The sequence below is a fragment of the Somniosus microcephalus genome, chromosome 8, assembly GCF_052327205.1.
Source record: "Somniosus microcephalus isolate GS21.2 chromosome 8, FLI_Smic_1.0, whole genome shotgun sequence".
Classification (NCBI taxonomy): Eukaryota; Metazoa; Chordata; class Chondrichthyes; order Squaliformes; family Somniosidae; genus Somniosus; species Somniosus microcephalus.
In genome coordinates, this window is record NC_140994.1 from 118388847 (window position 1) to 118460935 (window position 72089).

Here is a 72089-nt window from a genome sequence, read left to right on the forward strand (position 1 = left end):
ACACTGAGGCATACATAAATATCACAGGATTCGCCCAGTCAACAAAAACAGGATCCACTATAAAATCATAGAACGGTTGCAGCACACAAGGAGGCCATTCGGTCCATCGAGCTGCGCCAGCTCTCTGCAAGAGGACTTCAGCTAGTCCCACTCCCCGCACTTTCCCCGTAGCCCTTCAAATTTTTCTCCTTCAGGTACTTATCCAATTCTCTTTTGAAAGCCACAATTTAATCTGCCTCCACCACCCTTTCAGGCAGTGCATTCTAGATCATAAACACACTGCATAAAAAGTTTTTCCTCATGTATCCTTTGGTTCTTTTGCCAATCACCTTAAATCTGTGTCCTTTGGTTCTCGACCCTTCCGCCAATGGGAACAGTTTCTCTCTATACCCCTCATGATTTTAAACACTTCTATCAAATCTGCTCTCAACCTTCTCTGCTCTAAGAACAACCCCAACTTCTCCAATCTATCCACGTAACTGAAGGCCCTCATCCCTTTAACCATTCTTGTAAATCTTTTCTGCAACTTCTCTAAAACTTTTGTTCAATAAATATAGTTCTGAATATTGTGTGATTTTCATTTTGTTCCTGTCCACAATAAATAAAGGAGAAAGAATAATTATCACAAACCAGCCTCAGTTCTGTAAGTACCACAAGACTGCCAGAGCCTTGGACCCACACCACAGCAAGTCAGTGCCTTCAGGACAGGAGGGAAGGAAATGGGAAAACTCTGGGGATATATAAAAATAATTTAGATGCTTTAAGCCAGCTTTCCAAGGTAGTTCTGTTTTACATTTAGAATAGCCTGTGTGTGCTATTTTGGATAGATTTAGAGCAGCGTTGAGGCCTTGGCTATTCAGCTAGAATTTGGGTTTCAGGTTGCAAATTGAAAATTTTTCCCAAAAAATTATTCCCCATTTCCCTAGCCATTGCCAAAATGATATTCCCTTCATTTGCAGGTTTCTGTAGCTCTTTCTCCTCCATAGCTAAATCGTGTGGTCTAGCCCGATACCCCTACAATGAGGTTCTGACACAGACCATGGAGCAACTTCCAACTTGTACAAGCACTGCAGTCTTAGCTTCATCATCCCAAGACCTTCAGCTTCTTTCTATGGCTTTCCTTTCATAAGAACATACGAAATAGGAGCAGGAGTCTGCTCTGCCATTAAATAATATCATGGCTGATCATCTACTTCATTTCCACTTTCCTGCACTATCCCCATATCCCTTGATTACCTGAACATCCAAAAATCTATCAATCTCTATCTTGAATATGCTCAAGGACTGAGCCTCCACATCCCTGTTTAGGATTCAACAAAGGAGGACAAAGGGATTAATTAAGAAGGGGAAAATAAAGTATGAGAGTCAGCTTTCAGGGAACATAAAAACTGACTGTAAAAGTTTTTATAGATATGTGAAGAGAAAAAGATTGGTGAAGTCAAGCGTAGGTCCCTTGCAGTCAGAATCAGGGGAATTTATCATGGGGAACAAAGAAATGGCGGACCAATTAAATACATACTTTGGTTCTGTCTTCACAAAGGAGGACACAAATAACCTCCCAGAGATGTCGGGAACATCGGGTCTAATGAGAGGGAGGAACTGAAAGAAATCAGTATTTGTAGGGAAATGGTGTTGGGGAAATTAACGGGATTGAAGGCCGATAAATCCCCAGGGCCTGATAATCTACATCCTAGGGTACTTAAGGAAGTGGCCCTAGAAATAGTAGATGCATTGCTGGTCATCTTCCAAAATTCAATAGACTCTGGAACAGTACCCATGGATTGGAGGGTAGCTAATGTTACCCCACTGTTCAAAAAAGGTGGTAGAGAGAAAATGGGGAATTACAGACCGGTAATCCTGACATCGGTAGTGGGGAAAATGCTAGAGTCCATTATAAAAGATGTAATAGCAGAGCACTTGGAAAACAGTGACAGGATTGGATAAAGTCAACATGGATTTACAAAAGGTAAATCGTGCTTGACTAATCTACTGGAATTTTTTGAGGATGTAACTGGTAAAATAGATAAGGGAGAACCAGTGGATGTGGTGCATTTGGACTTTCAGAAGGCTTTCGATAAGGTCCCGCATAAGAGATTAGCGTGTAAAGTTAAGGCACATGGGATTGGGGGCAAGGTATTGACTTGGATAGAGAACTGGTTGGCAGACAGAAAGCAAAGAGTTGGAATAAACGGGTCTTTTTCCGAGTGGCAGGCAGTGACTAGTGGGGTACCGCAGGGATCGGTCCTAGGACCCCAGCTATTCACTATATATATTAATGATCTAGACGAGGGAACTAGATGTAATATCTCCAAGTTTGCAGACGAAACAAAGCTGGGTGGGCGTGTGTGCTGTGAGGAGGATGCCGAGAAACTCCAGTATGATTTGGACAGGTTGGGTGATTGGGCAGAAGCATGGCAGATGCAATATAATGTGGATAAATGCGAGGTTATCCACTTTGGTGTCAAAAACAGGAAGGCAGATTATCTGAATGGCAATAGATTGGGAGAAGAGGAAGTGCAACGAGACCTGGGCGCCCTTGTGCACCAGTCACTGAAGGTAAGCATGCAGGTGCAGCAGGCAGTTAAGGCGGCAAATGGTATGTTGGCCTTCGTAGCAAGAGGGTTCGAGTACAGGAACAAGGATGTCTTGCTGCAGTTGCACAGGGCCTTGGTGAGACCACTGAGGAAATCTACATATTATAAGGGGTTAATTTCAGGTGCTTGCTGGGTAAAAGTTTTCAGACTTGACACCGGTCAAGAGTCGATGTGTAACTAGAGCTATTGCACATACTTAGATTACAGCCAAGAACAGATGTCTGCCCACCTAATGAGAATGTAGAAGTGAAACAATGGGTTCCTTTGAAGTAACCAGTGACCTGACAACTTGTGACCGTAAGCAAACCTAGCCTCCCAATATATGATTAAGATTAAAGAGGACCTCCGGTTACACGATTCATGCCCTGTTATAGATTAACGGTTGACTTATGTGTCCAGGATCCTTCTGTCAATATGTCATTAATACCTGATGATTAATCTAAAATGTATCCTGATAGAGGAACAAAGGAATGTCAATTAAACTTGTTTGTTACACTGTATGAATATGGAATGCTTACACTGTATCATTGGAATAGTAGCCTCACCCCTTGAGTGGAGGTGCTGATTCCCCTTGCAAGTGAAATAAAAGGCCTGTCCGTCTGACGAATCCAAGAGTGTATTGAGTCATTACACAGAGCTAAGAAGTATTCCACTTCAACAATTTGGAGGTTCCACCGAGATGGCTTGCTGTACCAATTGGTGAGTTAACAGACGCCGAGTACGCTGCTCGGTTAGGAAAAATCCCATCGGCCGAAGGTGGTGTTTTGCCACATTTTTGGGACTTTCCCTGCCAGAAGCATAGCTGCGCATAGTCTGTTTATTCCATTGGACAGTACTGCCATCGGGTAATTGACTCACAAGGTTCGGAGGTTAAACTGCCGTTGTGACTGTTTCCCTTTCAGAAACGGAACAGAGGATCAGCCATGAGGCGCTGACGCCCCGCGAACAGGATCGTGCAGAAAAGGACTAAAGGTACCAGAGAGAGGTTAAGTCAGGAATTTGATTAACTAAGGAGCTAGCGATTTACTGGAAATTGACCTAGCAAGGTTCCATAAAGGGAGTAGGGTAGAAGGAGAGAGAGTGGGTGAAGTTAGTTGGGACAAATTGAAGGCCGTTTTTGCTAAAAATTTGGCTAAAGGGAGTAGGGTAGAGGGAAGAAGAGTGGGCGATTGTCTGAAACACAGTGTCAATGTTTAATGTTTATGAGAGTGAGTATTTAACTACTTGTTATTATCAATCAACTTCGTCCAGTAAGGCTGCATAGGTTGGGGATTTAGTAACACTTTGGTTGTTGTTTAACAAGTGTATTGTTTATTGTTATATGTATTAATGTTTAGTCATGTCTGGTCTGTAGAGGCGTCCCACGCAGATCATAGAGTGTTACGGAATTGTTGTATGTTTTAACTAAAATATTTAAGCTGAAAAAAAAACTGCAGAAGGGGTTGGAAAAGACCCAAGCCGGGGAAGTGAGTCCCGCAGCGGAATGTCTTGTTGGGAAAATAGTGATGTCTTTTACATGATCCACTAAGCTATTGTGGATTCAGTATTTTCCCCAGTTAGAAATACCTTCCACGAGGGTTGAGAACCCTCGAGTTTTATACGTATGTATAGTTTATTAATCTGATCTGTAGGGGCGTACAACGCAGATCACGGATTGTCACAGGAGTTTGGATTGTTTTAAGTGAACCATTTAAGCTGCTAAAATGGGTGCTAGCACCAGTAAGCCACCCGAGAAAGGCACGCCAGCAGCCTTTATGTTAAAGAACTGTGGTCAATCATCCATTGATCACCCACCAAATTGGTCCAAATGGACTGTAAATAAGACTAGACCCTTTCCCTCAGATGGTTCATTTAACATAGAAAGAATTACTTGTCTCGAGGAATGTTTAACGGACAAGAGAGAAATAGAGAACAGCCAGATAAAAAGACTGCCTCTATGTTTGTTGAGTCAGAAGAAAAAAAAAATTACCCCGAAGAAACACCTTTCTCCTCTATTATGGTAGGATAACTATAGAAGGACGAATAGAGGGGAATATAGAGGAAGACGTGGTAGAGTAAGAGGGTATGGACGATCTGGTAATTGTTACAATTGCGGACAACCCGGACATTGGGCAAACCAATGGCCTGCGAAAAATCGTCAGAACCAAACCTCCAATAATGGACCTCCGTTAGAGAATAAAGGTCCTAATTTCACTGTCCATAACCCTTTTTCGGACTAGTCAGGAGGTTACCCTACAAACGGACAGGGATTTAGGAGAAATAGAGATCAGAATTACTGACTGACACCAGCAGCCCCAGGCGCCACAGACCACCAAATGCCCGTTGTTTACGAAGGCACTCTACAAGGTAAATGATGCCGATCCTCACTGCACTCTTGCAGTAGCCAAATTTCACCATTCTAAAGATTTAGGACCTATGGTAAAGCGTATGGGCTCTTTGCCCACCTCGAAAACTTGGTGTAGGGGTGGCGCCACACTTACAGAATACGGAGATAAGGGATTTTCCGTTAGATTAAATCAGAAAATAACTTTCAACGGACTCCTGACAAGAGAAGAAAAATTGGAAGCAAGAACGTGGCTATGCCAAGAGGCTGAAACGCTTTTAAAACAATTACCCGATATTTTGTGGGCAAAACACCCAAATGAGGTAGGAAAGATGTATACTGCACAGCCCTATAAAGTTACAATTAATCCAGCTGCACCATTACCCAAAAGGTCACAGTATCCATTGTCAGAGAAAGCAGAAAAAGGAATTGAGCCAGTGATGGAATCATTGTTAAAACAGGGAGTTAACGCCGGATAGAATAAAGGTCGTTTGCAACACATCGTTGCCAAAAACTAAAAGAGAAATGAAGCATTTTCTAGGAATGACTGGCTATTGTAGACAATGGATATTGAACTATTCAGAAATAACCAGACCACTATTGGACATGAGCATGACAAATTTGGAAAATTCGCGGTTACCTGACTTCCTCGGGAACCCAGATTAAAAATGCACAAGAAGTGCAAAATCTTTTACTAGCTATTCAGAGACGTAAACAGATTGCAATTATTAAGTGCCAAGCGCACGCGGGGCATTTGGACGAGGTTGCGCTTGGAAACGCTGCTGCAGATAGCGCTAAGTCAGTAGCTATATCAAGTACTGAACGACAAGTTTCAGCCTTCCCTGTTAGGGAAAAGCCAGAGATACCGCAGCCCCCGTCCTTGGATGATGTGCTGACCCATCAAGATAGGGCCAGTTCTGATGAAGTAAAGGAATGGGTTGTTAATCATTGTTTTAAAAACACTGACGGCTTATGGGTTCATCATGACGGCCGCATGGTGGCACCCAAATCATTACTATCACCAATTGCCCGATGTGTTCATAAATTCACCCATGCAGGCAAAGGGGGGATGGCGGACTGTATCCTCAAGATCTGGTATGCACCAGGAATCTCAAAGTTGGCAAAACAAATATGTGAAAATTGTACTATCTGCCAGACCATGAATGCAGGGAAAATAAAGAAGGTACAGCCCGCATCCCACCCAAACCCCATGGGCCCTTTTGTACACTTGCAAATGGATTTTATTGAACTACCTGTGTGTATGAGCTTTAAATATGTATTAGTTATTGTTGATATGTTTTCAAGATGGATTGAAGCATTTCCTTGTAGAAAGAGTGACGCCACCACTGTTGCTAAATGTTTATTGAAGGACATTGTACCTCGCTTTGGGATACCAGCAAAACTGTCAAGTGACAATGGGTCCCATTTTACGGGAACAGTGATTAAGGAACTATGCAAAGCCTTACAGATTAACCAGCACCTCCATTGCAGTTATCATCCACAGTCGGCTGGACTAGTGGAAAGATACAACGGGATGCTGAAAAATAAGCTTGCAAAACTGTGTAAAGAAACTGGACTTAAATGGGTTGATTTGTTGCCCATAGCTTTAATGACAATGCGGTCTGCTACCAACAGAACTACAGGATTGTCGCCTCACGAGATCGTCATGGGAAGACCACACAGATTGCCCTTTTCGGCGCCTTTAACAGCTAAACAAATGGAGGAAGATATGTTGAGTTATTGCATTGCACTAACCAAATGCATTTCTAGTTTCCATCAACAGGTGAAGGAAGCCCAGGTCGATCCCGCTGAAGGAAAGTGCCATACTTTCGAGCCAGGAGATAACGTCTACATAAAAATCTTCAAGCGAAAAAATGGCCTTCAACCCAGATTTGAGGGACCCTTCCAAGTACTCCTGACCACAAACGCCGCTGTAAAAGTAAAGGAGTGACCAACATGGATACACGCGTCCCATTGTAAGAAGGCATCAGTTGAAGACGATACACTGCCAAGATGAACTGGATTTGGACTTTAATAAGACTGTTCCCTTTGTTAACAATAATTGAAACTGCCATATTGATTTACTCAGATCCCCTGAAGGGCAAACCATGCATAGAAGAATGTGTACTTTTAAACAGTGATTTCTTTTATATTTTCTGCTATAACGAGACTATGAAGGTTCAGCTTCAGGATCACACTATGCAGGTACCCCCGTATCAACCCCTGAGTCTTAGGATTAGGCAGAATAAGATAGTAGAAGATGATAGTGGACAGAAGCTTGATAAGCTATGGGTTACATGCCCCGATACTGTGTCACCAAGTGAAAGAATTGCGAATGAAGGAGTTATCTGTAGTGGTAATCCAAAGGGAGGACTGGCCCTGACGGCCAGGCCAATGTTTTGTAACAATCCAGTTACACAGCTCTTTATTTCAACATCAGCCACTCAGAAAAGAAAACTTAATAAGACAGATAAGAAACAGGGAAGAAGAGGAAGAAGGCTGTTAAACAAGCATGGCTATACATGAGTTATTTGTACGCTAAAAGACAGAACCTTGCCAAATGCTGGATATGCAGCCACATCCCTGTGCACGCAGAGGGTGGAATACCTCTAAGGCCCATTCCCTTCGAAATAGAAGAGATGGTAGGGTGGTTATTGCAGTGTAATACCACCTGGAATAAGGAGGCAGCCAGTACATTTCAGACCCAAAATAGTTTAAACCCAGATCAATTGGAAAATGAATGGAAAGATGCAGGATACAACCTTATAAAATTTGAAGGGTGGTTTCATCCCCAATATGATAATCAAAGGAATCCAGAGAGCCTATTAGTGACGTCAATGGGAACCGTAAATAATACAAAAGGAGAAGTCTGTCTGGTAAACGACAATGGAGAAGGATTGATGGTTGGATGGAGTGAGTGCAAATGTAACTACACTTTGACTAAAACTACTACTAAACCACCGGGTGCAGTCGAATGGCCCTATTGGGGACGGTGGAACCTGTCCACAGTACAAAATTTGACTAGTAAAAAAATCTGGAAAGGAGAACAAGGAATAGGAATGATGCACCAGATATGGAACAAATTTGAAGCCTATAATAACACCTATTTCATCTGTGGGCATAGAGCATACCCTTGGTTACCACAAAATTGGACTGGGTCATGTTATTTGGGATATGTAGTGCCCTATATACATCATATTTCATCTTTGGATAGCCACCCTGGGACACGAGCAAAACGAGCCATTACAGAAACTGAAAGGTTCTTTGCTATAGCATTTCCCTGGTATGGAACAGGGAAGCTAGCAAGAGAATCTATAAACATGGCAGCAGTGTTGGAACAAATAGCCAATGATACTGCTGATGCTCTTAGTGATGTAAACGCAGAAATGGTGGCTTTGCGCACTGTTGCTTTACAAAACCGCAGGGCTCTGGACTATTTGTTGGCAAAAGAAGGGGGCACATGTGCAATCATAAAAACCGAATGTTGCACCTATATTCCAGATAACTCAGAAAATATCACCAACCTGGTAAACCACATAAAGGAGGCTGTAGAGAAACTACGTCAACCTGAACAGTGGTCCATGTGGGATTGGATTTCAGGGTGGGGAGGAGCACTAGGAAAGCAAATTTTGGAAGACTTAATTGCAATTGTGATGATAATAATTTTAATTAGTTTATTGATTGGTTGTTTAAAATTGTGTACAAAAGTCCTTTCCTTATTAACGTCAACTCCTCCAGTACCAATGGTGTCTGAATATGAGGATATCAAGGATGAGACCTTTGATGTAGAATTTCTTAAACTTAGCGAAATAGATTGTCTTTAGAAAGGACAAAAGGGGGGAATGAGGAAATCTACATATTATAAGGGGTTAATTTCAGGTGCTTGCTGGGTAAAAGTTTTCAGACTTGACACCGGTCAAGAGTCGATGTGTAACTAGAGCTATTGCACATACTTAGATTACAGCCAAGAACAGATGTCTGCCCACCTAATGAGAATGTAGAAGTGAAACAATGGGTTCCTTTGAAGTAACCAGTGACCTGACAACTTGTGACCGTAAGCAAACCTAGCCTCCCAATATATGATTAAGATTAAAGAGGACCTCCGGTTACACGATTCATGCCCTGTTATAGATTAACGGTTGACTTATGTGTCCAGGATCCTTCTGTCAATATGTCATTAATACCTGATGATTAATCTAAAATGTATCCTGATAGAGGAACAAAGGAATGTCAATTAAACTTGTTTGTTGCACTGTATAAATATGGAATGCTTACGCTGTATCATTGGAATAGTAGCCTCACCCCTTGCAAGTGAAATAAAAGGCCTGTCCGTCTGACGAATCCAAGAGTGTATTGAGTCATTACCCAGAGCTAAGAAGTATTCCACTTCAACACCACACCTTGAGTATTGTGTGCAGTTTTGGTCGCCTTATCTGAGGAAGGATGTTCTTGCCATGGAGGGAGGGCAGCGAAGATTCACCAGGCTGATACCTGGGATGGCAGGAATGACGTATGAGAGATTGGGTCGATTGGGCTTATACTCGCTGGAGTTTAGAAGAATGAGAGGGGATCTCATTGAAACAGGACTAGATGCAGGAAGGATGTTCCCGATGGTCGGGGAGTCCAGAACCAGGGATCACAGTCTAAGGATAAGGGGTAAGCCATTTAGGACAGAGATGAGGAGGAATTTCTTTACCCAGAGAGTGGTGAACCTGTGGAATTCTCTACCACAGAAGGCAGTGAAGGCCAATTCATTAAATATATTCGAGAAGGAGTTGGATATATTTCTTGAGGCTAAAGGGATCAAGGGACATGGGGAGAAAGCAGGGACAGGGTACTTAATTTGGATGATCAGCCATGATCTCGTTGAATGGCAGAGCAGGCTCGAGGGGCCGAATGGCCTACTCCTGCTCCTATCTTCTATGTATCTATGTATGTATCCCTCTGGGGTAGAGAATTCCAAAGATTCATCACCCTCTGAGTGAAGAAATTTCTCCTCATCTCAGTCCTAAATGGCCAACCCCTTATTCTGAGATTGTGACCCCTGGTTCGAGACTCCCCACCCAGGGAAGCATCCTCCCTGCATCTACCCTGTCAAGCCCTGTAAGAATGCTGTATGTTTCAATGAGATCGCCTCTCATTCTTCTAAACTCTAGAGAATATAGGCCTAGTCTACACAAGGCAGCACGGTGGCATAGTGGTTAGCACTGTTGCCTCACAGCGCCAGGGACCCGGGTTCGAATCCGGCCTCGGGCGACTGTCTGTGTGGAGTTTGCACATTCTCCCCGTGTTTGCGTGGGTTTCCTCCGGGTGCTCCGGTTTCCTCCCACAGTCCAAAGATGTGCGGGTTAGGTTGATTGGCTATGATAAAAAATTGACCCTTAGTGTTAGGGGGATTAAATACGTGGGGTTACGGGGATAGGGTGGGATGTGTGTCGGTGCAGGCTCGATGGGCCGAAATGGCCTCTATCTGCACTGTGGGGTTTCTGTGATTCTGTGAATCTCTCCTCATAGGACAATTCCCCCATCCCAGGAACCAGTCTGGTGAACCTTTGCTGCATTCCCTCTATGGCAAGTAAATCCTTCCTTAGGTAAGGAGACCAAAACTGTACACAATACTCCAGGTGTGGTCTCACCAGAGCCCTATATAATTGCAGACATCTTTACTCTTATACTCAAATCCTCTTGTAATAAAGGCCAACATACGATTTGCTTGCTGTACCTGTGTGTGATGTGTGTGCAAGGACACCCAAGTCCCTCTGAACACCAACATTTCCCAATCTCTCGCCATTTAAAAAATACTCTGCTTTTCTATTTTTCCTACCAAAGTGGATAACTTCACATTTCTCCACATTATATTCCATTTGCCATGTCCTTGCCCACTCACTTAACCTGTCTATATATACTTAAAATAAAAACAGAAAATGTTGGAAATACCTGACACGTTAACTCTTTCTCTCTCCACAGATGCTGCCTGTCCTGCTGAGTGTTTCCAGCATTTTCAGTTGTTATTTCAGATTTCCAGTATCTGCAGTATTTTGCTATTGAAATGGTGGAAATACTCAGCAGGTCAGGCAGCATCTGTGGAGAGAGAAACAGAGTTAATCTTTCAGGTCGATGACCCTTCGTCAGAACTGTAAAAAGTTAGAGATGTAACAGGTTTTTAAGCAAGTGCAGGGGCAGAGAAAAGGGGGAGGGAAAGAACAAAAGGGAAGGTCCTTGATAGGATGGAAGGCAGGAGAGATTAAAAGACAAAAGGGATGATGGTGCAAGGCAAACGGAGATGGTAATGGGACAATATCCCCTTGAAGCCTCTTTGCATCCTCTTCACAACTTACATTCCCACCTAGCTTTGTATCATCAGCAAACTTGGATATATTACATTTGGTCCCCTCATCCAAATCATTGATATAGATTGTGAATAGCTGAGGCCCAAGCACTTATCCTTGTGGTACCTCACTAGTTACAGCCTGCCAACCCGAAAATGACCCGTTTATTCCTACTCTCTGTTTTCTGTCCGTTAACCAATCCTCAATCCATGCTAGTATATTACCCCCAATCCCATGAGACCTAATTTTGTTTAATAACCTCTTGTGTAGCACCTTATCGAATGCCTTCTGAAAATCCAAATACACCACATCCACTGGTTCCCCCTTATCTATTCTGCAAATTACAACCTCAAAAAACACTGTGTGCCTCATGATAACAATGCTCTGAAAGAGCTGAGAAATTATAGAAACTTACAGTACAGAAGGAAGCTATTCAGCCTATTGTGCCTGTGCTGGCTCTTAGAAAGAGCAGTCGTGCTCAGTCCCACATCCCCGCTTTTTGTTCATAACCCTGTAAGTTCCTCATCCTCAAGTACCTGTCCAACTCCCCTTTAAAATTATTTATGTAATCAGCTTCCACCACTTTGTCAGGTAGCTCATTTCAGATCCCGACAACTCAGTGAAAATATTTCTCCTCATCTCCCCTCTAGATCTTTTGTTAATAATTTTGAATCTATGGTTAGGTTCTCTAGTTATTGACCCACTCGCCAAAGGGAATAGTTTTTCTCTGTCTACTCTAGCAAAACCTCTCATCATCTTGAAAACCTCTATTAGGTCACCTTGTAAGAGAAGGATTTGGGGGAGGTTTTTGAAAGTAAGGAGGAAACTAGGAAATTCCAGAGGAAAATTCATCAAGATACATTTGATGGCGAGCATGAAATCCATGGGAGCCCTCCAGTGGTGTAAAGGATTCTACGTGCTACTTCTTTCTCCCTACATAAGTCTAGAATCTATCATTCACAGTGCATCAGAACCTACTCAATGCAGCTCACCATGGTGGTCTGTAAGATGCCAGTGTAATCACTTCCTGGTGTAAAAACCACAGCTACAGTTACTACAGGTAACACAGTATCTGTGCACAAGGGCAATTCCAAGACAGCACTTAACGATAACAACACCGAGAATGTATCAGCTAAGATAAAAAGGTGTCGATGCTGCTGACTTGGTTGCTCTATTAATACTGACTAGTTGGTTCCTTGCCTGCAAATCCTCTGGAAAGTGTATTCTGATCTCCTCTAGCATGGCATAGTGGTTAGCACTGTTGCCTCACAGCGCCAGGGGCCCGGGTTCGAATCCGGCCTCGGGTGACTGTGTGGAGTTTGCACATTCTCCCCGTGTTTGCGTGGGTTTCCTCCGGGTGCTCCGGTTTCCTCCCACAGTCCAAAGATGTGCGGGTTAGGTTGATTGGCTATGATAAATTGACCCTTAGTGTTAGGGGGATTAAATACGTGGGGTTACGGGGATCGGGTGGGATATGTGTCGGTGCAGGCTCGATGGGCCGAAATGGCCTCTATCTGCATTGTGGGGTTTCTGTGATTTCTGTGATTTCCTTCTCCTTCCTTTATTGTTTTTCTGCTGCTATAAAGCAGGAAAACAAATACTCCATTTATGGGATATTGCTAAACTCTACCACATGGCTAAAGAGCGGTGTTTGTATGCTACAGATGTTTAAACCTACTTCAATTACCACACATTGAATTTCCTTGTACTCCACATGTACAAGGTAAAAAAAAGGTAGCCTGCATTTATTGCTGTATTGTTATGGTGTCTGGCTGGGTTTAATTTAATGCAGAAAGTGTGAAGTGAAAGCTGACACAAACCACAGTAAAGGTAGCATTACCACCTGTGTCACTAAATTGTCGTGCATGATATATGTTTAGCCACAATACCATACAAAAGGATGATTCTAGCCTAAAAGGTTCTAAATGCTGCTGGACTACAGCTTCCTCCTGGTAACAAGGTAGCATTTTATAACATAAACAAGCACAATTATATTCTCTTTCCCATAGGAAGAGAAATCAACACTTGGAATTGGAGGGCAAAACAATGGAATAATTTGAGAGTCACTGGATGCCATGATGAGAAGATTGTAGGTTTCTCTAGAGGGATGGGCTAAGGAACATTGGGTGGCTTTCCTCATTGTATTTATTCAGTGATCTGCCTACTATCCTTTCCAGTTGTTCTCATCAGCCACAAACCTGAGTTAACCCTAAGTTCATTGAATGATACAGCACACAAGGAGGCCATTCAGCCCATCGTGCCTGTGCCAGCTCTTTGAAAGAGCTATCCAATAAGTCCCATTCCACTGCTCTTTCCCCACAGTGCTGCAAATTTCCCCCCTTCGAGTATTTATCAAGTTCTCTATTGAAAGTTACTATTGAATCTGCGTCCACCACCCGATCAGGTAATCCATTCCAGGTCATAATAACTCGCTGCATAAAATGTATTTTCCTTATGTCGCCTCTGGTTCTTTTGCCAATTACCGTATATCTGTGTCCTCTAGTTACTGACCTTTCTGCCACTGAAAAACAATTTCTCCTTATTCACTCTATCGAAACCCTTCATGGTTTTGAACAACGCTATTAAACCTCCCCTTAACCTTCTCTGCTCTAAGGAAAACAATCCTAGTTTCTCTCGTGTCTCAATGTCACTGAAGTCCTTCATTCCTAGTACCATTCCAGTAAATCTCCTCTGCTCCCTCTCTAAGGCCTTGACATCCTTCTTAAAATGTGTTATCCTAGATTGGACACAATACTCCAGCTGGGGCCTAATCAGTGTTTTATAAATATTTGGTTATTCCTTGCTTTTGTACTCTATGCTTCTATTTATAAAGCCAAGGATCCCATATGCCTTTTTAACAGCCTTATCAACTTATACTGCCACCTTCAAAGACTTGTGTAGGTACACCCCTCAGGTCGCTCTGTTCCTGCACCCTCTTTAAAATTGTACTATTTAGTTCACATTGCCTCTCCTAATTCTTCCTACAAAAATGAATCACTTCACACTTCTCCTGCTGAATACCATATACCGCCCTCCCTCAGCTGATGAATCAGTACTCCTCCATGTTGAACACCACTTGGAAGAAGCACTGAGGGTAGCAAGGGCACAGAATGTATTCTGGGTGGGGGACTTCAATGACTATCGCCAAAAGTGGCTCGGTAGCACCACGACTGACCGAGCTGGCCGAGTCCTGAAGGACATAGCTGCCAGACTGGGCCTGCAGCAGGTGGTGAAAGAACCAACATGAAGGAAAAACCTACTTGACCTCGTCCTCACCAATCTACCTTTCGCAGATGCATCTGTCCATGACAGTATTGGTAGCAGTGACCACCGCACAGACCTTGTGGAGATGAAGTCCCGTCTTCACACTGAGGACACCCTCCATCATGTAGTGTGGCTCTACCACCGTGCGAAATGGGATAGATTCAGAACAGATCTAGCAGCTCAAAACTGGGCATCCATGAGGCGCTGTGGACCATCAGCTGCAGCAGAATTGTATTCCACCACAATCTGTAACCTCATGGCCCGGCATATACCTCACTCTACCATTACCATCAATCCAGGGGACCAACCTTGGTTCAATGAAGTGTGCAGAAGAGCATGCCAGGAGCAGCACCAGACATACCTAAAAATGAGGTGCCAACCTGGGGAAGCTGCAACCAAGGACTACAGGTATGCTAAACAGCAGAAGCAGCATGCTATAGACAGAGCTAAGCGATTCCACAACCAACAGATCAGATCAAAGCTCTGCAGTCCTGCCACATCCAGTCGTGAATGGCGGTGAACAATTAAACTAACAGGAGGAGGAGGCACCATGAACATCCCATCCTCAATGATGGAGGAGCCCAGTACGCGACTGCAAAAGACAAGACTGAAGCGTTTACAACCACCTCCAGCCAGAAGTGCTGAATGGATGATCCGTATCAGCCTCTTGCTGAGGTCCCCACCATCACATAAGCCAGTTTTCAAGACATTCGATTCACTCCACGTGATAGCAAAGGCTGAGTGCACCGAATACAGCAAAGGCTATGGGCCCTGACAACATCCCTGCTGTCATGCTGAAGACTTGTGCTCCAGAACTAACGCTCCACTAGCCAAGCTGTTCCACTACAGTTACAACACTGGCATCTGCCCAATTATGTCCTGTCTACAAAAAGCAGAACAAATCCAATCCGGCCAATTACCACCCCATCAGTCTACTCTCAATCATCAGCAAAGTGATGGAAGGTGTCGTCGACAGTGCTATCAAGCGCCACTTACTCACCAATAACCTGCTCACTGATGCTCAGTTTGGGTTCCGCCAGGACCCCTCGGCTCCAGACCTCATTACAGCCTTCATCTAAACATGGACAAAAGAACTGAATTCCAGAAGGTGAGGTGAGAGTGAATGCCCTTGACATCAAGGCAGCATTTGACAGAGTGTGGCATCAAGGAGCCCTAGTAAAATTGAAGTAAATGGGAATCAGGGGGAAAACTCTCCACTGGCTGGAGTCATACCTAGCACAAAGGAAGATGGTTGTGGTTGTTAGAGGCCAATCATCACAGCCCCAGGACATCGCTGCAGGAGTTCCTCAGGGCAGTGTCCTCAGCCCAACCATCTTTAGCTGCTTCATCAATGAAGTCTAAAATAAGGTCAGAAGTGGGGGATGTTTGCTGATGATTGCACTGTTCAGTTCCATTTGTAACTCCTCAGATAATGAAGCAGTCCATGCCCACCATCAACATCCTGGGGGTCACCATCAACCAAAAACTTAACTGGACCAGCCACATAAATACTGTGGCTACAAGAGCAGGTCAGAGGCTGGGTATTCTGCGGCGGGTGTCTCACCTTCTGACTCCCCAACGTTTGGCCACCATCTACAAGGCACAAGTCAGGAGTGCGATGGAATACTCTCCACTTGCCTGGATGAGTGCAGCTCCAACAACGCTCAAGAAGCGCGACAACATCCAGGACAAAGAGACCCACTTAATTGGCACCCCATCCACCACCTTAAACATTCACCCCCTCCACCACCAGCGCACCATGGCTGCAGCGTGTACCATCTACAAGATGCACTGCAGCAACTCGCCAAGGCTTCTTCAGCAGCACCTCCCAAACCCACGACCTCTGCCACCTAGAAGGACAAGGGCAGCAGGCGCATGGGAACACCATCACCTCCAAGTTCCCCTCCAAGTCACACACCGTCCTGACTTGGAAATATATTGCCGATCCTTCATCGTTGCTGGGTCAAAATCCTGGAACTTCCTCCTTAACAGCACTGTGGGAGTACCTTCACTACAGGGACTGCAGCGGTTCAAGGCGGTGGCTCACCACCACCTTCTCAAGGGCAGTTAGGGATGGGCAATAAATGCTGGCCTTGCCAGCAACACTCACATCCCAGTAACAAGTAAAAAATAAAAAAAAAATTCATCTGCCTAGTGTCTGCCCATTTCACTAGTCTATATACTCCTCCTGAAATCTGCTTCTATCCTCCTCACTGTTTAATACATTTCCGAGTTTCGTATCATCTGAAAACTTTTAAATCATGCCCGGTGTAAATCATGTCCAGGTCATTAATATATATCAAAAAGAGCAGTGATCCTAATACTGACCCCTGGGGAAACACCACTGTATACTTACCACATTACAACAATGACTGCACTCCACAAATACTTAATTGGCTGTAAGGCGCTTTGAGACGTCCGGTGGTCATGAAAGGTGCTATATAAAGGCAAGTCTTTCTTTTTTCTTTCTAGTCTGATAAACAACCATTCACCATCACAGAATCACAGAAACCCCACAGTGCAGATAGAGGCCATTTCGGCCCATCGAGCCTGCACCGACACATATCCCACCCGATCCCCGTAACCCCTACACCAACACACATCCCACCCTATCCCCGTAACCCCACATATTTTAATCTCCCTAACACTAATGGTCAATTTATCATGGCCAATCAACCTAACCCGCACATCTTTGGACTGTGGGAGGAAACCGGAGCACCCGGAGGAAACCCACGCAAACACGGGGAGAATGTGCAAACTCCACACAGTCACCCGAGGCCGGATTCGAACCCGGGTCCCTGGCGCTGTGAGGCAACAGTGCTAACCACTATGCCACCGTGCTGCCACCATCTCTGCTTTCTGTCCCTTAGCCAATTTTGTATCCATGCTGCCACTGTCCCTTTAATCCCATAGGCTTTAATTTTGCTTACAAATCTATTATTTGGTATTTTATCAAATGCCTTTTGAAAGTCCTTATACACACTATCCGCACTACCCTCATCAACCTTCTCCGTTACTTCAACAAACAACTCAATCAAGTTAGTCAAACACGATTTTCCTTTAACAAATCCATACTGGCTTTCATTTATTAACCCAGAATTTTCCAAGTACCACTTAATTTTGTCCCGGATTATTGTTTCTAAAAAAGTTTCTCCACCACCACCACCGTTAGACAGACCGGCCTGTGGTTGCTGGGTTTATCCCTCTATCCTTGTTTGAACAGGGGTTTATTATTTGCATTCCTTCAGTCTTCTGGCACTGCTCCCATATCCATGGAGGTTTGAAAGACTGAATCATAGAATCGTTATAGCACTGTAGGAGGCCATTCGGCTCATCGAGCCCATGCCAGCTCTCTGCAAAAGCACTTCAGCTAGTCCCAATCCCCTGCCCTTTCTCCGTAGCTCTGCAAATTTGTTTTCTTCAGGTACTTAACTAATTCCCTTTTGAAAGCCATGATTGAATCTGCCTCCACCACCCTTTCAGGCAGTGTATTCCAGATCATAGCCACTTGCTGCGTAAAAATGTTTTTTCTCATGTCGCCTTTGGATCTTCTGTTAATCACCTTAAATCTGCTTCTCGACCCTTCCACCAATGGATTCAGTAATGGATTCAGTTTCTCTCTATCTACTCTGTCTAGACCCCTCATGATTTTGAACACCTCTATAAAATCTCCTCTCAATCTTCTCTGCTCTAAGGAGAACAACCCCAGCGTCTCCAGTCTATCCAAGTAACTGAAGTCCCTCATCCCTGGAACCATTCTTGTAAATCTTGTCTACACCCTCTCTAAAGCCTTCACATCCTTCCTAAAGTGTAGTGCCCATAATTGGACACAATACTCCAGTTGAAGCTGAACCAGTGTTTTATAAAGGTTCATCATAACTTCCTTGCTTTTGTACTCTATGCCTCTATTTATAAAGTCCAAGATCCCGTAAGCTTTTTTAACCACTTTCTCAACGTGTCCTGCCACCTTCAATGATTTGTGCACATATACCCCCAGGTCTCTCTGTTTATGCACCTCCTTTAGTTTATATTGCCTCTCCTCGTTCTGCCTACCAAAATGTATCACTTCGCACTTTTCTGCGTTAAACTTCATCTTCCACGTGTCCACCCATTCCACTAACCTGTCTATGACCTCTTGAAGTCGATCCCTATCCTCCTCACTGTTCACTATACTTCCAAGTTTTGTGTCACTTTCAAATTTGGAAACAGTGCCCTGTACACCCAAGTCCAAATCATTAATATATATCAAGAAAAGCAGGTGGTCCTAGTACCGATCCCTGGGGAACACCACTGTATACCTTCCTCCAGTCCGAAAAACAACCGTTCACCACTGCTCTATTTCCTGTCACTTAGCCAATTTCATATTCATGCTGCCACTGACCCTTTTATTCCATGGGTTTCAACTTTGCTGGTAAGCCTATTATGTGGCACTTTATCAAATGCCTTTTGGAAGTCTATATACACATCAACCGCATTGCCCTCATCAACCCTCGCTGTTACCTCATCAAAAAATTCAATCAAGTTAGTTATATACGATTTGCCTTTAACAAATCTGTGCTGGCTTCCCTTAATTAATCCACACTTGTCCAAGTGATTGCTAATTTTGTCCCAGATTATCATTTCTAAAAGCTTCCCCACCACCAAGGTTAAGCTGACTGGCCTGTAGTTGATGGGTTTATCCTTACACCCTTTCTTGAACAAGGGTGTAACATTCGCAATTCTCCAGTCGTATCCAAGGAAGATTGGAAGATTATGGCTAGTACCTCCACAATTTCCACCTTTACTTCCCTCAGCATCTTAGGATGCATCCCATCCAGTCCTGGTGACTTATCTACTTTAAGTACAGCCAGTCTTTCTAGTACCTCCTCCTTATAATTTTTCATCCCATCCAGTATCTCAACTACCTCCTCTTTCACTGTGACTTTGGCAGCATCTTCTTCCTTGGTAAAGACAGATGCAAAGTACTCATTTAGTGCCTCAGCCATGCCCTCTGCCTCCACGCGCAAGTCTTCTTTTTGGTCCCTAATCGGCCCCACCTCTCCTCTTACTATTTATATGCCGATAGAAGTCTTTTGGATTCCTTTTTACGTTAGTTGCCAGTCTATTCTTATACACTCCCTCTTTGCCCCTCTTATTTCCTTTTTCACTTCTGTATTCAGCCTGGTTCTCACTTGTATTCTCAACCTGACATCTGTCAAATGCCCCATTTTTCTGCTTTATCTTACTCTCTATCTCTTTCATCATCTAGGGAGCTCTGGCTTTGGTTGCCCTACCTATCCCCATCGTGGGAATGTGCCTCGATTGTACCCGAACCATCTCCTCTTTAAAGGCAGCCAGTTGTTCAATTACAGTTTTGCCTGCCAATCTTTGATTCCAATTTACCCGGGTCCAGTCCGTTCTCATCCCACTGAAATTGGCCCTCTTCCAATTAAGTATTTTGACTCTAGATTGCTCTTTGTCCTTTTCCATAGCGAACCTAAACCTTATGATATTATGATCACTGTTCCCTAAATGTTCTCCTACTGACACTTGCTCTACTTGACCCACCTCATTCCCCAGAACCAGATCCAGCAATGCCTCCTTCCTCATTGGGCTGGAAACATACTGATCAAGAAGGTTCTCCTGAACACACTTCAGAAATTCTTGCCCTTCTCTGTCCTTTACACTATTACTATCCCAGTCTATGTTAGGATAGTTGAAGTCCGCCATTATCACCACTCTATAGTTCTTGCACCTCTCTAATTTCCCTGCAAATTTGCTCCTCTATATCCTTCCCACTAGTAGGTTGCCTAGTGTAATGGCACCTCTATTGTTTCTTAACTCTAACCAAATAGATTCCATCCTTGACCCCTCCAGGACATCCTCTCTCTCCAGCACTAATATTCTCCTTAATCAATACTGCCGCCCACCCCCTTTCTTTCCTTCCCTATCTTTCCTGAACACCTTATATCCAGGAACATTTAGTACCAATCCTGCCCTTTTTTGAGCCAGGTCTCCGTTATTGCCACATCATATTCCCATGTGGCTATTTGCACCTGCAGGTCACCAACCTTATTTACCACGCTTCATGCGTTTACACACATGCACTGTAAACCTATCTTAGACCTTCTTGTATTTTCTCTTAGCCTGACCCCATCTAATACCATGCTATTTCTTACTCTAGTACTATCTGTATCTCCCACTCTTGTGCACCATGTTTCTCCTTTCTAATGTTACATCCTGGTACCCACCCCCCTACCAAATTAGTTTAAACCCACCCCAACAGCACTAGCAAACACCCCGCGAGGACATTGGTCCCGGCTCTGTTAAGGTGCAACCCATCCGGTCTGTACAGGTCCCAACTCCCCCAGAACCGGTTCCAATGCCCCAGGAATCTAAAGCCCTCCCTTCTGCACCATCTCTCCAGCCACGCATTCATCTGCTCTATCCTATTTCTATACTCACTCGCGCGTGGCACTGGGAGTAATCTAGAGATTACTACCTTTGAGGTCCTGCTTTTTAATCTCTTTCCGAGCTCCCTAAAATCTGCCTGCAGGACCTCATCCCTCTTCCTACCTACGTCGTTGATACCGATATGGACCATGACCTCTGGCTGTTCACCCTCCCCCTTCAGAGTGTTCTACAGCCGCTCGGTGACATCCTTGACCCTGGCACCAGGGAGGCAACATACCATCCTGGAATCGTGTCTGCGGCCACAGAAACGTCTGTCTGTTCCCCTAACTATTGAATCCCCCTATCACTATTACTTTCCCAATCTCCCACCTCCCTGCCCCGTACAGCTGAGCCACCCGTGGTGCCGTGGAATTGGCTGACTGGTAATCCCAGAGGAACCATCGCCCTCACCGTTGGGAGAGCGAGATGCACTCGGGACTCCTGCAATACCGGCCTCCTTTTTGTCTGGCAGTCACCCATTCCCTCTCTGCCTGCATACTCTTAAGCTGCAGGGTGACCACTTCCTGAAATGTGCTATCCACATAGCTCTCAGCCTCACGGATGCACCGCAGCGACACCAGTTGCTGCTCAAGCTCCGAAACCCTCCTCCAGCTGACAACACTTCTTGCACATGTGGTTGTCCAGGACATGGGAAACGTCCTGGATTTCCCACATGGCATATGATGTACATTCCATGGGACTGAGGTGCCCTGCCGTGCCTCTATTTAATAGACTATTAACTAACTTAGCAGAAATAAACTTAAAAAAAACACTCACCAGCTACTCACCAATCAGCTCCTTGCTTGTGGCCAGAGTCTCCACAATTTCCACCCTTACTTCCCTCAGTAACCTAGGACGCAGCCCATCCGGACCGGGTGATTTTTCTACTTTGAGCACTGCCAACTTTTAAGTACCTGCTCTTTATCTATTTTTTATCCTATCCAATATCGCTACTGCCGCCTCCATTACTGTGACATTGGCAACATCCTCTTCTCTAGTGAAGACATATGCAAAGTTAATACTGTTTTGCTCACCTTTCAAGTTTAAAACAATATTGAGTCTACATTAAGACATGAGGTGATAACCCACTTCAGTTTCCTCACTGAGCCTCCCTCACCATATGCTGGACCCACTCACTCACCCCTCCTGTGAGGCGTGCACATTTATGTGGATTATTAAATGTAGTCGTAGAATCATAGAAAAGTACAGCACAGGATGAGGCCATTCGGGCCATCGCGTCTGCGCCAGCTTTTTCGCAGAGCAATCGAGTGAGTCCCAGTTCCCTGCTCTTTCCCCATATCACTGCAATTTTTTCTCCTTCAAGTATTTATCCAATTCCTGTTTGAAGGGCACTATTGAATCTGTATCCACCACCCTATCAGGCAGTGCATTTCAAATCCTAACCACTCGTTGCATAAAAGTTTTTTCTCATTTTGCCTCTGCCATTTTGCCAATCACCTTATATGTCCTGTGGTTATCGATCCTTCAGCCATTGGAAACAGTTTCTCTTTATTTACTCTGTCTAAACCCTTCATGATTTTAAACACCTCAACAAATCTTCTTTTAGTCGTCTTTGCTCCAAGGAGAACGCCCCCCAACTTCTCCAGTCTATCTACGTAAACGTAATCCCTCATCCCTAGAATCATTCTAGTAAATCTCTTCTGCACCCTCTCCAAAGCCTCCACGTCCTTTATAAAGTGTGGTGCCCAGAAGTGTGGTGTCCAGCTGGGGCCAAACTAGTGTTTTATATTTCAGCATAACTTCCTGGCTTTTCTGCTCTATGCCTCTATTTATAAAGCCATGGGTCCCGTATGCTTTATTAACTGTTTTCTTAACCTGTCCTGCCATCTTCAAAGATTTGTGCACAAACACCCCAGGTCTCGCTGTTCTTGCACCCCTTTAAGGTTATACCATTTTCCTTGAATTGTCTCTCCTCATTCTTCCTACCAAAGTGTATCACCATGTGGCGGAACCACCAGAGGATTACAGACAATTGTATATAATTCCTTTTACAGCAATGTAGTACAGCTGGGGGCTGCACCTTTAATGTATCTGTTAACTGTACTAGGGCTTCTTTCCTGTACTCGTGATGATGTCATGCCGTCCGTCACGTGATCTCTCAACGGCGGGAAGAACGGGATGACGTCAGAGCTCGGAACCTTCTAGCAGTAGAGCTCGGAACCTGCTAGCAGTTGAGCTCGGAACCTTCTAGCAGTAGAGCTCGGAACCTGCTAGCAGTAGAGCTCGGAACCTGCTAGCAGTTGAGCTCAGAACCTGCTAGCAGTTGAGCTCGGAACCTTCTAGCAGTTTCCAGAGAGGCTTTCAAGCAGACCAGACCTATTTGCATTGTATCCTACAGTTTCCTGTACAGCTTCGTTTGTTCATTAAATTTTATTGTTTTTGATTTTCTGAGTCGATCTCAATTCTTCGGCTAGGAACCCCAGTTCCTACATTGGTGACCCCGATTTCTTCGAACAATTTTCGTTGAAGTTACATCATGGACACGAACGCCGTCACCCTCAAACTGCCGCAATTTTGGGAGCAACAACCGGCTGCGTGGTTTTTCCAGGCGGAAGCCCAATTTGCAATCCGGGGAGTAGCAGCGGATTCGACCCATTATTATTATGTGGTCTCCGCCCTCGACAGCGCCACGGCCTCGCGGGTCGTCAGCCTCCTCGAGAGTCCACCGAACGATGGCAAGTACGAAGCTTTAAAAGCACGTTTACTGCAGATTTTCGGTCTGTCCAAGTCGGAGTGCGCTCGCAGACTTATCTCCATGCCCGGCCTCGGGGACTCAAAACCCTCAGAGCTCATGAGCCAAATGCTCACGCTTTTGGGCTCGGAATCGCAATGTTTTCTGTTCCGCAAGCTGTTTCTCTGTCAACTACCAGAGCCAGTACAGACAGCCTTGGCCAATTCCGCGATCACGGATTGTGCTGAACTCGCCGCGGAAGCGGATAAAATATTCACCATCTCAACAATCTTATACAGCCACAAGGCGCCCATCCCCCACAAGAGCGAATCCGACTCCTCCTCCTGCAGGCTAGTGTGCATACCACGTTCGTTTCGGCGCGAAGGCCAGAAATTGCCATCCGCCCTGCAGTTTCTCACCAAAAAAAAACCTACCTCAAACCAGCGGTTTCTGAGAAGATCAATAAGGCCTAAAGGACGTGCCGGAGTTGTGATGGCCGTCGGGTCCGCAGGGAAACTCCTACACATTACAGACTCCCTGTCAGGGCGTCGTTTTCTGAGATACTGGCTCCCAGTGCAGTATCCTACCAGCATCGAAGCTAGATCTTCAATCCGGCGGTCAAGGTCCCCCCCTTGAGGCAGCCAATGGTGCGGCCATTCGCACGTTCGGAAAGCGTAGGTTCCAGTTGAGTTTTGGCGGCCAACATTTTGTTTGGGAGTTCATCACGGCGAAAGTCTCACAGGCCATCCTGGGGGCAGATTTCTTCTGCGCAAACGGGTTTCTCGTCGACGTCCGACACTGCCGGCTAATCAGTGCCTCCACTTTTCACTCGGTCCCCTGCCACCGAAGCACCGCGATGTCTTGGTCAGTTGCCTGTGCAGTCCCATCTCCAAATGAGTTCTCTCGTCTTCTCAGTGAGTTCCCTGAGCTCACCAGGCCCACATTTTCTTCTTCAGTCGTGAGGCACGGTGTGGCGCACCACATTACCATGACAGGATCCCCCGTTTATGCGAGAGCTCGAAGGCTGGAACCCGGTAAATTCGCGGCCGCCAAGGCGGAGTTCCATACAATGGAACGCCCGGGTATTATTCGACGTTCGAATAGTCCTTGGTCCTCGCCATTACACATTGTTCCTAAGCCGGGCGGCGGATGGTGACCATGCGGCGACTACAGACGCCTGAATGAGGTTACCACACCGGATCGGTACCCAATTCCTCACATTCAGGATTTTTCGGCCCATCTGGCAGGGAATTCCATCTTTTCCAAAGTAGACCTCGTCCGAGGCTATCATCAAGTGCCCGTGCATCCTCAGGACATCCCCAAAACTGCCGTCATCACACCTTTCGGCCTCGGAGTTCCTTCGTATGCCGTTTGGGCTGAAGAATGCTGCACAAGCCTTCCAACGTCTCATGGATTCCGTGTTGCGCGATCTGCCGTTCATCTTCGTCTACCTAGACGACATCTTTATTGCCAGTAACAGCACGAAAGAACACATTACGCACTTGCGTACCCTTTTTTCTCGTCTCAGCCAACATGGCCTTATCAACCCGGCCAAGTGCCAGTTTGGGTTGTACAGCATTGATTTTCTGGGACACAGAATCACCTCAGAAGGCGCCGTCCCGCTGGCCATGAAGGTGGAAGCGGTCACCTCGTTCCCTCTTCCTCAGACCGTCAGGGCCCTCCAGGAATTTCTGGGAACGGTCAATTTTTATCATCGGTTCGTCCCCAAGGCGGCATTGTTGATGCAACCTTTGTACGAAGCCCTCAGAGGTAAATCGGGCAAAGACCCGATCGATTGGACACCCCAGATGGACCAGGCTTTCCTCGACACCAAGAACGCTTTGGCTGCTGCGACCATGTTGGCACATCCCCTTCCGGGCGCAACCATTGCCCTTACCACCGACGCATCTGATTATGCCATCGGGGCAGTACAGGAGCAGGGGGTCGACGGCACATGGCAACCACTGGCGTTCTTCAGCCGCCAATTGCGGAAGAACGAACGCAAGTATAGTACTTTTGATAGGGAGTTGTTGGCATGGTTTCTGGCCATCCGCCATTTTCGTTTCCTACTGGAAGGACGCCCATTCACGGCTTTTGTAGACCACAAGCCACTTACTTTTGCGATGGCCAAGACAGCGGAACCATGGTTGGCACGGCAACAACGTCATCTTATGTACATATCTGAATTTACAACCGACATACATGTCTCGGGCAGAGACAACCTGGCGGCGGATTGTCTCTCCCGCGCCCAGCTCCACGCAGTACACCTGGGAGTCGACTATGTTGGTTTGGCAAAAGAACAGAAGGCAGACCCTGAAGTGCAGGCATACCGGACCGCACCTTCCAGCTTACAAGTGGCTGATGTCAGTTTCCAGGCCGCAGGAACCACACTCCTGTGTGGCATCTCGATGGGCGTCCCACGTCCAATCGTTCCAGTCGAATGGTGCAGGAGAATTTTCAACACTATCCACGGGTTGTCACACCCTGGTTTGAGAGCATCACAACGACTCATGGCAAAGAAATTTGTCTGGAAGGGCATGCATCTCGACGTCCGTGACTGGACCAATACCTGCGTGAGTTGCCAGAAGTCCAAGATACAACGCCATGCTAAGGCCCCAGTCGCCACTTTTCCGGTTCCAGAGCGTCGATTCGACCATGTGCACGTGGACCTGGTTGGTCCTCTCCCTTCCTCTCGCGGGTACACTCACCTCCTCACCGTGGTAGACCGCACCACCAGGTGGCCAGAGGCAATTCCTTTGGTTGCCACCACAGCGGCAGACGTCTCCAGAGCCTTCATCTCGTCGTGGGTAGCTCGGTTCGGGGTACCGGCTGACATCTCCTCCGACCGGGGGCCTCAATTTACCTCTGAGCTTTGGAACGCCGTAGCTCAAGGTTTGGGCACCAAGCTTCATCGTACCACCGCCTACCATCCACAGGCGAACGGTCTGTGTGAAAGATTCCACAGGTCCCTTAAAGCCGCACTGCGTGCTAGTCTCCGTGGGCCTAGTTGGGTGGACAGGCTCCCTTGGGTGCTGCTAGGTCTTCGCACGGCACCTAAGGACGACCTGCATTCTTCTTCAGCAGAGCTGGTTTACGGCCAACCACTCAGAGTGCCTGGTAATTTTCTTCCTGCTCACACGGAACCCTGGTCCCCAGCTCAGCAGCTCGTCAGCCACCAGGAAGCGGCTAGGAATTTCATCCCAGTGCCTACGTCGCATCATGACCTGCAGCACTCCCATGTCCCGGTGGATCTGAAGAGCGCAGAATACGTGTTCATTCGGCAGGATGCTCGCAAAAACCTGCTCAAACCGCCTTACACAGGTCCGTTCCGCGTCATCTCGTCAGGTGACAAGTCCTTCACAGTCGACGTCGGCGGTAAGCCTGGCCACAACTCCATCGACCGGTTGAAACTGGCGCATCTGGATCTGAGCGAACCAGTCGTCACCGCTCAGCCGCCTCGTCGTGGTCATCCACCGTCGACTGCCGGTCCAGTACAGCTACAGTCATCCGCCGAGTCGCCAGTGCCCGCCTCACCAGGTCGACCACAGCCGGCCTCCTCTTCTCCTCCGCCTGTGGAGTCATCCCAACCATAGCCAATGGCCAGTTCTTCTTCTAGCGCTCTGTTCCAGCTGCCGGGGTATCGCAGTCGGTCGGACAGACTCGTCAGACCCCCTTCTCGCCTTACCTTCTCTGTTAAAAGCAATTCTGGGGGGGGGGGGGCGCGCATGTGGCGGAACCACCAGAGGATTACGGACAATTGTATATAATTCCTTTTACAGCAATGTAGTACAGCTGGGGGCTGCACCTTTAATGTATCTGTTAACTGTACTAGGGCTTCTTTCCTGTACTCTGCGTGATGACGTCATGCCGTCCGTCACATGATCTCTCAACGGCGGGAAGAATGTGATGACGTCAGAGCTCGGAACCTTCTAGCAGTTGAGCTCGGAACCATCTAGCAGTTTCCAGAGAGGCTTTCAAGCAGACCAGACCTATTTGCATTGTATCCTACAGTTTCCTGTACAGCTTCGTTTGTTCATTAAATTTTATTGTTTTTGATTTTCTGAGTCGATCTCAATTCTTCGGCTAGGAACCCCAGTTCCTACAACCTCATACTTTTCTGCGTTAAATTTCATTCTGCCATGTGTCCGCCCATTCCACCAGCCTGTCTATGTCCTCTGTTAACTACACTTCCAAGTTTTGTGTCATCTGCAAATTTTGAAATTGTGCCTTGTACCCCACAAGTCCAAGTCATTAATATATATATCAAAAACAGCAGTGATCCCAGTGATAAACCCTGGGAAACACCACTGTATACCTCCCTCCAGTCCGAAAAACTGTCATTCACCACAACTCTCAAGTTTCCTTAGCCGATTTTCAATTCGATTCAATTCAATTTTATTTGCCATATGTAACCAGTACAAGTACAATTACAATGGAATGCTTACTCCCCGTAGGGACACGTCAGCTATTCATACAGCGTCGTGTTCAGAAAGTCAATACAATGGCTTCCAGTGGCAGTGGGAGCACGATGTCCCTCAGCCGCTCTGTCCTCCTCGTCACCGCGGCCACCACCTCACTGTTACCGGCTCCAAGTGGTGGCCTGCTTCTCCCGCTCACGATCCGACCTCTGGCCATGCCCGGCTCCCCCCCTCCCAATCGGACTGCGAGCTTCCCGCCATGGAGCTGCCGGCCGATGTGCTGCAGCGGGTCGTCGTGGCTGCTGCTCGTTGTGCTGCGCTGCCTCTGCCCGACTCGCCGAACACATCGTCGGGATGTGAATGCGCCACGGCCTGCTCCTCACCGTCGCCGGCTCCACGGTCTGACGGCCCGGGGCCTGCTTCGCCCTCTTCCGGTTCGGCCTCATTGATGCTTGTCGACTGGATGTTACCAGCGCAGATGCTCCATAGTTTGAATTAAGTCCTCCAATTTGCCCATTTTGTGATGGTCCCAGAATGCTATGCATGTCACCATGGCCACCAGGCATGCTTGTTGAAGGCCCGACAGCGTGGTTTCTGAGTACATGGATGGCATCATCCATTCGAGTTTGCAGTGAGTGAAGAGAGTTTTCATAGCTGGGAGACGATGGAGTCCCTCCTGGTCTTGACCACTGGTTAGCACCAGGTAACGGTGATGGTGATCCAACTGGTGTTGATGGATTTGATGGGAAACTACTACTGGTGTGATCAGGCGAATAAATAGATGCCAAAGCTTTTCCAAGTGCATCACCTGTCTGTGAACCCCCAGCTGCATTTCCTCTGTTCCCCAAAAGGTTTTCTGATCCATTGATTGGTGGTGTGTGTGAGGCTGCAACATAAGGGGAGCTGGTACTCCCTCGATGCAAGCCAGACATTGGGGGAAGACTGGGGTTGATGTCTGTCGGTGAAACTGAATGTGGTGGATAGTTCAAGCGATCATGTGTATGGAGACTGCTATAACCGCTAGATTGAGAGACGTGAGAGGAAGAGTTTCCCAACATTCCTCCATAACTTGGCTGGTGCATCCCATTTGATGAATTCCAAAGATCAGAAGAATTGTGATTTCCTTCTTGCATAAAGAATGTACTGGCAAACATGCTGCTGGGTGGTTTGGGTGATGGGTAACTAGGAGACTCCCTGTTGAAGTCATCCGAGTTGGGAGAAGGTGCGTAAACAGATGAAGGCAAACCAGGAGGATTTTGAATCCATGCTGCTACTGCCCCTTTTATCCCATGGGCTTCAATTTTGCTAACAAGCCTATTATGTGGTACTTTATCAAACACTTTTTGAAAGTCCATATACACATAAACTGCACTGCCCTCATCCACCCTCTGTTACCTCATCAAAAAACTCAATCAAGTTAGTCAAACACGATTTGCCCTTAACAAATCCGTGCTGGCTCTTTATTAGTCCATACGTGTCCAAGTGGCTGTTAATTTTCTCCCGATAATTGTTACTAATAGCTTCCCCACTACCGACATTAAACTGACTGGGCTGTAATTGCCAGGTTTATCCTTCTCCCCTTTTTTGAACAAGGGTGTAACATTTGCAATCCACCAGTCCTCTGGCACCACCCCTGTATCTAGTCATTTGCTTCAGTTTTTGGGGTCTATAATGCTGTACATTGAAAATGTTGTTTCCACTTCTGCATGCGAGAACCTCAGTCATTCTACTGTTCACTACAGTAAACCTGGCGATCACAGGCAGCATCAATTCGATGGTAACTATACACAACCACTTAAATAGACAGCAGGCATGTCCCCAGCATCTCTCCGCCCCTTATACACCAGCCTGCCTAACTCAGCACCAGCAGTTACAGCTGCCAGTTCAAAAACTGAACGTTCCTATAGTATACCGGCAGTAGGCCAACCGAGAAAACTAACAAAACCTGACTCACAGCTACAAAAAACTGACAACTCAAGAACAGGCCAGGCAATTAACAATTGGTTACACAGGCTTTGTAACTTACACAATGTTCCTTCACTTGTATTGGAGGATAAAAAACATGAAAGTCTGTAAGGAAAATCCATATTTTGATGGCACAAATTTGGAAGCGTATTTCTAGGTGGTTCCTGTGGCATGCTTCCCCAAACAATGTTGAATTGTTACATTAAAAATGATGCATTCTGGTTCGTTTTAAGCACTTTTACACTTCACAATTAATATATTTTCTTAATTTAAAAAACAGAAGAGCAAAGCAACATTTGAATTTTCAACAGATCAATCAGACTATCGCATATTCAAAAGTGAACTCAGTATCTCCTCCCACATCTAACCCTCAACTGACCAGCTCATAATGGCCCTATACCCACTCCAGACCTAATTCACAAAGACACGGCACCACATCCAACTCCCCACCCTTTAAGAAACATTCTCTTCTCCAGTCTTCCCAATTTATACTGGCATTCTTCTCCCTCATCCATTTAACCCAAAACTCTTCTTCCCTCCAGCCTAGTTAAATGGTACTTTATTATACTCTCTGCTCAAGTTGATACGCTTCGCCCCCCCTCCAGTTAGTGGAGGCACTCATTCTCCCAACTCCTTCTAAGTTAATGCTGGCACTCTCCTTCCTCCCAATTTCTGACCTTTTCCCTCTCCTCTTCAATTTCCCTTCCTTCCATTGCCTTCTATTTACCACCCCCTACACTGCCATAAATTCAACTTTCCTCTCCCCTTCTCCTTCACTGCCATCCTCTCCTTCCCCCACCCCCTCACCCCCGATGCATTCTCTCCTCTTGGCATCTATTTGACCCAGCCCACTCATACCAGCCACGGGCTATTGCACTGGACAGGACCTGCTCTTCGTCTTTGTGCATTCCCAAAACTAATAACCAGGACATTGAGGAGTAGCACCTCTAGAAATACAATCTAAAAACCAATGCAATCCAGAGACTGTCGAATATTGTAATACCACAGTCCCAGTTTGTGGTTATGGAAACCAAGACGGATACCACGCATTAATGTGAGTTAAATTGTTTGTTTCTGGTTGTTCTTAAATCGCTACTGATGTACATATTTTGTAATATAAAGCACTGGAAATATCACATGATGAAGGCTACTAACCTCTGTACACTGTAGGCAAGAACTCCCATTCTCACGAGAGCCCTGGACTCAGAAGTGGAATGGGTGGAGGAAGGGGAGCGAGCAGTTGCACGGATTTGTGGCAGCAAATACTGACATGGTAACTGTCCTCCAAAATACTCACCACCAATGTGAAATCTTGACTACTGACATGTGTGCTGTAGCCCTGCCTCAGGGTGATTGTACAAAGTTGCAAAGGAAGCAGGATTTTGAAGTTCCACCCAGTTCGGACTGAGAACCTCACGAAACAGGCATCAATAAACCCAAGGAAATTGGTAGGCGACTAGTTTGCAACTATGACAAACTACTGGTGCGGTGAACCTCAAAATTGCCACTGGAGAAACACTTGTTCACCAGCTCCAACTAAATTAAAATCAGTACTTATTAACCAACCTCATTTGTAAAAAAAAAACCCCACATATTTGTAAATAAAACAATAAAGTTTATTAAATAGAGAGTCATTTTCCAACACATAACAGAGCTAGTGAGCATTTAAATTCCAGGCCTCACCAGAGTCTGGCACTAACTCAGCTCAATTTCAGAAAGTAAAAAGTTTTTCAAACAAGTTCTTAGAATTCGCACATAAGTCAATATTTTCAGGCCCAACACTGAGTGAAGATTCACTGTTAGTTCTGGGCAGTTACGAATTCAACAGTTTGATACAATGAGCTAAAAAAGGTTTCTTTAAAAAAAAATCAAACTGAAGTGAAGGGTCTGAAGGGTGAAAAGGACAAGGTAAATCAGCCAGTACACAGAAATACATACACAGAAGTTACAACAGACACACAGACAATTCAGCCCAACCAGTCCGTGTCAGTGTTTACCCTCCACGGGAGCAAGCAGTTCTAATCACATTTACCCTCCCAGTTCCCAGATCCCTGTCCCTTCACCCACCTCTTCAATCTAACCTGGAATGTTGACACAGTTTCTGCCTCAACCACAGACCCTGGGAGTGAATTCCACAGCCTCACAACTCTCTGAATGAAGAAGTTTCCCCTGCCCACTGTTCTAAATCTCTTATATTTAATCTATGGCCCTTCGTTCTTGACCCCGCAGCTACTGGAAATGGTCTGCTTCTATCTACCCTGTCCCACATTTCCATCATTTTAAACACTTCTATTATATCACCCTGTACTCTGCATTGTTCTGGTGAAAAAAGACCTAACTTGTATTTTGCTTTCTTCATACCAGGCAGCATCCTCATGAATCTATATTGTACCCTTTCTAAAGCTTCAATATCAGTGATTTGGTGGCACCATGTTGGGTTTTAAAACTTTGAAATTTGTATGAATAATGGAAAGATTGTGATCCTTGTATATACTAAAATAACTGGTACTGTATTCATTCACAAAGTACTAATGCTCGCAATACCTAATACTTCAGAGTAGAAGGCTAATGAGAAACTGGCTGCACACTGTACTTGTTAAAAACCATTCCAATTCAGAGACTTATTTCCAGTAAATTAATTGGAGCAAATATTTGAAGAAGTATATGAAGTACAGTAAGGGTATCCAACTTTTCAGAACAGGGGGCCAGATCCATGCACCACAACTAGTGAATGGGGCACGTACGATGAACAATGTTTTGGGGTTTCCTCCCTAGCCAGGCTAAAAGATGTGCAATACATGTACAATAAACTCTAAATTTTTGCTCTGCAGCATTCTTTGACAGTGGTTCCACTCGTCGTTGTATTGTGTTTCACGGTAAACCGATGTTGGCAAAAGCTGCACACAATATTTCTGCGTGGCCTTTGTTCACCGCTTCACGAAAGTTCCATCAGCAAAGGTTCTTCACAGTTTGCAATCTTGTCTGCCACAACAAAGCTGGCCGGGACCATGTCAAATCTACTCTGTCCATTCTTTGAAATCTTTGAAGGTGGCAGAACATGTTAACAAAGCAGTTAATAAAGTATTGGGATCCTGGGCTTTATAAATAGACACAGAGCACAAAAGCCAGGAAAGCAAGGCTAAACCTATATAAAACACTAGTTTGGCCCCAGCTGGAGTATTGTATTCAATTCTGGGCACCACACTTTAGGAAGGGCACAGAAGAGATTTACTAGAATGGTTCCAGGGATGAGGGATTACAGTTACGTGGATAGACTGGCGAAGCTGGGGTTATTCTCCTTGTAGCAGAGAAGGTTGAGGAGATTTGACACAGGTGTTTAAAATCATGAAGGGTTTAGATAGAGTAAATAAAGAGAAACTGTTTCCAATGGCTGAAGGGTCGATAACGAGAAGGCAAAGATTTAAGGTGATTGGCAAACGTACCAGAGGCGATATGAGGAAAAACTTTTTTACGCAATGAGGTCAGGATCTGGAATGCGCTGCCTGATAGGGTGGTGGATACAGATACAATAGTAGCCTTCAAAAGGGAATTGGATAAATACTTGAAGTAGAAAAAATTGCAAGGAAATGGGAAAAGAGCAGGGGAGTGGGACTAACTGGATTGCTCTTCGAAAGAGCCCCAGCAGACTCGATGGGCCAAATGACCTCCTTCTGTGCTGTACTATTCTAGGATTCTAGGATTCCTTCCAACAGACTATGTGCAAATTTGCCTTTTCATGACTCTCCCTATTATCCTGTGGGTGCTGAATAACTACAAATAAATCTTTCAACAAACAGCTGCATAAAATTCTTCCTTTAACTCCCCCCACCTGCCAAAAAAATTAACTTAATAAAATTCCAGGTTGATTAAATGTTATAATCTACATTACTGAACTCTGGCTAACTGTAATCTCAGACCTACCAGCTCTCTATTGGAGTGAGACTCACTCACTTTGCTTGTAAAAAAACAATTTGGATGTACCTCACTCTTAAACATAGTTCCATATACACAAATGGATTTCTACTCAATCTCACCCTTTCTGATCATAAATCTTACTCTTAACAGTTCCCTGATATTGACAGTCTTGCATTCTACATATGATATTTCTACAGTCCCAGCAGCGTAACCATTGTGCTCTTTCGAGGACTGGACTATTTTTATCTATACATAGACGCAATCTTCAATCCCCTTCATAGACATCCATCCAATTTCTCTTTAAAAGTTTAACAATACAGTATTATTCTTTCTGCCCAACGTCCATTGCACTTCTTTTTAAAAAAACAATTTGCTCCCATGTATGCAATGGACAAAATTCACATTTGCACACGAATGAGGATATAGAATGCAAAAATAGGGTAACAACTCGCTTCGCATGGCCAAGGACCCTGTCAATCTAAAATGGAGGATCCTGTTAGCCTAAAATGGTGGTGCAATGTCGACATCGCTGAGTCACTTGCATATTGTAAGAGATGATCATGTTAACTCGGGAAAAGCTAAACTGATCTGTGGCTGCTAATATGGCTGGCACCCACACCGTCACACCTTGCTGGTGGAAACAGTGTAGGGCGGAGTGCAGAGGATATACAGACAATAGGCGATCAGAAAATGCATTACCATACTGATTAGGTGATCGTGAAACCATTACCTGCATATTTCCTAAACTATAAACCATTCAGTGAAATGTGACTTCTTTATTTCAAACTGCCAGGCCAGGAAATCAATTTAAATGTGTACGTGCCCAGCTCAGGATTGGTGCAGACTGTAAGATGTGTTAATGTCTTCTCAAAAGCAAGTATAATAATGTGGTACTCTGTATGAAAGATTACTTGCTCTGGTGGAACCTGTCGAGACTCTGCTGGAGTCAGAACTGTGCTGTATCAGAGTAAGTCTCCCGGGACAACAGAATAAAACAACTGTTGAACTCAACCAGTATTCGACTCAGTGTTTGTACTGAACCAGATTGAGGGCAAAAGAATCCGTTTCAACACGATAAGGCCAGAAGGGTGGTGCCATCAGCAACAATTGTAAAGTTAAAATACTGAATATTTGAAAGTTACCATCCCACTATTATAAAAGGTGATATTCTGCACCAAATGGGGACATTGCGAATCAGATCTAAAGATATAGTAATGCAGTTAGTAACTGGGCTGGGCCCATGAAACGGACGGTAAGGATGTAGGACATAGAGGCACTGGAGAAGGTGCTAAAAAGATTTACAAGGCTGATACCAGAACTGAGAGGGTATAACTATCAGGGACAAACAAACAGGCTGAGGCTTTTTTCTCGAGAAAAGAGAAGACCGAGAGGTGACCTAATAGAGGTCTTTAAAATTATGAGGGGTTCAATAGGGTAGACGTAGAGACAGAGAAGATGTTTCCACTTGTGGGCGAGACCAAAACCAGGGGTCATAAATATACGATAGTCACTAATAAATTCAATAAGGAATTCGGGACAAGCTCTTTACTCAGAGAGTGGTGAGAATGTGGAACTCGCTGCCACGTGGAATGGTTCGCGGCAAATACCATCGATGCATTTAAGGGGATGCTAGGTAAGTACAATAGGGAGAAAGGAATCGAAGGATATGAGTTAGATGAAGGTGGAAGGAGGCTCGTGTGGAGTATAAACATCGGCATAGACCAGTGGGCCGAATGGCCTGTTTGTGCTGTAAATTGTGTGTAAATTACAACACAACCCTTGAAAAACTGGCACTGAATGTATTATAATGTGGGCAAACCAGTGTAAAAATAGAGAGCCATTAACTGGCGTTGAGAACCACAGCAGAAGATTATCAACTCCAGCATCACAAAAGTTGGCGAGTGTGAGGTATCCATTAGACCCATGTCATAAAGCGCTAGTCCGTGCTCAGGATTACTTCCTTCTTTCCCTCAAATATTGACTGACCTGCTGTGCATTTCCAACTTTTTATGGAGATTAGTGTAATCCAGGTCCAATAATTAAAATTGATCACAATAAAATAAAGAAAAACTTGCATTTAATATAACACCCTTCACAGCCTCAGGATATCCCAAAGCACTTCACAACCAATGAAGTGCAGTCACTGTTGTAATGTAGAAAATGCAGTCAATTTGCACACAGGAAGGTCCCACAAACAGCAATGAGATACATAAGAGCATCTGTTTTAGGTATAGGTTGAGATGGGTTGCAAAATTCTGGGAATTTTTAAAAGAGGAAACTTTCCATGGGAATTTAGAGTTTTTTTGCACACTGATGGTTTTTGTCTCTGACCCTTATATTATCTTTGTCGTCAAAATAGACATACTGTTCCATACAAATAAAAACAGGCTTTCAAAACTTTATTTAGGTTATAATTTTGAACTTTATTGAACCCCCACAAAAAAGACCCATCTAAAATAAAATAAAAAGAGCGTCAGCTTATTTAGCCTGTAATTTGTCCTTATTTTGTCCCTTTTGAGTCTTCTACTCCTCATTGCTCCTCCTGATTCTCTGGCTCTGGCTCTGACGTGTCCATTTCCTCCTCTGTGTCAGTGTCTAGCTGTGTGGTGGACACTTCTGTATCTGGCTCAATAAGTTGTAGGTTTGCCCGGATAGCCACCAGTTTCTCCACTCTCTTGTTAGTCAGCCTGTTGCGCACCATTGTATGCGTATTCCCAAAAAGTGACCAGTTTCGTTCAGAGGCCGCTGATGAAGGTGGGATTTGGAGTATCACCGATGCAATAGGTGACAGGGCCTCAGATGCACACAGTCCCTTCCACCAGGTATGTGCACTGATATGCTTGCATGATTCCCATATCCCATCCCCATTCCAAAGACCTTGCTTGGTAGAGAACTTTGCCAGACTTCCCAGACGTAATATGAGGGTAGGCCTCCTCCACTTGAGCCCAAGCAGCCTTCATATTCGCAGCATTGTCAGTAACTACTGCAAAGACCTTTTGTGATCCAAGATCGTTGATGACCGCTTTCAGCTCATCAGCAATGTATGTGCCTGTGTGTCTGTTGTCCTTCGTGTCTGTGCTCTTGAAGAACACTGGGAGAGGAGTGGAGATGATGTAGTTTATGATGCCCTCCCCTCGTACATTTGACCACCCATCTGAGATAACTGCAACACAGTCTGCCATCGCTATCGTTTCTTTGAGCTTTCCTTGGACTCTGTTATACTCAGCCTCCAGCAAATAAGTAGACAAAGCATGTCTGGTGGGAGGACAGTATGCAGGGCGAATAACATTGAAAAATCTCTTCCAGTACACATTGGCTGTGAGCATGAGGGGTGAGCCTGTTGCATATACAGCTCAAGCAAGGCACTCATCTGCATTCTTCTGGCTATGGTTATCCATTGTATCAAAGAACCTTCCAAGTGGGCCAGGAGTTGCTGATGATAAGGAGCCTGATGCTGAATGAGAACCATCATCTTCTTGAATGGAAGCAGAGGAACTCTGGGCTGACTGCTGTGAGCTTTGAGTGAAGTTGTTGCATTTGGATAAATGCTGCTGCATCTTTGTGGCATTCTTTACATATGGCTTTCTACAGTGTTTGCACATGTACACAGTCTTTCCATTTTTAATGCCTGGGGTAAAATGCTTCCACACATCCGACGGTAAACGTGGCATTGTTCTATGCAGAGAAATAAAGGGCATTCATCTCTGTGTCGAACTGCAGTCGATCAGCACGATTGCAACAGGGTGAGTACATTTTTGCTGATGCTCCATGTGATGGAAGCATGACCTGTACACACACGACGCTACATCACCAATAGTGTATTATTTTGTATATTTTAAATTGAAGGACAACAGAGTTCAACAAGTAACTGGTTTATTTGGTATAAAGTCTGATTTACTTACTGCATCACAACATCAGCAGAAAACAAAATGACTTCCCTCAGGACCCCTAACCTGGATCTTAAAAAAACTATAGCAGTCTTACAGATGCCTGCAGGCCAATCACAATTCGATATGCAAATATTACAAATAGAGGGAGCTAATCGCTCATCCACCCAATCAGGACACATTTGTTCACAGTCACACACAAAACTTGTAATTATTAAAACAAGCCAAGTAAGAAGATAAACATATATTGATTAAGAAATTCCTTAATAATTAAGATTCCATCTCTGTTAGTAATTTTAAGAGAGGACCTGTGGAAAAAAAAGAAATACAAAAAAAACAATATTATGCTAGCATGTGCTTTTTTGGGCAAAATTCCCAAGCTAAACTTCCCGTGGAAAATTTCCAGAAACTTTCCATCCCTTTGCAACCCTAAGGTTGAGAGATAAATATTGGCCAGGGCACTGGGAGAACTCGCCTGCTCTTCTTCGAATAGTGCAGAGAGATCTTTTGCCTCGTCTTATCCAAAAGATGGCACCTTCGACAGTACAACATTCCCTCAGTACTGCACTGGACTGCCAGTCTAAATTATGTGCTCAAGTCTCTGGAGTGGAGCTCGAACCTATAACCTTCTGACTCAGAGGTGAGAGTGCTGCCACTGAGCCACAGCTGACATTTATACCTACTGAAGAGTACGTACGATTCCACCGATATCACTTGTCAATTCAGACAACAGAAATGTCACAACATTAGACCACTTTGTATAAGCTAAACTACTGTGCTGCTTTGTTTACAAATAAGTATTCACGGAAGCAAAAACATTGGTAAGATACTACAGAGCAAACAGTAATTTACACAACATACAACTAAATTAATTGGTTTAAAATAGTCCATAATTGTTCCAGTTTCTCCAGGAAAACTTTGAAAAGACACAAGCTACAGTGGCACAAATGTAAGCATTGCTTACGCAAGGTGTGTGTGGAGCTCGACCTTCTGTACATACAGCAGCAAAGAAAACTAAAGATCACTGGAGGATTCCTGTTATAAGAATGTTTTTCCTTTGATGTTTAAGCAATCACTTAGCAGCAGTCAGGCAACCAAATGTTAATAGTTTTCACACCTTAGGATACTGGCTTGTTAACTGTCAGCTCCTACACCTCCCCCACCGCCCCCCGCCACACACACCACCCCCCTACCGCCCCCCACCCACACCGCCCCGCAACAGTCTGTGTATTTTAAGACCTGACAATAATTGGTCTGATATTTGGTGTAGCCATTAACATTTTAGTCATACTGCATCCCATCCCTGTCAAAGGGAAATTTTTAACAAATACTTGACAACAAAACCGAAGTAAGAAATTCTGATTTCTGTCACAACTACAGTATTAAGGTCAATGATCGCCTGGACTTTCCTCTCTTGCCTTTGCTCTCTGGCCACTGTCTCAGGCTCAACCTATTTGACCCGGAGCTGAAATTCCAACCACATATCCACCCCATCACCAAAACCACCTATTTCCACCTCCATAACATCACCCGTTTCTCCACCTCGGCCCATCAGCTGCTGAAACCCTCATCCACTATTCCAATACTCCACTAGCCGGCCCCTCTTCCTCCATGCTCCAGAAACTTCAGCTCATCCAAAACTCTGCTGCCCAGATTCTAACCTGCTCCAGGTCCAACTAACACATCACCCTGTGCTCGCTGACCTACATTGTCTCCCAGTCCACTAACACCTCGATTTTTAAATTCTCATCCTTGTGTTCAAATCCCTCCAGCTCCTCGCCCCTCCTTACCCCTGCAATCTCCTCCAGCCCTACAACCACTCTGTGTTCTTCAAACTTTGGCCTCTTGTGCATCCCCCACTCCCTTCGCCCCATTGGCAGCCGTGCCTTCATCAGTCTCGGCCCTAAGCTCTGGAATTTCCTCCCTAATCCTCTCCGTCTCTCCACCTCGCTCTCGTCCTTTAAGGCCTGCCTTAAAACCTACCTCTTTAGCCAAGCCTTTGGTCACCTGTCCTAATATACCCTTCTTTGGCTCGGTGTCAAGTTTTGTCTGATTACACTCCTGTGAAGTGCCTTGGGACGTTTTCCTACATTAAAAGGTGCTATATAAATGCAAGTTGTTTTAGGTGCTGTTGTTGACCCTCCAAAGCTGCAAATACACACTCGACATGCACTCCCTTCTCCCTGCACCACCACTATGTTAAACTGAAGCCTGATTACTGTGGCTCTTCCTTTCATTCTTTCCCAGGAAAACCATGGCTCTCCATACATTCCTCAGTTTGAACTTCCAGCTCTTCAGGCTTTTACACCTAAATACTACTTCCTGATTCACCTTTTCCTCCTTGGTGATTCTCTGCATTGTAGGCCTTGGCTTCCAATCTAGGTTTCTCAATAAAAACCATCTGTAAAAGTCCTGCTCTGAGATCAGTTAACAATACAGCACACTTGATCACAATGGCCCAGAAATTCGGGTCGGGGGCTTCCCGCGGGTGCAAGCCCCCGACCTGCACTTACCTTGCGTGCCGGCAGTTGAGCTGTAGGGCCCCGTGGAATTACGATCCAGGGCCTGGTCCAGCTGCCAGTGCGCAGTGCTTGCGTGTCCCAGGGGCGCAGTTAGTTCGATGCGTCCCCTGGGATCACGTGGGCCATGGGCAGCCAATCGGAGCAGGGAATGCTCCATTCATAAGTCTTGACAGGAACCGGTCAAGACTTATAAATACTACGGCCCCAAAAATAGCAGTAAACCTTCAAATAAATTTTTTAAAAACATCACATTTTTTAAATAAACTATAAATTACATTAAATAACTATTGTAAACAATTTAAATTTTTGAAAAAAATTATTTTATATTCTAACGGGGCTAAAAATAAACTTACCTTGCTTTAAAGTATTTAAAAATAATAAACCTGTGGAAAAAATGTTTTAATTTGAATTAATTGCCACTTACCTTGTAAAAAGCAGGCCATATGCCTGCTTTTTACATTTCTAAATTCTAAAGGCTTACCCTCCCGGAGAAACCTATATAAAAAAAATAAGTTCAAAGCACACGCGCAGACTCCCCCGTGCACGCATTCAACCTCTGAACCCCTGCTTTCAGAGGAACGGAAGTGCCGGTTTCCCGCGCATGCGCAGTGCATGCAGGAAACCGGCACTTCCATCGGGCCCACGGGTGAGTACCCAGTGTGTACTCACCCGTGGAGACCCGAATTTCTGGGCCAATATCTTTTAATGGATGAATAGGGGAGATTTACCGTGAAACCAAGCAAATTTTTTTTATTATTCGTTCTGGGATGTGAGCGTCGGTGTCAAGGCCAGCATTTATTGAAGGTGGTGGTGAGCCGTCATCTTGAATCGCTACAGTCCTTGTGGTGAAGGTACTCCCACAGTGCTTAGGGAGGGAGTTCCAGGATTTTGACCCAGCGACGATGAAGGAATGCCGCTATATTTCCAACTCAGGATGGTGTGTAACTTGGAGGGGAACTTGCAGGTGATGGTGTTCCTATTAGCCTGCTGCCCTTGTCCTTCTAAGTGGTAGAGGTCGAGGGTTTGGGAGGTGCTGCCGAAGAAGCCTTGGCAAGTTGCTGCAGTGCATCTTGCAGATGGTACACACTGCAGCCAAGTTGCGCCGGTGGTGGAGGGAGTTAATGTTTAAGGTGATGGATGGGGTGCCAATCAAGCGGGCTACTTTGTCCTGGATGGTGTCGAGCTTGAGTGTTGTTGGAGTTGCATTCATCCAGGCAAGTGGAGAGTATTCCATCACACTCCAGACTTGTGCCTTGTAGATGGTGGAAAGACACTCGTCGCCAGCCTCTGACCTGCTCTTGTTGCCAAAGTATTTATGTGGCTGATCCAGTTAAGTTTCTGGTCAATGATGACCCCCCAGGATGTTGATGGTGGGGGATTCGGCGATGGTAATGCTGTTGAATGTCAAGGGGGGGGGGGGGGGTGGTTAGATGCTCACTTGTTGGTGATAATCATTGACTGACACTTGTGTGGCATGAATGTTACTTGCCACTCATCAGCCCAAGCTTGAATGTCATCCAGGTCTTGCTGGACATTGACGGCTTCATTTTCTGAGGAGTTGCAAATGGAACTAAACACTGTGCAATCATCAGCGGACATCCCCACTTCTGACCTGGAGGGAAGGTCATTGATGAAGCAGCTGAAGATGGTTCCTCAGGGCAGCTGAAGAACGCTGCCCTGCAGAACTCCTGCAGCGATGTCCTGGGGCAGAGATGATTGGCCTCCAACAACTACAACCATCTTCCTTTGTGCTAGGTATGACTCCAGCCAGTGGAGAATTTTCCCCGATTCCCATTGACTTCAGTTTTACCAGGGCTCCTTGATGCCACACTCGGTCAAATGCTGCCTTGATGTCAAGGGCAGTCACTCTCACCTCACCTCTGGAATTCGGCTCTTTTGTCCATGCTTGGATCAAGGCTGTAATGAGGTCTGGAGCCGAGTACATACAAACTGGGAACAAATGTGACACAGAAACAACACTAACTTGCTCCTCATATTACATTCTCTCTGTCAAGCCCAAAACCAAACAGGAGGCAGGGTAGAGGCTACGAATGGGAGTAGGATGACAGCTTAAGAACTCATGTTTTCTCTAATGTTGAAACGTTATCAGCAGCTTTAATAATTGCCTCCACCTCAGAAGGCTGTGATGTATGTGGAAAAACTGACTTCTATTTTAAAACCAGGACTTTTAGAAGTTTCTGTACCTCCCACTCCCAAGGTGTGGCAACCCGCAACAAAACAGTGTTGTCACGAGGATTATTCAGAGAAATGGTACCAACATGTTTCGGGGGGGGGGGGGGGGGGGAAAATGACACTTTACTGATTGCTGCAGTTACTTTACCAGAGACAGTAACGTAATGTAACCAGCATTACTATAGCAAGCATAGATCATGAAGGCACAGCTAGGATGGTCAAATCCTGTGGTGAGAATATCTGAGTCCCAAAGATCTTTTATAGCTGATTGGAAACTGGGAAATTATTCTGTGGTGGTCAACAAATGAGATATGAACACTGCATAAAAGTGATACCTGTACAAAACAGACATCCATTAGTGGGAACAACTTGCTCAAGATAAGAAAGCATGGTGAAAAACCATCCATGAAGTCACCTACTACTATGAGGCCCAATGCATTGCTGATACTGAATGTAAACGCCACCGGAGGAAGTCTCGCCTGAAAAATCATGATCCCCAACCCGGTGTATCCCAGATCCACTGTTCAATCTGCTGACGCACATTCCGAGCAAAAGTAGTTCTCATCAGTCATCAAAGAATTCACTGCAAACAATAAAAATTATATTCTGGCTGTCTTCTTCGGTGTTGAAGAACAAACAGCGACCAATCACTTCACTCTCCACACACAACCAAAGTATCAACGAGTTGAATCCCTACCTGCATTGCTGACCATTTTTCACAGTTAAAGTGTGTGGTAAACCACTGTTTGTATTCCACTGTGTACATGCCTGTACATGTCTCGGCTGACTCCTCCCACGAGTCCAGGTATAAAGGTGACTGCTCCACAGTCCCTCTGTATTCTGGACCGGTCGACCACTCGAGGCACACCTTCATTCTCTTGTTAATAAAAGCCTGTTAGTTACTCGCTTAATCTCAGTCTTTTGAGTTATTGATAGCGCATCAAAGTGGACATAAAAAGAACATTTCACACCCACTGCAACACTTCACTGAAATCCAAGTGACAACAGTGGAAATATGTTTGGATGAGGGGTTAATCATGGGCTTGAAGAGAGTTGCACAAAATACTTTCAAAAAAGCACTGGTTTAACATTACTTTCCATTATCCTGTACAACCACAGCATAATCCGTTTCCTAGATGACGCTTCTACATGACAGACTTACAAAATTTGCTACAAACCCAATTGGAACCACAGAAATGGACAGCATTGCATTAAACTCTTTGCAATCGCAGAACCCGACTGTCTTTTTCATCCTGTTCCCCTGACTCACGCTTAGGTATATGGTCCCATCGGTACCAGCAACTCTCCATTACTTCAACCAAGTGGACCATTTTCAGGTGAGTTTAGACAGTGAATGCTGGCAGCCTATTCGGCTCTGACAGCAATTACAGCCGTCTTATTTTGTCTTCCATGGATCTCCACACACACTGGCAGCAAGGGTCAGTAGCATAATGATCAGGAGCAGGAACTCTGTCTGAGGGGGATTACAAAACTAGACTAACATCCAAAGAAAGAAATCAAATACAGTAAATGAAAATTAAACTCGTCCTTCTCAATAATAAAAACAATGAGGAGGAGTTTACAATAACTGAGGAGAACTAATTTATAAAATGGGAGGGGGGAGTGAGAATTATAGTAACTGAGCAGTATTGCTTTATCAAGCTGAAATAAGGAGGGGAGTGTTACAGTAATTGAGGGGCAGTCAGTTATAAAGGGGAGGGGAGTGGGTGGAGGAAGAGACGTGAAGGGATTGAAGTTTTTGGTCACACCCACTCGCCGTTGGGGGGGCTCACGCCCAGTCACTTGTGGGGTGAGGCTCATGCCCAGTCGCTGGAGGTGGGGGGGCTCGCGCCCAGTCGCTGGAGGGGGGGGGGCTTGCGCCCAGTCGCTGGAGGGGGGGGGGGCTCGCGCCCAGTCGCTGCAAGGGGGGGGGGGGGCTCGCGCCCAGTCGCTGGAGGGGGGGGCTTGCGCCCAGTCGCTGGAGGGGGGGTGGGGCTCGCGCCCAGTCGCTGCAAGGGGGGGGGGGCTCGCGCCCAGTCGCTGGAGGGGGGGAGGGCTCGCGCCCAGTCGCTGCAAGGGGAGGGGGGGGCTCGCGCCCAGTCGCTGGAGGGGGGGGGGGGCTCGCGCCCAGTCGCTGGAGGGGGGGGCTCACGCCCACCGAGCGGGGTAGGGGGCTCACGCTCACCGAAGGGGGGGGAAGAGGGTTCGCGCTCACCGAGGGGGGGAGAGGGGGTTCGCGCTCACCGAGGGGGGGTGGGGAAGAGGGGGTTCGCGCTCACCGGAGGGGGGGGAAGAGTGGGGTTCGCGCTCACCGAGGGGGGGGGGGAAGGGGGTTCGCGCTCACCGAGGGGGGGGGGGGTTGAGGGGGTTCGCGCTCACCGAGGGGGGGGGGGGGAAGAGGGGGTTCGCGTTCACCGAATTGGGGGGGGGGGGGGGAGGTGGTTCGCGCTCACCGAGGGGGGGGGGGGGAAGAGGAGGAGGTTCGCCTGGAAGGGGGGGGGGGTTCGCACTCACCCAGGAGGGGGGGGGGGGGTGGGAGGGGTTCGTGCTCACCGAAGGGGGTGGGAGGGGGTTCGTGCTCACCGAAGGGGGTGGGAGGGGGTTCGCGCTCACCGAAGGGGGTGGGAGGGGGTTCGCGCTCACCGAAGGGGGTGGGGGGGGAGGGGATTCGCGCTCACCGAAAAGGGGGGGGGGGGGAAAGAGAGGAGGTTCGCGCTCACCAAGGGGGGTTGAGGGAGTTCGCGCTCACCGAGGGGGGGGGAGGGGGAAGGGGGAAGGGGGAGGAGAGGGGGGAGGAGGGGGAAGGGGGGAGGAGGGGGGGAGGGGGGGGGAGGAGGGGGGGGAGGGGGGGAGGGGGGAGCTCGTGCTCACCGACGGGGGGGGGGGGGGGCGGCGGGGAGGTTCGCGCTCACCGACAAAGGGGAGGGGGGGAAGGAGGTTCGCGCTGACCGACAGGGGGGGTGGGCAGGGGGTTCGCGCTCACCGACAAGGGGGGAGGGGAGGGGGTTCGCGCTCACCGAGGAGGGGGGGGTCGGCGCTCACCGAGGAGGGGGGGGGTGTAGCCGAGGGAGAGGGGGGGTGTAGCCGAGGGGAGGGGGGGTGTAGCCGAGGGGAGGGGAGGGGAGGGGGGGCTCAAACTTGAGAGGGAGATTATCTCAAACACCCAAGATGTTTACATTTGCGCACTTTATATCCCTCCAATCGATTCCCCGTACTTTAAAGAGGACACCTTCTCCAACATGGAGGGGGAAATTATCCAATACCAGGCCCAGGGGAACGTGTTGATCTGTGGGGACCTCAATTCAAGAACGGGCGAAGAACCAGACTTCACCAATAATCAGGGAAACAATTACGTTTTCGGGAATAACCACTTTGACATCCCTTCCCTTCCATACAGGCATAACTGCGACAAGCAGTCAAATACCAACGGAAAACAGCTACTACAGCTCTGTCGAAACCTGGGTCTGTACATTGTCAATGGTAGGTTCATAGGAGACCTCCTAGGAAGATCGACCTATTGCTCACCTCTTGGCTGCAGCGCAGTAGACTATATGATTACAGACTTAGACCCATCCTCTTTCAGAGCATTCACAGTCAAACCACAAACAACACTGTCAGATCACAATCAAATTACTATGTTCCTCAAAAAGACAGAAACAAACAACATAGAAACACAACCCAGTAAACTGTACAACACCAAAAAATCGTACAGATGGGCCAAAAACGACACGGAAAAATACCAGAAAACAATTAGCAATGCATCAACTCAAGCTCTCTTAGACACCTTTCTGGATAACATATACACTCACAATAAAGAAGGCGTAAACCGGGCAGTTAGTAAACTAAACAATATTTTTGATAATTTGGCAACAAATGCAAACTTGAAAGCTCGCAAGAACAAACCCAAAACAAAAAACTATGAAAAATGGTTTGACCGAGATTGCCATAACATGAGGAAAAAACTTAGAAAAATATCAAACCAAAAACACAGACATCCAGAAAACGAGGAACTACGCCTTACTTGTCAGACACTAACACAATACAGAAACACACTCAGAACCAAAAAAGAGCAATATATTAAGAATACACTCAGCTCCATGGAGGAATCCATTGATTCCAATTGTTTCTGGGAAAACTTGAAAACACTACACAAAAAACAACACGACGATTTGGCCATTCAAAATGGGGACACATGGGTAAACCACTTTGAAAAATTATACCAGAAAAACACACTAAGACCAGAGCAACACCAAATATGCAAAAAACTGGAAAAGCTAGAAATGGCCATAAAAGATAACCAAAACCCGCTAGACGCCATAATAACAGAAAAAGAACTTCTTGAAAAACTCAAGGACCTGCGACCAGGAAAAGCCTGCGGGACAGACGGCATACTAAACGAGATGATTAAACACACAGACAACAAAATGAAACTGGCTATCCTAAAACTCTTCAACTTGGTTCTGAGTGTCGGTTATTTCCCTGATATCTGGAACAAAGGACTCATAACACCCATATACAAAAGTGGGGACAAAATCGACCCAAACAACTATCGAGGCATCTGCGTAAACAGTAACCTGGGGAAGGTATTCTGTAGCATCATAAACAAAAGACTTATAAACTTCCTTGAGGAGCACAATGTCTTGAGTAAAAGCCAAATTGGATTCCTGCCAAACTATAGAACATCCGATCATATCTTCACCCTACAGACCCTAATTGACAAACACGTTCACCATAACAAAAGCAAAATCTACGCATGCTTTGTAGATTTCCAGAAAGCTTTCGACTCCATCTGGCATGACGGTTTATTCCTGAAACTTATCGAAAGCGGGGTAGGAGGGAAAACATATGATGTAATTAAATCAATGTATACAAACAACAAATGTGCAGTTAAAATTGGAGACAAACAAAATACTTCCCACAGGGGCGGGGGGTGACGCAGGGCTCGCCAATCTCACCGACACTCTTTAATATTTACATAAATGGATTGGCAAAACTACTTGAACAATCTACAGCACCCGGCCTCACCCTATATGAATCCAAGGTTAAATTCCTCCTCTATGCAGACGACCTGGTTCTGCTGTCACCAACTAAAAAGAGGGTCTACAGCAGAACCTGGACCTGCTGGAGTCGTACTGCCAGACTTGGGCCCTGACAATAAATCCCCCAAAAACCAAAGTCCTTGTGTTCCAGCAAAGATCCAAACATCAGGGACCCAAAATAAATTTCACAGTAGAAACAACCAAAATTGAACAAACCACTAACTACACATACTTGGGCTTAAAAATCAGTTCTACGGGAAACTTCAAACTGGCTGTGAATGAACTGAAAGAGAAAGCAAGAAGGGCTTTCTATGCCATCAAAAAATCAATCCAAATAGAAATCCCAATTAGCATTTGGCTCAAAATTTTCAAATCAGTAATTGAACCAATTGCACTCTATGGCAGTGAGGTATGGGGACCGCTAACTCAACAAGAATTCGCAAAATGGGACAAACACCCAATTGAGATCCTACATGCAGAATTCTGTAAAAGTATCCTCCGGGCTCAAAGGAAAACAGTAAACAATGCATGCAGGGCGGAACTAGGCCAATATCCATTAATAATCACTATCCAAAAAAGAGCCACCAAATTTTGGAACCACCTACAAATGAGCAACCCCCAATGCTATCACTACGACGCCCTGAAATGCCAAGAGCTGACCATAAAGAAGAATACCCTCAGTCAACTAGTCCTGGGACTCAGTGAAGTAACTACTAACAATACTAACAGTAACCAGCCCCAGGACAGTGACAGGGTAACACAAAGAATTCGACCCAACACAATCGTCGCTAAGCAAAAGGAAAAATATCTGACATATTGGGCAGAAACAACAAAAACCCAAAGCAAACTCAATTGCTACTTGGCCCTAAACAGACAATACAACATAGCTGATTACCTGACCATGGTAAAGGATAACAAACTGAGAAGAACCTTGACAAGGTACAGACTTAGCGAACATAGCCTAGCGATCGAAAAAGGCAGACACAGGCAGACCAGGCTGCCAAGACAGGATATGCTCTCACTGCAGTCAGGGAGTAGTGGAGACAGAGATGCACTTCCTCACAGCCTGTGGAAAATATCAGGACATCAGGGAAAATTTCTACCAAAAATTCTCACAAATATGCTCTGAATTCAGAAATCTGAATGACAACCAAAAACTCCCATTCCTACTGGGAGAGGAGAGAAGCTGTGTAACACTGGCGGCACACTATGTTACAGCTTGCCATGAACAGAGGGACAACCAGTAAACTAAGAAATGAATATATATAAACAATGCGAATGTATATTTATACACTCAGGGATATACCTGTTTATACACTGTATGAATATAACTGCGTTTATGTGCTCAACCATAAATGTATTTTGATGCTTTGGCAACATAAGATGTAACTTATCATGCCAATAAAGCGATTTGAATTGTGAATTGTGTAGCTAAGGGGAGGGGGGGTGTAGCTGAGGGGAGGGGGGGGTTTGGTGAGGGGAGGGGGGGTGTAGCTGAGGGGAGGGGGGGGTGTAGCTGAGGGGAGGGGGGGGGTGTAGCTGAGGGGAGGGGGGGGGGTGTAGCTGAGGGGAGGGGGGGGGGGTGTAGCTGACCTGGACCCCTGCGATATCAACGCATTCACTGTCAGGCAGCAATCCCCCCTCTCAGACCATAACCAAATAAATGTGTACCTTAAACTGTCTGCCCAAACTACAGACACAAAAAAGGAACCCAGTAAGCTCCATAAAATAAACCAGACATACAGATGGGCCCCAGACAGTGGCGACAAATTCATCACAGCACTAAACTCACCTGATCTCACAAGTAAAATATCAAAATTTAAAGAAAATCTATATGAGATCACCAGAGATGGTGTAAACATGGCCATAGATGATATAAATATGATCTTCCATGAGGCAGCTGTAAAAGCCGACCTTGTGAAACAGAAGAGGAAACGTTACAAAAGACACAATAAAAATGAGAAATGGTTTGACCACGAATGCAAAAATGCCAGAAAAGACCTGAGAAAAATATCAAACCAAAAACATCGCCAACCAAATAATCCAGACCTACGTACTAGATACAATGAGACCCTCAAAAGATATAAACATACCATTAGGAACAAAACACAAAATTATACCCACAAAATACTCGAAGAAATTGAAAACTCCATTAATCCAAATCAATTCTGGGAAATGTGGAATAACCTGAGTACAACACAATTGCAAGCATTACCAATCCAAGATGGCGACATCTGGAGAACACATTTTGAAAACCTCTACAAAGACATCCCAATAAACGAAACAAACCCAAGTCAACATCATGTCACAGAAAAACTCCACACATTAGAAGCAACAATTAAAGACAACCAAAACCCTCTAGACTCCCCAATCACATGGAAAGGACTGGCCACAAAAACAAAATCTCTCCACCTAAAGAAAGCATGTGGTCCAGACAACATCAAAAATGAAATGCTCAAGTTCAGCAATATGGAGATGCAGGGTGCGGTACTCAAGTTATTCAACATCATATTACATTCAGGCTGTTTTCCCCGATATCTGGTGCCAAGGACTCATCTCTCCCATATATAAAAGTGGAAACAAATCAGACCCAAATAACTACCTCGGCATCTGTGTCAACAGTTGTCTAGGGAAGTTATTCTGCAGTATTCTAAATAGTAGATTACTGGATTTTCTTAACAAACATAAGATCCTTAGAAAAAATCAAATAGGCTTTCTTCCAAAACACCGCACCACCGACCATATCTATACCCTTCACACTCTCATTGAAAAGCATGTACACCAAACAAAAAATGGGAAAATATTCGCTTGTTTCATTGACTTCAAGAAAGCCTTTGACTCTATCTGGCACGAAGGGCTCTATTACAAACTTCTTCAGTGTGGAATAGGGGGCAAAGTCTATGACCTTATTAAATCGATGTATCTGAAAAATAAATGCGGTGTCAAAATTGGAGACAAACGCACCTGTTTCTTCACCCAGAGAAGAGGCGTCCGGCAGGGCTGCAATTTGAGCCCGACCCTGTTCAACATATACATAAATGAACTAGCAGACATGCTGGAGCAAAGCGAGTCACCGGGTCTATGTCTCCTGGATGGAGAAGTGAAATCCCTGTTCTATGCGGACGACCTGGTTCTGCTGTCTCCCACAGAACAGGGATTACAGCAACAACTAGACCTACTCGACAAATACTGCCAAAATTGGGCCCTAACAGTAAATCTAAAGAAAACCAACATCATGATTTTTCAAAAAAGGCCCAGGTGTCAGGAAAACAAATACCAGTTTACTCTCAGTGATACCATCATAGGACACACTATGAGCTACACTTACCTTGGTCTAACCATTACAGCATCAGGGAGCTTCAGCATAGCAGTGAATGCACTAAAAGAAAAAGCCCGAAGAGCCCTATATGCAATAAAAAGAAAATTCTACAACATCCAAATCCCAATCAAAATCTGGCTAAAAATATTTGACAGCGTAATCCTGCCGATTGCGCTGTACGGTAGTGAAGTATGGGGCCCGCTCAATCACCATAGCTACACTAAATGGGAAAAACAAATAGAAGCCCTACATGCAGAATTTTGCCGAAGCATCCTTCGCACCCAAAGGAAAACACCAACAAATGCATGCAGAGCCGAACTAGGCAGATACCCACTGATAATAAACATCCAAAAACGAGCACTAAACTTCCTAAATCACCTCAAATCTAGCCCCCCAGACACCCTTCATTTTAAAGCCTTCCAGACCCAAGAGCTAAACCCAGAAAAGAGTCCCCTGAGTCAGCTGCTACTGAAACTAAGTACTCCTACTCAGCCGGACCCTGACCAGTCCCAGACCAACACTGCCGTCCAAACACCAATCCGAGTGAACCAAATCATTAAACAAAGCAAATAAACCTACCTGGAACATTGGAACAAAATAACCAAAAGCCAAAGCAGATTAGAATGTTACCGGGCCCTAAAAAGAGAATATAAACTGGCAGACTATCTCTCGACCATCAGAGACACAAAACAGAGACAGACCCTCACCAGATACAGACTAAGCGACCACCAACTGGCAATTGAAAAAGGAAGATACAAGAAATCCTGGCAGCCTAGAGAGAATAGAATATGTGATCAATGTCTGGCCGGCGAGGTTGAGACAGAGATGCATTTCCTCCTAAAATGCAAAAAATTCAACACATCAAGAAACATATTATTTGACAAGCTCAGCCAAACAACCCCAGATTTCAAGGAATTGGATGACCTGTCAAAATTAAGATTAGTCCTGGGAGAAGGAGACAGACCATACCTTGGTGCCAAATATGTAACAACATGTCACAACCTGAGGACTGTTTAAAATTAATACTGAATGTACCCACTGATGTACAAAGACTGTTTAAATTAATATTGTTTAAAGTAATATTGTATGTACCCAACGAAGGTCAAAATTGTTTGACACCTACAGAATGTTGGAAAACTGTACTTTTTGTTATGTAAGCTTTGGCAATATGGTTCCCTGTAAACTTTCATCCCAATAAAGCATTTGAATGGAATTGAAAATTGAATTGTGTAGCTGAGGGGAGGGGGGGGGTGTAGCTGAGGGGAGGGGGGGTGTAGCGGAGGGGGGGGGGTGTAGCTGTAGGGGGCAATTTTGGGGGGGGGGGGCGGGGGGGGAAAGGAGGTGGTGTATCACTGAACGCCGTTGAGTTTGCGAGCCTGAGGGCCGGGCCTCGGTTGCCTTGGAAACGGCGGCGCCGCTTTTAAACTAAAACCACAAACCCCAGGCCAGGCCTCAAACTGGGACACAGAGTGACCCGAGGAACCGGCCGGACTCGGACCACAGGCCGGGAGCTGGCAGGGCGGGGACGGGCCGGGCTGACCCGCGGCTGCCAATGGCACCGGCTCGAGGGGGGCGGTGGGCGACAAGGGAGGGACTGATAATGCGATTAAAGTAGCTTCCCTCGCCCCGGGACCGTGCCCACTGCAGCCTACACACTCCCGCTCTGATCCGAGCCTCCCTAAGGAGACTCCCCCGCCCCCGATAACCCAGGCACTGACCTGCGAGTGAGCCGCCATGTTTCTCCTTCAGTCCGGGTGCAGGAAGCGCACGGCCTGCACCAGCGGGCGGGGGGAGGCTGGAACAGCCGTTCAAGTGCACCCCCGGGTTCTGCACAAACTGTGCCCAGGTCGTTTCAGTGAAGGCTGGCTATGTACAATTAAACCACTTTAACAATATTCTCTTGAGCAGGATTTGATTATGTTTTTAAAATCCGTTTTTTTTGCAATATGTTTGCCAATCACTTGCAAAATATTTACAAATCTGTTGGCAGTTTGAGCAGAGAAGTTGCCTATAAGTTTTATTTATCACATCGGGAAAATGGGATTTTTGTTTTAACAATATCATAGAATGGTTACAGCACGGAAGAAGGCCATTGGGCTCATCGAGCCCGTGCTGACTCCTTGCAAGAGCACTTCAGCTAGTCCCACTCCCCCGCCCTTGCCCCGTAGCCCTGCAAAATATTTTCCTTCAGGTACTTATGCAACTCCCTTTTGAAAGCCGTGATTGAGTCTGCCTCTACCACCCTTTCAGGCAGTGCATTCCAGATCCTAACCACTCACTCAGTAAAAACGTTTTTCCTCATGTCGCCTTTGGTTCTTCTGCCAATCACCTTAAATCTGTGTCCTCTGGTTCTCAACCCTTCTCCTACTGGGAACAGTGCCTGTGTATCTACTCTGTCCTGACCCCTCATGATGTTGAACACCTCCATCAAATATAAACATTTCTGAATATATTTGGTAATGCAATTACTAAAGGTTGTCGACTGTTTTGTGCTGCAAATTTGGAACATTCACTTATTTTTAAATAAAGCATTTTGCAATATATTGAAGAATATATATTTTAAATGATTTCAGCACAATTACCAAATCCTGGGAAGGAAGACTGCTTTTCGAAAAAAAACTAATACATATTATTACGAATTTTCAAAGAGAAGCAGGGTTTCTAATGAAAAAATTGCAAATATTATAGAAAATAATTTCTAATAATTATAATACTCAAAGACACTACTGATAATCATTTTTACAATTGCTGGATTAAAGCACAGCGCTGTGATGTCTAGAAACACAGAAGATAGGCGCAGGAGTAGGCCATTCGGCCCCTCGAGCCTGCTCCGCCATTTAATGAGATCATGGCTGGTCATCCAAATTCAGTACCCTGTCCCTGCTTTCTCCCCATAGCCCTTGATCCCTTTAGCTTTAAGAAATATATCTAACTCCTTCTTGAATATATTTAATGAATTGGCCTCAACTGCCTTCTGTGGTAGAGAATTCCACAGGTTCACCACTCTCTGGGTGAAGAAATTCCTCCTCATCACTGTCCTAAAAGGCTTACCCCTTATCTTTAGACTGTGACTCCTGGCTCTGGACTCCCCCGCCATTGGGAACATCCTTCTTGCATCTAGTCTGTCTAGTCCTGTTAGAATTTTATAAGTTTCAATGAGATCCCCTCTCATTCTTCTAAACTCCAGCGAATATAAGCCCAATCGACCCAATCTCTCCTCATACGTCATTCCTGCCATCCCAGGTATCAGTCTGGTGAATCTTCGCTGCACTCCCTCCATGGCAAGAACATCCTTCCTCAGGTAAGGCGACCAAAATTGCACACAATACTCAAGGTGTGGTCTCACCAAGGCCCTGTACAACTGCAGCAAGACATCCTTGCTCCTGTACTCGAATCCTCTTGCTATGAAGGCCAACATACCATTTGCCTTCTTAACCGCCTGCTGCATCTGCATGCTTACCTTCAGTGACTGGTGCACAAGGACACCCAGGTCTCGTTGCACTTCCCCTTCTCCCAATCTATTGCCATTCAGATAATAATCTGCCGTCCTGTTTTTGCCACCAAAGTGGATAACCTCGCATTTATCCACATTATACTGCATCTGCCATGCTTCTGCCCAATCACCCAACCTGTCCAAATCACACTGGAGTTTCTCAGCATCCTCCTCACAGCACACATGCCCACCCAGCTTTGTGTCGTCTGCAAACTTGGAGATATTACATCTAGTAATCCCTCATCGAGATCATTAATATATATTGTGAATAGCTGGGGTCCTAGCACCGATCCCTGCGGTACCCCACTAGTACAGCAAGCATCGACGAACAGGAAACCACAGCACCGGCCTCTGAACACTGGGTTGACATCCAATGCGAGCAGAGTGGAGACCCCTTTCAATCGGGAGAGGGGTATAACAGGCGGCTGAAAAGTATCCCTTTTGCACTATCACTTAAAGTCAAAATTACCCCCACTGTTTTATACTGTATACTGTTCATTTACCTGTTTTATTTAAATAAGACTTCTGCTGCTTTAAAGACTGAGGGGGAAAAATTCAGTGTCGCCCCATTTGGGGCGCCATTATTGGCCAGACACAAAGTTTAGCGCCCTGGCGTTAATTATCGCCTCCGACGGCAAACTTGGCTTTTATCGCCCCTGGAGGCGATTGGAGCGCAAAATCAGGCGCTTCACACCTGTCTTAAGGCGCAAAGGCCAAGCAGCGAGGCGCTACCTCAGAGCACTGGCGAAGCAAGGAAGGGCAAATCAAAATTAACCTACAAAGTGCTGCTCAGTACCCAAAACCCCTTCACACAACATTGGCTCTCTCCAGAAGTCTCTCTCTCTCTCTCTCTCAGAATGCATGGTGCAAAAATGTCACCAACAAAAAAAGGCAGGAAGCGGTTACCTTTCAATAGTGCTCCCCCAGTCCCTTTCTGACTGCAAAACGCTCCCCTCAACCTGTCGTTGCTAGTGGCAGGCGGTAAAGCAGGGGGTGCCACTCAATATCTGGTCTGGGGCGCTACCGGGGTGTTGCGCACTCGACTGACGTCACAATCTGACGTGGCGGTAGTGTTTAGCGCCGCCGCAAAATGTCTAGTTAATTTCACGAGTGGAAAATATTGCCGCGCCCAGGCGCTAGTTGCTTTGCACCCCATTAGCGCCATCTTAAGGCGCTAACGGGAGGCGCAAACAACTAAATTTTTCCCCGAGTCTCAGTCTGATAAAGTGCATAGTCAATCTGCTTTTTGAAGCGAGGAGAATCACACGGTGGCATGTGATGCGTTCCAGTAGCTGGGGTAACAAATTAAAGATTTTCTGTTGCAATCAATGGGTCTTGCTATTATTTACCTCAATATTGGCAAGAAAAGGTGTACTCCTGATCGTAAGGGACACGAAGTTCCCGACAGGAGTGGTGATGCTACGCTGTGAAAAATATCTAATGTCAAAATGCAAAACTATGACAGCCCTTCCAATTGTTAATAAATTCAGTAGATTTCATTTTATCATACCACAATTGGCAAAAATGTGTGGATTTAAAGTTTGATTTAAGTAATATAAGGCTCACGTTATGGATCCACACGAAACATTGCACATCCATTGCACATGCTCGCCAAGTTCCACTGGCTTCCTGTACCCCAATAGATAAACAATAAGATCCTGGTTCCAACTTATAACCACTCCATGGCCGTGCACTCGCGATCTCTACAGCCAATTGTCCCTGCACACTGGTGTCCTTCTCATTTTCCCTGCACCACCATTGATGGCTGTTCCATCAGCCACTATATCCCTGTCCCTCTAAATCCCTCGACTTCACTACCTTTTTGACTGCCTTAAAAGCCTCTTTAAAACCCTTCTCTTCGGTTGTGTAATGGCTTCCCCACCCACCGGTCCTGTTCACACACTTCCTTTTTCTCTCCTGCTCGGTACTTTCTGTAAAGTTTATTGATATGTTCTCTGTGTTAGGAATGCCACAGAGATATACTAAAGGTACTGCCCAGACAATGTACCAGTGCTGGAGCAGTGAGAGTACCCAGACAATGTACCTGTGTTAGAGCAGTGAGAGTGCCCAGACAGTGTACCTGTGTGAGAGCAGTGAGAGTGCCCAGACAATGTACCTGTGTTAGAGCAGTGAGAGTGCCCAGACAATGTACCTGTGTTAGAGCAGTGAGAGTCCCCAGATAATGTACCTGTGTTAGAGCAGTGAGAGTGCCCAGATACCTGTACCTGTGTTAGAGCAGTGAGAGTCTCCAGACAATGTATCTGTGTTAGAGCAGTGAGAGTGCCCAGACAATGTACCTGTGTTAGAGCAGTGAGAGTGCCCAGACAATGTATCTGAGTTAGAGCAGTGAGAGTGCCCAGACAATGTACCTGTGTTAGAGCAGTGAGAGTGCCCAGACAATGTACCGGTGTTAGAGCAGTGAGAGTGCCCAGACAATGTATCTGTGTTGGAGCAGTGAGAGTGCCCAGAAAATGTATCTGTGTTAGAGCAGTGAGAGTGCCCAGACAATGTACCTGTGTTGGAGCAGTGAGAGTGCCCAGACAATGTACCTGTGTATGAGCAGTGAGAGTGCCCAGACAATGTACCGGTGTTAGAGCAGTGAGAGTGCCCAGACAATGTACCTGTGTTAGAGCAGTGAGAGTGCCCAGACAATGTATCTGTGTTAGAGCAGTGAGAGTGCCCAGACAATGTACCTGTGTTAGAGCAGTGAGAGTGCCCAGATAATGTACCTGTGTTAGAGCAGTGAGAGTGCCCAGACAATGTATCTATGTTAGACCAGTGAGAGTGCCCAGACAATGTACCTGTGTTAAAGCAGTGAGAGTGCCCAGACAGTGTACCTGTGTGAGAGCAGTGAGAGTGCCCAGACAATGTATCTCTGTAAGAGCAGTGAGAGTGCCCGACAATATACCTGTGTTAGAGCAGTGAGAGTGCCCAGACAATGTACCTGTGTTAGAGCAGTGAGAGTGCAAAGACAATGTATCTGTGTTAGAGCAGTGAGAGTGCCCGACAATGTACCTGTGTTAGAGCAGTGAGAGTGCCCAGACAATGTATCTGTGTTAGAGCAGTGAGAGTGCCCAGATAATCTATCTGTGTTAGAGCAGTGAGAGTGCCCAGACAATGTATCTGAGCTGGAGCAGTGAGATTGCCCAGACAATGTACCTGTGTTAGAGCAGTGAGAGTGCCCAGACAATGTATCTGTGTTAGAGCAGTGAGAGTGCCCAGAAAATGTACCTATGCTAGAGCAGTGAGAGTGCGCAGACAATGTATCTGTGTTAGAGCAGTGAGAGTGCCCAGACAATGTACTTGTGTTCGAGCAGTGAGAGTGCGCAGACAATGTACCTGTGTTAGAGCAGTGAGAGTGCCCAGACAATGTACCTGTGTTAAAACAGTGAGAGTGCCCAGACAATGTACCTGTGCTAGTGCAGTGAGAGTGCCCAGACAATGTATCTGTGTTAGAGCAGTCAGAGTGCCCAGACAATGTACCTGTGTTAGAGCAGTGAGAGTGCCCAGACAATGTACCTGTGTTAGAGCAGTGAGAGTGCCCAGACAATGTATCTGTGTTAGAGCAATGAGAGTGCCCGGACAATGTACCTGTGTTAGAGCAGTGAGAGTGCCCCGACAATGTACCTGTGTTAGAGCAGTGAGAGTGCCCAGACAATGTAACTGTGTTAGAGCAGTGAGAGTGCCCAGACAATGTCCCTGTGTTAGAGCAGTGAGAGTGCCCAGACAATGTATCTGTGTTAGAGCAGTGAGAGTGCCCAGACAATGTATCTGTGTTAGAGCAGTGAGAGTGCCCGACAATATACCTGTGTTAGAGCAGTGAGAGTGCCCAGACAATGTATCTGTGTTAGAGCAGTGAGAGTGCCCAGACAATCTATCTGTGTTAGAGCAGTGAGAGTGCCCAGACAATGTATCTGAGTTAGAGCAGTGAGAGTGCCCAGACAATGTACCTGTGTTAGAGCAGTGAGAGTGCCCAGACAATGTATCTGTGTTAGAGCAGTGAGAGTGCCCAGACAATGTATCTGTGTTAGAGCAGTGAGAGTGCCCAGACAATGTATCTGTGTTAGAGCAATGAGAGTGCCCGGACAATGTACCTGTGTTAGAGCAGTGAGAGTGCCCATACAATGTACCTGTGTTAGAGCAGTGAGAGTGCCCAGACAATGTACCTGTGTAAGAGCAGTGAGAGTGACCAGACAATGTACCTGTGCTAGTGCAGTGAGAGTGCCCAGACAATGTATCTGTGTTAGAGCAGTCAGAGAGCCCAGACAATGTACCTGTGTTAGAGCAGTGAGAGTGCCCAGACAATGTACCGGTGTTAGAGCAGTGAGAGTGCCCAGACAATGTACCTGTGTTAGAGCAATGAGAGTGCCCGGACAATGTACCTGTGTTAGAGCAGTGAGAGTGCCCAGACAATGTACGTGTGTTAGAGTAGTGAGAGTGCCCAGACAATGTACCTGTGTTAGAGCAGTGAGAGTGCCCAGACAATGTACCTGTGTTAGAGCAGTGAGAGTGCCCAGACAATGTACCTGTGTTAGAGCAGTGAGAGTGCCCGGACAATGTACCTGTGTTAGAGCAGTGAGAGTGCCCGGACAATGTACCTGTGTTAGAGCAGTGAGAGTGCCCAGACAATGTACCTGTGTAAGAGCAGTGAGAGTGCCCAGACAATGTATCTGTGTTAGACCCATGAGGGTGCCCAGACAATGTACCTGTGTTAGAGCAGTGAGAGTGCCCAGACAATCTATCAGAATTAGAGCAGTGAGAGTGCCCAGACAATGTACCTGTGTTAGAGCAGTGAGAGTGCCCAGACAATGTACGTGTGTTAGAGTAGTGAGAGTGCCCAGACAATGTACCTGTGTTAGAGCAGTGAGAGTGCCCAGACAATGTACCTGTGTTAGAGCAGTGAGAGTGCCCAGACAATGTACCTGTGTTAGAGCAGTGAGAGTGCCCGGACAATGTACCTGTGTTAGAGCAGTGAGAGTGCCCAGACAATGTACCTGTGTTAGAGCAGTGAGAGTGCCCAGACAATGTACCTGTGTAAGAGCAGTGAGAGTGCCCAGACTATGTATCTGTGTTAGACCCATGAGGGTGCCCAGACAATGTACCTGTGTTAGCGCAGTGAGAGTGCCCAGACAATGTACCTGTGTTGGAGCAGTGAGAGTGCCCAGACAATGTACCTGTGTTAGAGCAGTGAGACTGCCCAGACAATGTACCTGTGTTAGAGCAGTGAGAGTGCCCAGAGAATGTATCTGAGTTAGAGCACTGAGAGTGCCCAGACAATGTACCTGTGTTAGAGCAGTGAGAGTGCCCAGACAATGTACCTGTGTTAGAGCAGTGAGAGTGCCCAGACAATCTATCAGAATTAGAGCAGTGAGAGTGCCCAGACAATGTACCTGTGTTAGAGCAGTGAGAGTGCCCAGGCAATGTACCTGTGTTAGACCAGTGAGAGTGGCCAGAGAATCTATCTGTGTTAGAGCAGTGAGAGTGCCCAGACAATGTACCTGTGTTGGAGCAGCGAGAGTGCCCAGACAATGTACCTGTGTTAGAGCAGTGAGAGTGCCCAGACAATGTACCTGTGTTAGAGCAGTGAGAGTGCCCAGACAATGTCCCTGCGTTAGAGCAGTGAGAGTGCCCAGACAATGTACCTGTGCTGGAGCAGTGAGAGTGCCCAGACAATGTACCTGTGTTAGAGCAGTGAGAGTGCCCAGGCAATGTACCTGTGTTAGAGCAGTGAGAGTGCCCAGACAATGTACCGGTGTTAGATCAGTGAGAGTGCCCAGACAATGTACCAGTGTTAGAGCAGTGAGAGTTCCCAGACAATGTATCTGTGTTAGAGCAGTGAGAATGCCCAGACAATGTACCTGTGTTAGATCAGTTAGAGTGCCCAGACAATGTAACGGTGTTAGAGCAGTGAGAGTGCCCGGACATTGTATCTGTGTTAGAGCAGTGAGAGTGCCCAGACAATGTATCTGTGTTAGGACAGTGAGAGTGGCCAGACAATATATTTTGTGTTGGAGTAGTGAGGTTTCCGAGACAATGTAGTGGTCTTAGAATAGTGAGAGTGCCCAGACAGTGTACCCATGTAAGAGCAGTGACAGTGCTCAGCCAATGTATCTGTGTTAGAGCAGTGAGAGTGCCCAGACAATGTATCTGTCTTAGAGCAGTGAGAGTGCCCAGACAATGTATCTGTGTTAGAGCAGTGAGAGTGCCCAGAAAATGCACCTGTGTTAGAGCAGTGAGAGTGCCCAGACAAAGTACCTGTGTTAGAGCAGTGAGAGTGCCCAGGCAATGTAACTGTGCAAGAGCAGTGAGAGTGCCCAGACAATGTACCTGTGTTAAAGCAGTGAGAGTGCCCAGACAATGTACCTGTGTTAGAGCAGTGAGAGTGCCCAGACAATGTACCTGTGTTAGAGCAGTGAGAGTGCCCAGACAATGTACCTGTGTTAGAGCAGTGAGAGTGCCCAGACAATGTATCTGAGTCAGAGCAGTGAGAGTGCCCAGACAATGTATCCGAGTTAGAGCAGTGAGGGTGCCCAGACAATGTACCTGTGTTAGAGCAGTGAGAGTGCCCAGAGGATGTATCTGTGTTAGAGCAGTGAGAGTGCCCAGACAATGTACCAGTGTTAGAGCAGTGAGAGTGCCCAGACAATGTACCTCTTTTCGAGCAGTGAGAGTGCCCAGACATTGTATCTGTGTTAGACCAGTGAGAATGCCTAGACAATGTCCCTGTGTTAGAGCAGTGAGAGTGCCCAGACATTGTACCTGTGTTAGAGCTGTGAGAGTGCCCGACAATGTACCTGTGTTAGAGCAGTGAGAGTGCGCAGACAATGTATCTGTGTTAGAGCAGTGCGAGTGCCCAGACAACGTATCTGTGTTAGAGCAGTCAGAGTGCCCAGAAAATGTACCTGTGTCAGAGCAGTGAGAGTGCCCAGACAATGTACCTGTGTTAGAGCAATGAGAGTGCCCGGACAATGTACCTGTGTTAGAGCAGTGAGAGTGCCCCGACAATGTACCTGTGTTAGAGCAGTGAGAGTGCCCAGACAATCTATCAGAATTAGAGCAGTGAGAGTGCCCAGACAATGTACCTGTGTTAGAGCAGTGAGAGTGCCCAGACAATGTACGTGTGTTAGAGTAGTGAGAGTGCCCAGACAATGTACCTGTGTTAGAGCAGTGAGAGTGCCCAGACAATGTACCTGTGTTAGAGCAGTGAGAGTGCCCAGACAATGTACCTGTGTTAGAGCAGTGAGAGTGCCCGGACAATGTACCTGTGTTAGAGCAGTGAGAGTGCCCAGACAATGTACCTGTGTTAGAGCAGTGAGAGTGCCCAGACAATGTACCTGTGTAAGAGCAGTGAGAGTGCCCAGACTATGTATCTGTGTTAGACCCATGAGGGTGCCCAGACAATGTACCTGTGTTAGCGCAGTGAGAGTGCCCAGACAATGTACCTGTGTTGGAGCAGTGAGAGTGCCCAGACAATGTACCTGTGTTAGAGCAGTGAGACTGCCCAGACAATGTACCTGTGTTCGAGCAGTGAGAGTGCCCAGAGAATGTATCTGAGTTAGAGCACTGAGAGTGCCCAGACAATGTACCTGTGTTAGAGCAGTGAGAGTGCCCAGACAATGTACCTGTGTTAGAGCAGTGAGAGTGCCCAGACAATCTATCAGAATTAGAGCAGTGAGAGTGCCCAGACAATGTACCTGTGTTAGAGCAGTGAGAGTGCCCAGGCAATGTACCTGTGTTAGACCAGTGAGAGTGGCCAGAGAATCTATCTGTGTTAGAGCAGTGAGAGTGCCCAGACAATGTACCTGTGTTGGAGCAGCGAGAGTGCCCAGACAATGTACCTGTGTTAGAGCAGTGAGAGTGCCCAGACAATGTACCTGTGTTAGAGCAGTGAGAGTGCCCAGACAATGTCCCTGCGTTAGAGCAGTGAGAGTGCCCAGACAATGTACCTGTGCTGGAGCAGTGAGAGTGCCCAGACAATGTACCTGTGTTAGAGCAGTGAGAGTGCCCAGGCAATGTACCTGTGTTAGAGCAGTGAGAGTGCCCAGACAATGTACCGGTGTTAGATCAGTGAGAGTGCCCAGACAATGTACCAGTGTTAGAGCAGTGAGAGTTCCCAGACAATGTATCTGTGTTAGAGCAGTGAGAATGCCCAGACAATGTACCTGTGTTAGATCAGTTAGAGTGCCCAGACAATGTAACGGTGTTAGAGCAGTGAGAGTGCCCGGACATTGTATCTGTGTTAGAGCAGTGAGAGTGCCCAGACAATGTATCTGTGTTAGGACAGTGAGAGTGGCCAGACAATGTATTTTGTGTTGGAGTCGTGAGGTTTCCGAGACAATGTAGTGGTCTTAGAATAGTGAGAGTGCCCAGACAGTGTACCCATGTAAGAGCAGTGACAGTGCTCAGCCAATGTATCTGTGTTAGAGCAGTGAGAGTGCCCAGACAATGTATCTGTCTTAGAGCAGTGAGAGTGCCCAGACAATGTATCTGTGTTAGAGCAGTGAGAGTGCCCAGACAATGCACCTGTGTTAGAGCAGTGAGAGTGCCCAGACAAAGTACCTGTGTTAGAGCAGTGAGAGTGCCCAGGCAATGTAACTGTGCAAGAGCAGTGAGAGTGCCCAGACAATGTACCTGTGTTAAAGCAGTGAGAGTGCCCAGACAATGTACCTGTGTTAGAGCAGTGAGAGTGCCCAGACAATGTACCTGTGTTAGAGCAGTGAGAGTGCCCAGACAATGTACCTGTGTTAGAGCAGTGAGAGTGCCCAGACAATGTATCTGAGTCAGAGCAGTGAGAGTGCCCAGACAATGTATCCGAGTTAGAGCAGTGAGGGTGCCCAGACAATGTACCTGTGTTAGAGCAGTGAGAGTGCCCAGAGGATGTATCTGTGTTAGAGCAGTGAGAGTGCCCAGACAATGTACCAGTGTTAGAGCAGTGAGAGTGCCCAGACAATGAACCTGTGTTAGAGCAGTGAGTGTGCCCAGACAATGTACCTGTGTTAGAGCAGTGAGAGTGCCCAGACAATGTACCTCTTTTCGAGCAGTGAGAGTGCCCAGACATTGTATCTGTGTTAGACCAGTGAGAATGCCTAGACAATGTCCCTGTGTTAGAGCAGTGAGAGTGCCCAGACATTGTACCTGTGTTAGAGCTGTGAGAGTGCCCAGACAATGTATCTGTGTTAGAGCAGTGAGAGTGCAAAGACAATATATCTGTGTTAGAGCAGTGAGAGTGCCCGACAATGTACCTGTGTTAGAGCAGTGAGAGTGCGCAGACAATGTATCTGTGTTAGAGCAGTGCGAGTGCCCAGACAACGTATCTGTGTTAGAGCAGTCAGAGTGCCCAGAAAATGTACCTGTGTCAGAGCAGTGAGAGTGCCCAGACAATGTACCTGTGTTAGAGCAATGAGAGTGCCCGGACAATGTACCTGTGTTAGAGCAGTGAGAGTGCCCCGACAATGTACCTGTGTTAGAGCAGTGAGAGTGCCCAGACAATGTACCTGTGTTAGAGCAGTGAGAGTGGCCAGACAATATATCTGTGTTTGAGCAGTGAGAGTGCCCAGACAATGTACCTGTGTTAGAGCAGTGAGAGTGCCCAGACAATGTATCTGTGTTAGACCAGTGAGCGTGCCCAGACAATGTACTTGTGTTAGCGCAGTGAGAGTGCCCAGACAATGTATCTGTGTTTGAGCAGTGAGAGTGCACAGACAATGTGCCTGTGTTAGATCAGTGAGAGTGCCCAGACAATGTACTTGTCTTAGAGCAGTGAGAGTGCCCAGACAATGTACCTGTGTTAGCGCAGTGAGAGTGCCCAGACAATGTATCTGTGTTTGAGCAGTGAGAGTGCACAGACAATGTACCTATGTTAGAGCAGTGAGAGTGCCCAGACAATGTACCTGTGTTAGAGCAGTGAGAGTGCCCAGACAATGTACCTGTGCTGGAGCAGTGAGAGTGCCCAGACAATGTATCTGTGTTAGAGCAGTCAGAGTGCCCAGACAATGTACCTATGTTAGAGCAGTGAGAGTGCCCAGACAATGTACCTGTGTTAGAGCAGTGAGAGTGCCCAGACAATGTATCTGTGTCAGAGCAATGAGAGTGCCCGGACAATGTACCTGTGTTAGAGCAGTGAGAGTGCCCCGACAATGTACCTGTGTTAGAGCAGTGAGAGTGCCCAGACAATGGACCTGTGTTAGAGCAGTGAGAGTGCCCAGACAATGTACCTGTGTTAGAGCAGTGAGAGTGCCCAGACAATGTACCTGTGCTGGAGCAGTGAGAGTGACCAGACAATGTACCTGTGTTAGAGCAGTGAGAGTGCCCAGACAATGTACCTGTGTAAGAGCAGTGAGAGTGCCCAGACAATGTACCTGTGTTAGAGCAGTGAGAGCGGCCAGACTATGTATCTGTGTTTGAGCAGTCAGAGTGCCCAGACAATGTACCTGTGTTAGAGCAGTGAGAGTGCCCAGACAATGTATCTGTGTTAGACCAGTGAGCGTGCCCAGACAATGTAACTGTGTTAGCGCAGTGAGAGTGCCCAGACAATGTCTCTGTGTTTGAGCAGTGAGAGTGCACAGACAATGTACCTGTGTTAGAGCAGTGAGAGTGCCCAGAAAATGTACCTGTGTTAGAGCAGTGAGAGTGCCCAGACAATGTACCTGTGTTGGAGCAGTGAGAGTGCCCAGAGAATGTATCTGAGTTAGAGCAGTGAGAGTGCCCAGACAATGTACCTATGTTAGAGCAGTGAGAGTGCCCAGACAATGTGCCTGTGTTAGAGCAGTGAGAGTGCCCAGACAATCGATCAGAGTTAGAGCAGTGAGAGTGCCCAGACAATGTACCTGTGTTAGAGCAGTGAGAGTGCCCAGACAATGTACCTGTGTTAGACAAGTGAGAGTGCCCAGAGAATGTATCTGTGTTAGAGCAGTGAGAGTGCCCAGACAATGTACCTGTGTTGGAGCAGCGAGAGTGCCCAGACAATGTACCTGTGTTCGAGCAGTGAGAGTGCCCAGACAATGTACCTGTGTTCGAGCAGTGAGAGTGCCCAGACAATGTACCTGTGTTAGACAAGTGAGAGTGCCCAGAGAATGTATCTGTGTTAGAGCAGTGAGAGTGCCCAGACAATGTACCTGTGTTAGAGCAGTGAGAGTGCCCAGACAATGTACCGATGTTAGAGCAGTGAGATTGCCCAGACAATGTACCTGTGTTAGAGCAGTGAGAGTGCCCAGACAATGTCCCTGCGTTAGAGCAGTGAGAGTGCCCAGACAATGTACCTGTGCTGGAGCAGTGAGAGTGCCCAGACAATGTACCTGTGTTAGAGCAGTGAGAGTGCCCAGGCAATGTACCTGTGTTAGAGCAGTGAGAGTGCCCAGACAATGTACCGGTGTTAGATCAATGAGAGTGCCCAGACAATGTACCAGTGTTAGAGCAGTGAGAGTTCCCAGACAATGTACCTGTGTTAGAGCAGTGAGAGTGCCCGAACAATGTACCTGTGTTAGAGCAGTGAAGTTGGACTGTAACCTGGTGTTGTGTGACTTCTTACATTTGTCCACCCCAGTCCAACTCCGGCATCTCCACACCATGTGTTCTATCAGTGAGAGTGCCCAGACAATGTATCTGTGTTAGACCAGTGAGAGTGCCCAGACAATGTACCTGTGTTAAAGCAGTGAGAGTGCCCAGACAATGTATCTGAGTTAGAGCAGTGAGAGTGCCCAGACAATGTACCTGTGTTAGAGCAGTGAGAGTGCCCAGACAATGTATCTGTGTTAGAGCAGTGAGAGTGCCCAGACAATGTATCTGTGTTAGAGCAGTGAGAGTGCCCAGACAATCTATCTGTGTTAGAGCAGTGAGAGTGCCCAGACAATGTATCTGAGTTAGAGCAGTGAGAGTGCCCAGACAATGTACCTGTGTTAGAGCAGTGAGAGTGCCCAGACAATGTATCTGTGTTAGAGCAGTGAGAGTGCCCAGACAATGTATCTGTGTTAGAGCAGTGAGAGTGCCCAGACAATGTATCTGTGTTAGAGCAATGAGAGTGCCCGGACAATGTACCTGTGTTAGAGCAGTGAGAGTGCCCATACAATGTACCTGTGTTAGAGCAGTGAGAGTGCCCAGACAATGTACCTGTGTAAGAGCAGTGAGAGTGACCAGACAATGTACCTGTGCTCGTGCAGTGAGAGTGCCCAGACAATGTATCTGTGTTAGAGCAGTCAGAGAGCCCAGACAATGTACCTGTGTTAGAGCAGTGAGAGTGCCCAGACAATGCACCTGTGTTAGAGCAGTGAGAGTGCCCAGACAATGTATCTGTGTTAGAGCAATGAGAGTGCCCGGACAATGTACCTGTGTTAGAGCAGTGAGAGTGCCCCGACAATGTACCTGTGTTAGAGCAGTGAGAGTGCCCAGACAATGTACCTGTGTTAGAGCAGTGAGAGTGCCCAGACAATGTACCTGTGTTAGAGCAATGAGAGTGCCCGGACAATGTACCTATGTTAGAGCAGTGAGAGTGCCCAGACAATGTACGTGTGTTAGAGTAGTGAGAGTGCCCAGACAATGTACCTGTGTTAGAGCAGTGAGAGTGCCCAGACTATGTACCTGTGTTAGAGCAGTGAGAGTGCCCAGACAATGTAGCTGTGTTAGAGCAGTGAGAGTGCCCGGACAATGTACCTGTGTTAGAGCAGTGAGAGTGCCCAGACAATGTACCTGTGTTAGAGCAGTGAGAGTGCCCAGACAATGTACCTGTGTAAGAGCAGTGAGAGTGCCCAGACAATGTATCCATGTTAGACCAATGAGGGTGCCCAGACAATGTACCTGTGTTAGCGCAGTGAGAGTGCCCAGACAATGTACCTGTGTTGGAGCAGTGAGAGTGCCCAGACAATGTACCTGTGTTAGAGCAGTGAGAGTGCCCAGATAATGTACCTGTGTTAGAGCAGTGAGAGTGCCCAGACAATCTATCAGAATTAGAGCTGTGAGAGTGCCCAGACAATGTACCTGTGTTGGAGCAGTGAGAGTGCCCAGGCAATGTACCTGTGTTAGACCAGTGAGAGTGGCCAGAGAATCTATATGTGTTAGAGCAGTGAGAGTGCCCAGACAATGTACCTGTGTTGGAGCAGCGAGAGTGCCCAGACAATGTACCTGTGTTAGAGCAGTGAGAGTGCCCAGACAATGTTCCTGTGTTAGAGCAGTGAGAGTGCCCAGACAATGTACCTGTGTTAGAGCAGTGAGAGTGCCCAGACAATGTACCGACGTTAGAGCAGTGAGATTGCCCAGACAATGTACCTGTGTTAGAGCAGTGAGAGTGCCCAGACAATGTCCCTGCGTTAGAGCAGTGAGAGTGCCCAGACAATGTACCTGTGCTGGAGCAGTGAGAGTGCCCAGACAATGTACCTGTGTTAGAGCAGTGAGAGTGCCCAGGCAATGTACCTGTGTTAGAGCAGTGAGAGTGCCCAGACAATGTACCGGTGTTAGAGCAGTGAGAGTGCCCAGACAATGTATCTGTGTTAGAGCAATGAGAGTGCCCGGACAATGTACCTGTGTTAGAGCAGTGAGAGTGCCCCGACAATGTACCTGTGTTAGAGCAGTGAGAGTGCCCAGACAATGTAACTGTGTTAGAGCAGTGAGAGTGCCCAGACAATGTCCCTGTGTTAGAGCAGTGAGAGAGCCCAGACAATGTATCTGTGTTAGAGCAGTGAGAGTGCCCAGACAATGTATCTGTGTTAGAGCAGTGAGAGTGCCCGACAATATACCTGTGTTAGAGCAGTGAGAGTGCCCAGACAATGTATCTGTGTTAGAGCAGTGAGAGTGCCCAGACAATCTATCTGTGTTAGAGCAGTGAGAGTGCCCAGACAATGTGTCTGAGTTAGAGCAGTGAGAGTGCCCAGACAATGTACCTGTGTTAGAGCAGTGAGAGTGCCCAGACAATGTATCTGTGTTAGAGCAGTGAGAGTGCCCAGACAATATATCTGTGTTGGAGCAGTGAGAGTGCCCAGACAATGTATCTGTGTTAGAGCAGTGTGAGTGCCCAGACAATGTACCTGTGTTAGAGCAGTGAGAGTGCCCAGACAATGTACCTGTGTTAGAGCAGTGAGAGTGCCCAGACAATGTACCTGTGTTGAGCAGCGAGAGTGCCCAGACAATGTACCTGTGTTAGAGCAGTGAGAGTGCCCAGAGAATGTATCTGTGTTAGAGCAGTGAGAGTTCCCAGAAAATGTACCTGTGTTACATCAGTGAGAGTGCCCAGACAATGTACCTGTGTTACAGCAGTTAGAGTGCCCAGACAATGTAGCTGTGTTAGAGCAGTGAGAGTGCCGAGATAATGTAACTGCGTTAGAGCAGTAAGAGTGCCCAGACAATGTATCTGTGTTAGGGCAGTGAGAGTGCCGAGACAATGTACCTGTGTTAGAAGAGTGAGAGTGCCCAGAGAATGTACCTGTGTTAGAGCAGTGAGAGTGCCTCGACAATGTACCTGTGTTAGAGCAGTGAGAGTGCCCAGAAAATGTACCTGTGTTAGAGCAGTGAGTGTGCCCAGAGAATGTACCTGTGTTAGAGGAGTCAGAGTGCCCAGAGAATGTATCTGTGTTATAGCAGTGAGAGTTCCCAGAAAATGTACCTGTGTTAGAGCAGTGAGAGTGCCCAGGCAATGTACCTGTGTTACAGCAGTTAGAGTGCCCAGACAATGTATCTGTGTTAGAGCAGTGAGAGTGCCCAGATAATGTACCTGTGTTAGAGCAGTAAGAGTGCCCAAACAATGTATCTGTGTTAGTGCAGTGAGAGTGCCGAGACAATGTACCTGTGTTAGAGCAGTGAGAGTGCCCAGACAATGTACCTGTGTTAGAGCAGTGAGAGTGCCCAGACAATGTACCTGTGTTAGAGCAGTGAGTGTGCCCAGAGAATGTACCTGTGTTAGAGCAGTCAGAGTGCCCAGAGAATGTATCTGTGTTAGAGCAGTGAGAGTTCCCAGAAAATGTACCTGTGTAAGAGCAGTGAGAGTGACCAGACAATCTACCTGTGATACAGCAGTTAGCGTGCCCAGACAATGTATCTGTGTTAGAGCTGTGAGAGTGCCCAGACAATGTACCTGTGTTAGAGCAGTGAGAGTGCCCAGACAATGTATCAGTTTTAGAGCACTGAGAGTGCCCAGACAATGTATCTGTGTTAGAGAAGTGAGAGTGCACAGACAATGTACCTGTGTTAGAGCAGTGCGAGTGCCCAGACAATATATCTGTGTTAGAGCAGTGAGAGTGCCCAGACAATGTATCTGTTTTAGAGCAGTGAGAGTGCCCAGGCAATGTACCTGAGTGAGAGCAGTGAGAGTGCCCAGACAATATACCTGTGTAAGAGCAGTGAAAGTGCCCAGACAATGTCCCTGTGTTAGAGCAGTGAGAGTGCCCAATGTACCTGTGTTAGAGCAGTGAGTGTGCCCAGACAATGTACCTGTGTTACAGCAGTTAGAGTGCCCAGACAATGTATCTGTGTTAGAGCAGTGAGAGTGCCCAGATAATGTACCTGTGTTAGAGCAGTAAGAGGGCCCAGACAATGTATCTGTGTTAGAGCAGTGAGAGTGCCCAGACAACGTACCTGTGTTAGAGCAGTGAGAGTGCCCAGACAATGTATCTGTGTTAGAGCAGTGAGAGTGCCCAGACAATGTACTTGTGTTAGAGCAGTGAGAGTGCCCAGAGACTGTACCTGTGTTAGAGCAGTCAGAGTGCCCAGAGAATGTATCTGTGTTAGAGCAGTGTGAGTTCCCAGAAATTGTACCTGTGTTAGAGCAGTGAGAGTGCCCAGACAATGTATCTGTGTTAGAGCAGTGAGAGTGCCCAGACAATGTATCTGTGCTAGAGCAGTGAGAGTGCCCAGACAATGTATCTGTGTTAGAGCAGTGAGAGTGCCCAGACAATGTACTTGTGTTAGAGCAGTGAGAGTGCCCAGACGATGTACCTGTGTTAGAGCAGTGAGAGGTCTCAGACAATGTAACTGAGTTAGAGCAGTGAGAGTGCCGAGACAATGAACCTGTGTTAGAGCAGTGAGAGTACACAGACAATGTATCTGTGTTAAAGCAGTGAGAGTGCCCAGACAATGTCCCTGTGTTAGAGCAGTGAGAGTGCCCAGACAATATACCTGTGTTAGAGCAGTGAGAGTGCCCAGACAATGTATCTGTGTCAGAGCGGTGAGAGTCCCCAGACAATGTATCTGTGTTAGAGCAGTGAGAGTGCGGAGACAATGTACCTGTGTTAGAGCAGTGAGAGTGCCCAGACAATGTATCTGTGTTAGAGCAGTGAGAGTGCCCAGACAATGTATCTTTTTTGGAACAGTGAGAGTGCCCAGACAATGAACCTGTGTAAGAGCAGTGAGAGTGCCCAGACCATGTAACTGTGTTAGAGCAGTGAGAGTGCCCAGACAATGTATCTGTGTTAGAGCAGTGAGAGTGCCCAGACAATGTAACTGTGTTAAAGCAGTGAGAGTGCCCAGACAAAGTACCGGTGTTAGACTTGTGAGAGTGCCCAGTCAATGTACCTGTGTTAGAGCAGTGAGAGTGCCCAGACAACGTAATTGTGTTAGAGCAGTGTGAGTGCCCAGACAATGTATCTGTGTTAGAGCAGTGAGATTGCCCAGACAATGTACCTGTGTTAGAGCAGTGAGAGTGCCCAGACAATGTATCTGTGTTGGAGCAGTGAGAGTGCCCAGACAATGTACCTGTGTTAGAACAGTGAGAGTGCCCAGACAATGTACCTGTGTTAGAGCAGTGAGAGTGCCCAGACAATGTACCTGTGTTAGAACAGTGAGATTGCCCAGACAATGTACCTGTCTTAGAGCAGTGAGAGTTCCCAGATAATATATCTGTGTTAGAGCAGTGAGAGTGCCCAGACAATGTATCTGTGTTAGAGCAGTGAGAGTGCCCAGACAATGTACCTTTGTTAGAGCAGTGAGAGTGCCCAGACAATGTACCTGTGTTAGAGCAGTGAGAGTGCCCAGACAATGTACCCGTGTTAGAGCAGCGAGAGTGCCCAGACAATGTACCTGTGTTCGAGCAGTGAGAGTGCCCAGACAATGTATCTGTGTTAGAGCAGTGAGAGTACACAGACAATGTATCTGTGTTAGAGCAGTGAGAGCGCCCAGACAATGTCCCTGTGTTAGAGCAGTGAGAGTGCCCAGACAGTGTACCTGTGTTAGATCAGTGAGAGTGCCCAGACAATGTATCTGTGTCAGAGCAGTGAGAGTCCCCAGACAATGTAACTGTGTTAGAGCAGTGAGAGTGCCCAGACAAAGTACCGGTGTTAGACTAGTGAGAGTGCCCAGACAATGTACCTGTGTTAGAGCAGTGAGAGTGCCCAGACAGCATACTTGTGTTAGAACAGTGTGAGTGCCCAGACAATGTATCTGTGTTAGAGCAGTGAGATTGCCCACACAATGTACCTGTGTTAGAGCAGTGAGAGCGCCCAGACAATGTACCTGTGTTAGCGCAGTGAGAGAGCCCAGACAATGTACCTGTGTTAGAGCAGTGAGAGTGCCCAGACAATATACCTGTGCTGGAGCAGCGAGAGTGCTCAGACAATGTATCTGTGTTAGAGCAGTGAGAGTGCCCAGACAATGTACCGGTGTGAGAGCAGTGAGAGTGCCCAGAGAATGTACCTGTGTTAGAGCAGTGAGAGTGCCCAGACAATGTACCTGTGTTAGAACAGTGAGAGTGCCCAGACAATGTACCTGTGTTAGAGCAGTGAGAGTGCCC

General features: G+C 46.4%; 1 pseudogene; it reads right to left on the reverse strand.

Moving 5' to 3' along the window:
• Positions 1-531: 531 nt before the first annotated feature.
• On the reverse strand, positions 532-29438 carry LOC147113760 (transcription factor 12 pseudogene; annotated as a pseudogene).
• Between the last annotated feature and the right edge of the window lie 42651 nt (positions 29439-72089).